At 46.4% G+C, this 62,733-nt stretch overlaps 1 protein-coding gene across 1 annotated transcript; it reads left to right on the top strand.

Moving 5' to 3' along the window:
• The first annotated feature begins 9,073 nt into the window (after nucleotides 1–9,073).
• On the top strand, nucleotides 9,074–62,527 carry chrm3a (cholinergic receptor, muscarinic 3a). The gene is made up of 3 exons (XM_086122706.1): nucleotides 9,074–9,227; nucleotides 30,890–31,000; nucleotides 59,455–62,527. Exon 3 carries the CDS (start codon nucleotides 59,474–59,476, stop codon nucleotides 61,421–61,423), a length of 1,950 nt encoding a protein of 649 aa, XP_085978832.1. The 5' UTR covers nucleotides 9,074–9,227; nucleotides 30,890–31,000; nucleotides 59,455–59,473; the 3' UTR covers nucleotides 61,424–62,527.
• The last annotated feature ends 206 nt before the right edge of the window (nucleotides 62,528–62,733 follow it).

Here is a 62,733-nt window from a genome sequence, read left to right as displayed (position 1 = left end):
TGTGTGTGTTGCGAGGCCGCTGAGATTTATCCATCTTTTTTTTTTTTTACTTTGTAGTCCATTCGTACCCTGTTTTTTTATTTTACATTTGTCATCTTTGCATGATGCTCATCCGCACTTTTTATTTCATTTGATTGGATTTTTTTTCTTTTTTTCTTTGCTTCTTTGCATTGAACGTAGGCCCCCAGGCTGCTAATGCACCAGGCTGGCGTCTTCATCCCGTTGCAAGTTGATTATATGCTATGTGCCTTGTTTATCAATGACTCCGTCAAGGGAACATTTTCATTCCGACTATTCTGGGGGGGAAGAAAACCCCTCCCAGAAGAATGTCTACCGTTTAATCAGTAGAGGCAATACAGGGAAAATTAAAAGCCTTTTATGGGAGGTGACTAGTAAGAAATGGCCACGAGATCATCCAAAATCGATCGACTTCAATGATTTATTGTGTAATTTTATTTAAAATGCTTGTAGTTGTCTTGATAGCCTCCTTGTGTTGAAAATGGATCAAGAATGATAGCGCACTCGTGATTTAAGCTCGGCCTGTTTTGGAGCGGCGGTCCCGTCTCATAAAAATGAGCAAAGGCCCACCACTGCCTCATTGTCCGAGTGGAGTCCGGCTTTCGTTACACAGAGCTTCTTCCAACATATTGCAATGCGCTTGGATGTTGAGCTTTGTCAAGAACCGTCATAGGTCGTGATAAGAATGCAAACCTGTTGCCTAAGTCGGTTAGCGGGACCCCGTGACTCGTCGCCAATCCGCTCTCTCGAGGTCGGCCGCAAGATTGTCAATTTGTGGGTATGTGTGCAACCTCGCATTTAAGTCGTTCAATGCCAAGGATGTTTTATTTTAATTATTTTTATTTTTTTAATGAATCCAGCTAGTCCAGGTACTTCTTGGTGTATTTTTCCACATGGTCGGGTAAAGAAGGGGCCGAAAATGGCTTGCACAGTTAAACACTCAATGATGTTTTTTCTCGGATATCTCACATTTTAAAAATCACTCACGATTTGAAAAATCGATGTGTTTTTTGGGGCCATTTTATTTGCAGGATTTAACAAAAAAAACCATAAAAACCCAACAAATTTCCTTGCATAACAAGTGCTCCTAAGCGACTTTGAATCGGATCGTAAAAAAACAAACGGGTTTAACATTTACAATTATTGGCCGGATTGTTTTACAAGCACATCAGGGAGGAAAATCACTCTTGACGCACCGCACACCTCGGGGTAATCACTTCGCATATCAGTGATGCGACATCTGATTATCAAGATTTGACTGACTTTGACGTAAATAGCGAGTGAGAGGGGGTTCGACTCCTGAAACTCAACCCGATTATCAGCGTGCGTATTCGAGCTAATCGCTAGTTCATGAGAAAGTTGAAGTGAAACATTTTTAAAACATAAAATTAAAAAATACATTGTCAACGATAACCGCCTGTCAACGTTGAAGCCCCCGCGCGTCATGCGACTTCCTTTGTGCGTGGCGGTAAATTGGGCTTAATGCGTCTGCTGAGATTGCGTTATGATGATTGGCACAGGAGGAGATGAGAATGCCAAGCACCCGACGTTGCGCTAATTGGGCCGCTCGCACGTCCCAAATTGCAGAGAGCGCATCATATCTTTTTGTCCTCCTAATAAGGGAACCCAAACATTGCGCCCGGGACTGTTTGTGGCATGTTTGTTTGCTCAGGATGCCACTTTAGAATCCTAAAAAAAAAAAAAAAGACGTTTTTTTTTCTCTCTAAGCACGGTTCAGCGATGATTGCGAGCAAACATGTTGTTTCTCAAGGAAGTTGAGATTTTAAACGTAATGAGTTGGGATAAACAAACAAATGGAATGCAATTAAGAAAACAAGACAGGAAGCACATCAATTAACACCTTTGCAAACATTTTTGTGAGTTTTTATTGTTGCGCTTGACTTAGTTGCGCCGGTGCAACGCCAGACTCGGAAAGATTTCCGGCGACATTTTTTGAGGGGCAAATCCAACGTCAGACTTTTGTCTGCAGGTGGCATCCGCGCCATTTTTCTTCTGGTAATCAAATCGCCTTTCGGGGGATCTCAACATAGTTGCTGTAAAATTGGATGCACGTAACAGGATGTCAGCCATTTTAGGGTGAGGCAAATATTTTTGGGCCAATGCCGTGGCTTTGATCAATTTAGGAAAATAACCTCATGGAATCAGATCTAGACTGGCAAACGTTTTGTAGGCGCATCTAATGTCGGCGCAAAGTTTGATCATTTCAAAGATTCTGAAACTTCCCCTTTCAACTCTGCGAGGTTATGCATGTTATGGAAGTGGCAAGGCTGATAGTGACTAGTCGGCAACCTTTAACATGTCTTCTTTTTTTTTTTTTTTGTCAGTGTCCAAGTAAGATTATTGTAGTGGACCACTTTTTTTTTTGTTTTTTTTTTTTGGAGTGAGTGGGAGGAAGCCGCTGAGCATCATAAGCCTTTTTGGGGCTGCGCGTCTGCCAGCTTGCAAGACTCAAAAGCTATCCCAGCATTAAAAATTCATGAAGGCGTCTCCGTTTGGGGGGGCTGAGTCAAACTCTATCGGCGGGCCGAGCACTGTCAAGTGCCCTCCGTAGTTCTCTTTCAAATCATCGTATTCGACGTTGCATCAGTAATAAAAGAAAAGTGGGCACTCATGCGCGAGAGTCTATTTTGGACTTCTGTGCCATAGTTTGAACTGTAGCTTGATTTGCGAAGTTCAGACATCTTCAGGCAGATTTGGGCTTTTTGTTTGTCCAAACCTTTTCCGTCCATCACTCATCCAGGTGCCTTTTCGAAGAACGCTGAGCCGAGTTCTGGCTCTCGGCCCATCAAAGCTGCAGTGATCCGCCGGCCATGCGGCGCTCGTCCAGCGTAAGCTCGACTGCGATGCTTCTGATTACTCCCGCACGCCAAGCGAATAAGATCTGAATGACCGGGATCAAATGTGCGGAGCAAAGGGGAAATTCATCAGCGCTTAAACTCATTGTCTAAGTGCAAAGAGATCAAGGTAGACGTGTGCGAGACAGGAGGGAGCACGCCAGGGCGGCTCGGCTCCGGTTCCTGAGTTCCGTATTTCCCTGAATGAAAATTCCACTTTTTTCATCGTTTGGCCGGTCCTGCAATTTGTATACTGTTTATTCAAATTAGACTGTCACTCAAATCCCCATCACCGAACCATGTTGCCTGCCTTTGGAACATGGCAACAGATGTGTGATATATTGCTAGCTTAGCATGTGGTTTCCTTATGCTACAACAAGGACTTACAGCACCACGAATTGCAATGACTGACCAGGATTCTCCCATGCAATACGGGATTCAAGTTAAGGGAAGCCATTTTAAACCAAAAAGAAAAACATTTCCAGAGTTTCAATCAGATGTTTTGTCCAACCACAACTTATTTACTGCCATCATCACGGGGTGTCCCCAAATAGAGTCCAAGAAATATGGTGCGCACCATATTTGAGGCTAATTTTGTATTGGTATGATTTTACCCCCAGGCAGTATGGTGGACTTGTGGTTTGCACGTTTACCTCACAAATGTGAAGTTCTGCTTTAAAAAAGATTGGATGAATGGGTTGATTGTCTATATGGCTCCTGTGAACGACTGGCAAGCACTCCAGGCCGAGCTCCACATCAGCTGGGATCAGCTCCAGCTCAGCCGCGAACACTCCTGGGGACACGCAATACAGAAAATGGGCCTTGTGCATGCCATTCATCCTTGCCCTCATGTTTTTTTTTTTATGGGGGGGGGGGTTGCTTTTGTTTTTCTCACTGCGGCACTCTCGTTGTTTATCAAGCGTGCGCACTCGTGCCCCCGGGAGGACACCGGGCCGAGCTTTCCATGACAGTGGAGCGGCATTTTGGGCGACTTATTGACTGAAACATTTGAGACGGGCATAATGCAAATCCCCAAGTCGCTCACTGGCAAGTCAGATTGGGTGAGCCCGAATTATTGCGCCTCCATGAGGAAAACACCCTTTTGGGTCCCCACAAAGGCTTTGGTCCATCCTTGTTGTGTGTGTTTGAGTGTGTTTTTGTCCTTGTGTGAGTTTTTTTGGTATGTGACTGTGTGGCTGATTGTGTTGCTACTGTATGTGCATATTTGTGATTTTCCATTTTGTTTTGCTTGTTTGTGTGTTTGCGTTGATGCTTCAGTGTGTTCCTGTATGTGTGTTTGCATTTGTTTGCACACAGCTAAGGGCTGCCTTCTTGGTTTGGCCATGTTTGACTCTGAGGATCACGTGCATCTTGTGCGAATCAAGAGAGCGCACCAGATAATTACAAGCTGGTTGTTTTGAAAAGGCGTGATCTGATGATGTTTATTAATTAGCTCATGGCTCCTCCATCAGCATCATCATCATCACCATCATGAGAAACTCTGGCTAATGTGGCCTTTTGTACCGACATGCCGACTGGCGGCAGATGGTCCGGTGGAGCAGTGGGGCCCGGCGGTCCGGGTGCTCCTCAATGGGCTCGTGCAGCTGCTCGGATTTTTATCGGATTTAATGAAGAGGAATTTGACATCTTGCCGAGGTCCAAAAGTGGCTTGATGGGGGGGAAAAGCCGAGATGGAAATTGCATTTGGATGCTGAGCGATGTTTTGATGGACTGAAATGGCCAAGGCCGAAGGACTTGAGTGTTTCTTTGTGGGTTTTTTTTTTTGTACATATGCAGTAAGCCCCTACCAATTCTGACATGAATAGCAAACTTTTATGGTTGCTGGAATTAAAAAAAAAAGTTAATAATTTACACATTAAATGTATTCCATGCCATGAAGCCAAAACACTTCTTTTCATCAAATGTTTTAAAGATTATTGGATTTGGGGGGGGGGGGGGATCCTTTTCCTGTGTGGAATTTCTTGTACTAAAAAAAAAAAAAAATAGGTCAAGATATTAAAAATCAGTGTGTATGATCCCACCCACATATTTGCATTGTAGCCCTTTTCACACTGCACTTAGCGAAGGCCTCAGACGCATATGTATGCTGTGATGCGTTTCTTTCATTTGTGTCCCGACTCGACTAAATTCGCAGAGGCTTTCCGCTGTTCCTTTTCCACTTTCAGAGGCGCACGGGTGGACTTCAGGCTTGCCTCAGCTTTCCATTCACATGGGAAGTGAACAATTCCGATATCCTCAAGTCTCTTTGATTGTGATTGCTCTCGGCAGCACAAGGCGGCCGCAGATTGTTGGCCTCCATCCCATTACCGGCTGATTGCTCTCCCAGTGGTTTCCCCAGACATTGATCTCCAACCGGAACCTCCAATTTGTGATGTCCTTCCGGTAAATGTCTTTTCTTTTTCTGTTCTTGTCAGTAACCTGTCATGAAAACGGAATTATACTCCCCGTGTTTGTTGCGTAGCTTCAGCCGCTACCTTTCGCATAAGACTGCCGCACACCGGAGCTATCTGCTCATCCAAAAAAGCTCAGTGGAGTCTGCTCGTCATATCGCTGCGTCTGCGTGATTTCCCGTGACTTTTCTGAGACGAACACGGAACACGTCTGATATTTTTCACATCGCTAGGCGGAAAACTGATTGTGTGCGTGCTACTTGGGCTACGTGCTGAGAACGGAAGTCCAAGCGGACAATCGAATCGAATCCAAAGCTGGGGGCAGTCGATGCTTCCTACGTTTCCAAACATACTTCGGCGACGAAACGAGCAGAAACGACAGCTTTTTCGGGTTCCCGGTTTCAAAGAACCCGTTTGCTGAATTTGGTCATTTGAGCAAATGGCTCATTTCCAGAGTGTGCATCCAACGAATCGCGATTCACATTCATCGGTAACCAAGAAGCAGTTCTCAGATTCAAAAATGTTGCTCACCGCTCGCTGCCTTTGTCTTGAAATCATGCGAAGGTGCGCTCGATTTGCTGACCCACCCGTCTGGCATGAAGCCGCAGCTACTTCCTGACCACCAATTATTACTTCCCGGGTACAAATTAGCATTTTGAGCGCACGCAATTAATTTCCGCCCCCAAAGCTCACGGTGTAGTTTAACGCCGAGAACCTGCGCATTCCCTCAACTGCCAGATAAATGCGTCGGCCTTTGATCCAGGTCCCAAAATGCACACTGGTATGAACACTTGATAAGTGCGAGGATTAAGCCTTTTATTCACATGGACGAGGGTGGATGAAGAGATGCCTATACAAGGCGAAGGAGGTGGGGCGCAAACGCCGACGGTGATGGAGAGGGAGCGAATTGAACGCATGATTTTGTTCACATACTTGACGCACGCATGGAGCACTCGAATCACTTGTAGGAAAAAAACATCTCAGGGGCACGTCTCATTATTTTCCCAGAAACAAATTAATTGAGAAAAAAAAAACAAGCGCTTTTCAACAGTGACAATATATTCCACACGCCGTTGAGGATTCTAGGAAAGATATGTATTCACTTGCAGAAATCAGCCTTAATAAATTCAGGTTGAAGGAGGCCGTCCGTGTTCAACCTCAGCTCGCCTTCAACACGAATGAATGAATCTATGAATCACTTCATGCTTGGACACAGAACAGACCACATCGCCGAGCGCTAATGCACAATTGTGATTGTTGCCCTGAGTAATCTTAGTTGATGCTGTGCAAAGGGAAAAAAATTGCTTATATACACTAAGCGGTTTCTATGCGCTCTTGGACTTCCAGGCTGGAGTATCAATAGCTTTGAATGTGGGTCACTTCATCTAGAGTACAGTATTATTTCTTGGGATATTATTTTTCTTTTCTTCTCTCATCGCCCTTTGTTGAAGCTACTTCTTCAAAGTGCGCGCTTTGAACCGGGCAACTGAGGTCTTGCGTCGTCTGTGTGACGTGAATGATGGCGCTTGGAACTCATCAATGTCACCCCCAAAAAATTGGGCTGAACAATTTTGAAAATCTAGTGATGATTGTTTCTCAAAATTGCGATCACAATTTAATGGGATTTTGTTTTGTGCCCCCAAAGTAGGCAAGGCAGCTTTATATATACAGTAGCATATTTCTTACACAAGCTAGCTCAATGTGCTTCACACAGTTGAAAATACAAAATTCAAAGGCATTTGTAAGCAAAATAATTTATGATATCTGAAAGCAGAGAGGGATGAAGAATTTCAGACATTTAAAGTAAAGAAAGAAGTCGTTTTTTTTTTTAATTTTATGACTAAAAGACCACAAGTCTCCTTGTTTTTGTTTTTGAAGTCTTGATTAGCCCAAGTGACAACTTATTTAAAATTCAATGTTGACTCTACTTGATTTGGTCACTTGGGACTTGCACATATTTGACTTATTCCCATCTCAGTCGTTAACTGGTCGCCGGTCCATCGCAATGCACATACAGTATAGACAAACAACAGTTCACATTCACACAAATTGACAACACGCAGTCTTGAGTCAACCTGAGACGCACGTTTTGGGATTTGGGAGGAAGCGGGTTGGCGGGCGCGATACATTTGGCCCATAATCCTATTGAATAAACATGACAAAATCCTCCTCCATGGTTTTTTCTTTTCTTTTCTTGAGGTTAAGTATCACTCAGACCGAAACTTCTTGCCGAGTTTCCGCCACTTTATTTGCCGGTTATCTGATATTCTGTTGACACTCCAGAGATTGGTGACTCGGGCGAAGGCGGCAGAGCAGGAGGGACGCCATCAAGGTGAGCGTGGCGCGGGCGCCTCGGTTATCAGTGTGTTCACGCGGCTTTCGCCGGAGTCAGACGGTGTGAAATTGCAGGAAAGCCAACGCCGAGCTCGGACCCATGGGAGCGCGTTTGGAGAACGAAGGTGAGTTTGTCTCAATCGGACCGTGTCCGCCTCCGCCGCCTGTTGGTCGGCACTTCCTGACTCTCATCGATCTGGCAAAACTCGCTCTTGTCGATTTGAGTTTTTACATTGGCAGTTGAGTCGTTAACGCGTGCTTTGCTACTGAGTAACGTCTTACCGGCATCATTGTCAATAGCAGCAACTCACCAGATCCACGATTGTTTGACCCCTTTCTCACCTCGCTGACACCGCTTTATGTAATCTTATAAACATGCATAGCCATAAAACACACACACACACGCACGCAAGAATGGGACATCATTCTCACACTGAATGTGTGTGTGTGTGTGTAAAACAGGAAGCACGCAGTGAGGCTGAACAGGAAACTGTGAGGCTCCATTCCTCAGGTCCCTGCACAAGAAGCAGCTGTAATTGGCTTACATACATTCCTGTCAGGATTAGCCCCGGTCCCATATTTGTTTATTAAAAAAAAAAAAAAGTGTTCAAACATTGGCCTTGGGACCTGAATTACATCCCGGGCAAGTGTCAAAACAGTCGAGCAATATTTTTTGAATGCACGTATTATCCGAGTTCATCTTGAACAAGTTCTAGATAGTTTATTTTATTTGTTTGTTTTTTATAAGCAGTTTTCACCTACTACGGGGTAATTGGGAGGATAGAATATGATGAATCGCATTTCTGCCACTGCCATCGAGAACTAAAACCGAGTTCAAGGTCAAGCAAAAACCACAACCGGTGAGAAAAAAAGCCCCAAACAGACGTGGACTGATCAAAAGTGTTCCTAATGGTAAGTCCGGCATGTAATGCCGGAACGCGCGATTCCAGTCCTGGAAGGCCGCTAGCCTGCGTGTTTTCTATTTCTCCCTGTTGCAACACACCTGATTCAAACGAACAGGTTCAAGATCCGGCTTCAGTAGAGCTTGCTGATGATCTGATCATTTGAATCAGGTGTGTTGCAACAGGGAGAGATGGGGAAACATGCAGGCTAGCGGCCTTCCAGGACCGGAATCGCCCACCGCGGCTGTCATGGCTGCCTCAATTTCCTGGCGCTGAACCGACATCACTTCTTTTTAGTTCTCCCCTCAAAGGACGTTTGGTAGGACGCGTCTTGAAAGTGTTCTCAATGGAGTACGTACCACCGAGGGGACTATTTATCCGGCGGAGGAGTCACCTGCCGGCACGTCGGCGCCTCGCTATCCAATCCTGGCGCGCCTCCTCCCCGTGCGTGCGTGCGTGCGTCTTTTTTGGACATCCCTCCTGCCTGTGCTGTCTCCACACGCCCCGCGCGCGCGCTCACGCTCGCAACTTACTCGCCGCCTGCCTCAGAGATTCGACGGAAGGCGCCCAGCCTCCTCATCCTCCTCATCCTTCTCGGGACCGCGCCAGCGGACTTGGACCGCGGCCCCCTCTGCCGAACCCGGCTTGCTTTCTTTTGGATTGTCGCTCCCGTGCCATTTGTGTGCGCAACAGCCGATGTCTGCAAGGTAAGTGGATGGACTCAGGAAAAGTTATACGTGATGTGCAATGAAGTTGCGGGGGAGAGAAAAATGGCAGGCGATGCTCGATGCAGTCGTTGTTTTGTAAAAGTTTCGCAAACTCGTGATAATTTTATTATTATTCGATCGGAAAGAGATAAAATATAAGAACAAGGAGGAAAACGACAAGCCTCCTTACATGGCAAATCATTCCATAGATTTGCAATCTTGTTTGCTTGTGATGTCCGTACATGGCCACGCGCTTGTTGCGGGAATTGATCGCTCCTTTTCCTTTGCTAGTGGCCCTGGGCTTGTTTTACCTTGTAGTACGGTGTGTGGTGATGAGGATGAGGACGATGGTGATGACGAAGAGCAGAAGCAATGGCATCCGCGTGTGTGTGTGTGTCGGTGTGTATCCCGGTGCAAATATTTCCCCCTGACAATTGCCGCAGTTACTCACCAGTTGGGGGGTTGACATAAAGCGTTTTACACACACACACGCCTCCCAAATCGTCATTTAGAGTACTGCTTAAAATCTAAAAATGAATCAATAAAATGGCACCACCATCATGACCAAAATACTGTTGTGTAGTCAGCCTAAGTGTTATCAGAAACGAGGCAAAGGCTCTACAACGTTAAGCGCGGTTTAGGCATTAACACAGATTTTACATTTATGAAGAAAAAAATACTAATGAATGAATTACATTTTAAAACTGTACTGCACACAATTTAAATACAGTTTAGACCCACAGTGTTTGAAAAAAATATATATGCAACTGTATGATACCTCATTTTATTAATGTGAGTGAAGTGTGTGTGTGTCTGTGCGTGTGTGTGTGTCTGTTATGTTGGACGTGGTGCAGGAATGTGTTTATTTGGACCTTCTCGCCGCAGACTCGGCTGCGAAGGACAAGAAGGCAAACTGTTCCGGGCTTGATAGATGCGTCTTGTCGCACTTAGCGACACTTTGGCATTGCTCCTCATTTTGACATTCCAACTCCAAATTCAAGCTGAATGGGGGGGCTAAATAGGGGTCCGCTTACTGGACATGAGAGGAATCGCCACCACTGCACACCGGCAAACCAAAATGTCACAAAAGTAAACGCGCTTCGACACTTCAACATTGTTCTTGCATTCCCGGTGCTGGTGGAAGCTGCTTTGAATTGTTTTGCCGGTCAGTTTACATCGCTAGCATAGCATAGCTCAATGAAGAAAGGTGCTTTTTTTCATTTTCGCTGTCAGTGATATCGAGCACTGACTTGTCCACTTTGCTGCCACATAGAAATGGCCCCGCTTGCTGCCATGTGTGAGTTTTTGTTTTTTAATTGTGGTTGCGACAGGCTGAGGACCTTGCTAACATTGCCTGTTTATTGAGCGATCGCTCAGCATTTTACTGCGCACACAAAGGCAATTTATTGGTTTAAGAAATGTGTTTGTATTAGACAAACAATATTGTGCTTTTCCCCCCTCCCAGTCGGACACAGTTCTTCCTGTGTTTTTGTAAAATGTCTACGATATGCTTTTGTCAAAAAACCCAGAGAATCAAGAATTACAGTAGCGTTAGCATGTTTGACACAGCTCTCCTGTCTTATGCTCGTGAGCATCTTGACACTCATGCCCGTATACTGCTGGTGTGGGCGGTTCCCAAAAAAAAAAAAAGCTTTATTTTCACTCTTGGGCGCAGCACTTCATTCGCTAGTGTACACTGTGTGTATGTGGCGCATAGTCGCCTTCCCAAACAAGCTCTCCTCTCTTCCCCTTCCACGGCCATGCGAAAACTTCACTGAGCATTCGAGTATCTGCCGCTTACCAGAAGCTAATTTGGGCATCCAACTAAACTCAATGCAGCTCTGCTTACCTTTTGACTTGATTCGCAAGTGGGCGATACAGTGCAGCAAACGGATTTTGGCGGTGTTGTCACACGTCGGCATCGCTTCACTTTATGACGGATTGAGAGACGCGCTGTCCGGGTTGCTGTCTTCAGCCGCTGTGCGTCCCAAACAACATCAAGGATTTACCCCCCCCCCCCCCCCCATGCCCCCTTCATCAAGGCCACGCGGCCACCGCCTGGCACCACTCGAGCACTTTTCTCGTCTAGAGCTTGCAGGAGCCGCTGATTGCTATTTTACAGGAGTCAGCTGGTCCGACAGACGGGCTGACATCCCCCCATTGGGTTTCATTAGAGCTGGTCTTGATGTTGAAGCCCGCCTAATCCACTTTCGCCGACCGCAATGGAGCGAGCTGTGGCGGCTATCTTTAGACCACGCACAAGCGCAGACCTTTGGCTTCCATCATTAAAACAATGGCATGAAACTCTCCAGTCAATGTCTTCAGTGAAAGAGGCCGGCCAACGTCTGCTGATCCACGCTAATGACGACCTTTAACCCGGATGTCGCTCTCTCTCTCTCATTTGATTTCATATAGCAGGAACGCGAAAACTTTTTACGCTGTTGTGAACCTCCGCTATTTGCGGGAAATCGAGACTCGGCCGTGCCACGAGAAGTGAAACGTTTGTTAATTGCCAATAGATGCCATAAGATGATGACCAAGCAGCACTGATGTCTAAATGAAACTCCCCAACTCAGTTAAAAATACTTTCTTGACACCAGGGTGCCTCCAGATGGCGCCAAACCCCTATTTCCAATTGGACATGGCTATTGCTTGACCGAATGAAGCTCTTTTCCTCACTTTAACATAGTTCCTTGCCACCTAGCGGGGTTGCATTTTCCCTCAATGCAGCTCTGCTTACCTTTTGGCTGAGACATGACAGGCTTTCAGACAGCGTGGCGCAGGAATTGCTGTGCGGGTGTGTGGGGGGGGGTGTATTATTTGCTGACCAGTGATGTCATTATTCGGCTCATTTACATCACACCACTCCCACACGCTGTCACAATCGGGCAAAATTCTAAACGTCTCGCTCACTGACACATTTTCGGAAATGAGGAGCTCACTCAAGATATACGTAGTTACTTCCCACTTGATGGCTGGGCTGGGCTGGGCAGCCCCCCCCCCCCCCACCCCTCCAGAGACACAATTATATGCATACAAGCAAATTGAAAAGTTCAATTCTTCATCGTGCGGGTCCTCGATGGTCATTAATTTAGCTACACCACAGATGGTGTTCTCTCATAATCCTCTGAATATTCCACACAATTATCGGATTGTTAACATTGTAATCGCTAACTGTCGTCACATGGTACAGTATATTACCAAAGAAACTTTTTTTTTTTTTTTTTTTTTTTAAATTGCAAACTAATCATGCGTGCCACACTGACGGCGTTTGACCTTTTATCAAGCTGTCACACGCACGGCGGCAATAAGGCGCTCACTTTAGGGCCGTTAGCGGTGCCACGCCATGTTTGTCTTGAGATATCGTGTATGTTCGGCACACAGCGGTGCACGCACCGCGCCAGATAATACAAGCGCGTGTGTGCAAAGATCACGGCACGGGCAAGGACCAGGAAGGGTGATTCAAGAAGTTAAAAAATTTAATAAATAAATAAAAAACACAAATGACGTCCGATTATCGCCATATAAGAGATGTCCGATTGACTCATTGATCCAAGATTGCCACCAAACGTCCACTTTTGTTTACCAATCCCCAAAAATGTTTCCGATGCCATGACACATGACCCATAACATGGAAGCGTGCACGCTGCTTGATAGGTGGAGGAGTTGAGAGACAGCCTGCAGGGCCGCCACTCACTCCCCACATTTCCATACAAACCCTTCGCGAGCTGCACGCATGACAGAGCTTCAAACAGTTTTTCTTTCAGCGCCCCCCACCTTTTTTTTTTTTTTCTCTCCCCTGTCATCTTTTTTCGCCTTCCCTTGCTCTGGAATTTCTGATTCATGTCCAATATGCGACTGCTCTCTTGGGCGTGCTCTGTCTGCACCTAGTAAATAAGTCGGCCTCGATTTGTCAATGATAGAACTGTCGGCGAGGGATCAATTAAGGCGATGGGCGCATCCACAACCATGTTGACGTCTTATTTATGATTGAATAATGTGGTATTGATCATATTACACATTGATTTGTGAACACCCCCCCCCCCCCCCCCACAGCATAATGGTGAATTAAATTAGCACTAAACTGTTTTTTTTTTTGATTTTCGTTTAGAAATTACTGCGGAGCCTCAAATTAGTTCGCCGAGCCCGTTTCTTCACGAGTGACACTGATAAGCGGATCGCTGCCACCGGTCCTCACATGTGACAATTTGTTCATCATGTGTGTCCAATCACCAGATGGTGTAAAGAACACGTGCATTGGCTTAATAAAGTGCGAACAACCGAGAAATTCAAGAGAATGACCGCCATGATCGTCCGTCCTCCGCCGTTGCCGTCTTTTAATCTTGGCTTTTGCCGCCCGTGACAGCTGAACGCTTTCTCAAGAGGTCGCGTAAGGCGGCGGCGGCGTAAATGCCCGCAAACGCGAGTTGACGACTTGCGCTGTGAAAAACAAGACAGATGGAAGGAGCTCACGGCGGAGAATCATAAAAAGAGAAGGCAGTAACACAAAATAAATCTGTTCTTAACGTTAGCGCCGATGCCACTTATGTGGGCTTTATGTTCCGCTTAATAGAATTAGCCCAAAGGCAAAACATTCTGGACCAAGAACAAGTCACACCGGTTCAAAATGCGGCATCTGGAATCTCCTACTTTTCTTTTCTGGTGCTGCATCATTTGTACCTCGGATTGTCCATCAGGATGATGTGGCGGCCACATCATGAAGTGGTTCCAAAATGCCCTTTTGGAACCAAGAAGTCAGCAATCATCTCTGAATAGAGCAAAAACAATCACTCCTTAGCTTGCCGTTGTCGTCGATGTCATACGGGTATCGATATAAAACTGCTACCCGAAAATTTTAATAATTGGACATCCTTGATTAGGCCGGTGACTTGGCCGCATTTTCCATAAACGGCCACCGTGAACTGGAGCAGAGCAAGTCGTCGCTCCCGGCCACCGGCCTGCGTCACTTTTAACCGCATCAACGTTTCTTGTACTTCCCTTGTTTGACATTGCGTATATCATCATAATTGCATCGGGGAGGGGGGGGGGGGACTCACAGAAGCTGGCGATAAAACAACATGGAAGCAGCATTTGGTCCCAGTTAAGTCACCCGGAGACTTCGTAAATGACAATTTACAAGTGTTCTAAACAAGCCATTTGATAAAGGACCAGGTGAATAGCGAATCGGGTTGTTGGCTGAATCCCACTAATTGACACTGCACCCGAATTAACGTTTTTTTTTCCCAATTGAGAGTAGTTCCATTTGTCAACTTTGACGCTACTTTTGTCAAATGCTGTCCTGGAACACTGCTTTTTTTTTTTTTTTTCTTTTATCTGCCTTTCCACGTCCTCCCAAATTCAAGGTTCCGCAGTGGCCCTGAATGCAACGCTCATCTTGAGCTATCTCCACAAAATATTTTATCATGACACAAGCCTTCGCGGGGGTGTGTGTGTGTGGGGGGGTGAGAGAGAGAGAGAGAGAGAGAGAAACTTTTCCAGACAAGCAATCTGCCTCCAGTCACGGAGGATACCGTCTGACATGCACGCAGCGGCCCCTATTAAGGGGTTACGCCGCGTCATGACGTCTGTCAGGGGGGGGGATGTTAAACTCCGTGTGTGTTGAGTCATCGTTCGTATAAACATGATCACGGTTCTCGCGGGCCTCAGACGATCTCATTTAAACCTCGAAGTGTTATTGATGCAGGCGGGCTTTTGTTCCAATTTGGCCCGATTTATTTGATATGCGTACGCCCCCATTTTACACAAAGTGATTTTGGGAAGTAATCAGCATTTTTCAGTTGAACATCTTCAAATGCCTTGCGACATGACTGCTTCACTACAGGTGGCTGCAAAGAGTTTGTGACGTGTTTGGGAATTCTGCACCTGCGCTCCCTTTTGGGGAGGACATCATCACAGATTGCACGAGTGACTTAAAGTGCCACCTGAATGGTTAAATGAATTTTGGGCAGAAAGCACAATGAGACCCCAAGTATCACAGTTCAATATTTTCCACATAGGCACGGTCTGATATTAGATTTTGACTGTATGATAACTGTTAACAAACATGGAATTAAAATTATAGCTCTAAAAACTTTTTTTGGGGTTAGTTTTTAAATATTTGGGTGTTTTTTTTTCCCGACAGAACACAATTTAATTTTTTATACAAAATATAGAACATGTGTGACATGAAGAGAGGAAAAAAATGTAGCGTGTAAAATGAAAGTCAATCATTTCAAAACCATGAATCTACATACCAAAAAGGCACCGTTTAAATATGCTGGAGTAGGCGAATTCGCTCTCTATCGTCTCTCTTCCCCTTCCCTCCCTCCCTTTGTGATGTGTGGAACTGCTCACCCCTCCCCTCTGTGCTCAGCCACGAAGGAAACAATTCGTTTCGCTCCAGAAATGGAGAAACTATTATATGGCATAATTATGAGCCGTACTGCGTGGTAACGAGGACCTCTCGCTCGCATCGTTTTCCAAAGAGGGAAAACGGGTGGTCTTCAACCTGTTTATTGCTCGCCGACAGTTGAAGTTTGCTGTAAAAGTGACACAAAACAAAGGAAGAAGTAGACATTGCATATTTAAACACCGAAACCATATCATCTAATGAATGGCCATTAGCTTACCGCTAATAATGTGAAACACCACAGTCGGGCGAACAGAAATTAGCATGGATGTTATGGTAGTTCTAAACTGCTAACACCCACCCAGCACATACTACACTGAAGGGTTTTAATTTCAGGGAGCTAACCCCCCCCCAAAAAAATCCTCGCAACGGCTGTGGTTCACTGTGCAGCAAAGTACCATCTCTCGGTTTTAGTGTAGCCATCACATGTCAGTTCGTCTCTTTGCTTGACATTGATTGACGTAGTGGAGCAATCGTACAACTTGTAGCAGTCACAACGAGACCAAGAGTGAGGAAAATGAATGAGCGCCCCAATCACCCGCGGGGCCGAGGAAATGAAATGTCTGCTGACATTTACATGCAAGTGTGCGCCACGGCGGCCATGCAATAAAGAGTACTTTAAGAGAACCGCTCCACTCCACGGTGGTGTGCAGAAGTTCTTGGTTGGAGTTTGATTGCAGCAACAATGACAATTAAGAATTCAGGACCTTGCCATTTACTCGTGACTGAGCTTGCTGGCCTTTTGCAAAAGGGTATTTTGTAGCTTGCATGGAGGAGCAAAACATCTTGTTGACATCCACTTGTTGTGTTGCGCTAACAGTTAGCATAAAGGCTAATGTTACCGAGTTGCGTGCAGCTTCTTCCTCTTATTATTATTATGGAATTTTGGTAAATTTTTATTATTGTTCTGATTGATTTTCATTTTATCTGTAATTTAAGATGATGCTTTTCCATTAGCGAAGTGGTTCACAAGAGCACACAGCCTGTTTTTGGTGCTTACACAAGACGGACTCGAGCATGAAGTCTTGGCACGCCTCCGTACTCAAATTTTTTTGGCAGGGTTATGTTGGCATCAAAACGCATACGTGTTTATTGGCTCCCTCTCCGCTGTCTTTTCTCCGAAATGTTACCGCAGCCCAAGTTGGACATATTTATGGCATCTACAGACAATACATTGGAGTTCTCTTCATCAATATTTGAGTCCGCCAAGTCATGTAAACATGATAGCACAATGACAGCAGCTCGATTTATGAAGCCTGGATCCAAATAGCGAAGCCTGCGGCACATAAGAAAGCTTCAGTATGCTCGTCCTGCTGTCTCTTACTAGACCGGGCTGAAGGAACTATTCTTGCTCTCGGTCGAACCTAAGTTTCAATCAGTCCATCGCTAAATTGATACATTGCGTCATTGGTAGCGGGAACAGCAGCTCAAGCAGGGATGGCCGGCCATTGCCCGTCTCTGGCCACCTCGACTTCCACTGGGTTAATACCGAAATCTTCCCAAGCAAAGGACATATTCTAGTCCTGCCAGTGTGTTCTAGAATTGCCCCGAGGCCTGATCCTGCTTGAACATAAAATCCATTCCAGGCGGCATCTGAAACAGTCGCCCGAGTGTATCTCGATCTGGAGAAGCTCCTCACCCATTCTTCAGAAGACCCTGAGAGACAAGAACGACTCCAACCAAGGTTGCGATTCTTCCTCTATTGACGGAGAACCGTCACCCGCCATGACCACGTCCTCCACAAACACCAAAGATGCGATTCCATGGGAACAGACTCAGACTTGGCCTTGGTTGTGGTTAGAAATGATATCCGTCCCGATAACGAACAGGGCAGCATTTCGGGATAATGGTTAGCATGTCCGCTTCGCTCACACGCCGGGGATCTGGGTTGACAGGTGGCAGTATCGGTGGGGTCCATCGTCCACTGCGAGACGTAATCAATACCTCATAAGGAAAATGTGTCAGACAGATTTAGGCGCAGCATCGATTTCAAAGTACAGTCAGAATATTTATCATGAAAGAAACCCAACAGGAACAATACAACAAAGGAAGAGGAATTTTGATAGCAAACCTTTATCATCTGCTTATTCAGCCTTTTAATTTTTTTTTCTGTACAAACCAAAACATGATGCCGGATTTGCAGGAGCCTGTCTTCCGTTTGTTATTTTAACTACTTAACGACTTCGTCTCGATGAGTCCCTTAAGTGCTCAAACACTCGAAAAGCAGATTGGATCATATTAGTCTCGCCTTTGTTTCTTCCCCTTCCTTAATCCCATCACATCACATCACAGTTGTGCGTTTAATCCCGTTGAGAACCACCGGCAAAAAAACGGGAGTAACCGTGTGTGTGACGTGCGTTGCGCTCTCGCTTTGTTATTCCTGCATTTGATCTGAGAACAGAAGGTGACCTCACCAGTCAACAAACAGATCCACTTCCTCACAGGGTCAACGGAGGCGAGGCGTTTTCCTTGTTTGCCCGCTCGCTGTACCTTTTTAATAGCCGCAAATATGAATGCTTGCTTTCCATAGGACATAATCAGGATGTGGCGGAGGTTATTTACACTGTCCACAAGCCACTGTTTGGCTTCCTTTTTAAAATCCCGCCCAGCTCTTTATCCGATCCTTCGTTAAGCTCCATTTATTGGACGTTGGGTGTGTGCGTATTCGGGCCCGGGATATTTAGCAGAACTTTGCCTACATTAATCTTTCTAAAGTCATCACGTCGGTCATGCCAAAAGTTATGTTTTGAAGCATCCCGGCCTTCACTCCTCACATCCCATCTCTCTCTTTGGATCAAAATTGCCATAGTTGCCGTTGAAGCCTGCGCGACCGTCAGGAGGAATTTTGGGCCAGTCCTCATTGCAAAGATCTTCTTCTGAAGCCATTCACTTCTGTCCTTTAACGTGGGAGATGATCGCAGGTAATCAGGTTGTCAGTGAAGTCGTTTTCTCAAGGCGATGCGGAAATCTAAAGGAAAGGTCTGTCGACAGCTCGAGCAGAGGTCGGCAACCCAAAATGCTGAAAGAGCCATATTGGACCAAAAAAAAAAAAAAACCCCCCCAAAACAAATATGTCTGGAGCCGTAAAAAATAGAAACCATATTAGAAACCACTAGGGCGGCGCTAAAGAGCTGCATGCGGCTCTCGAGGCGCGGTTTGCCGACCCCCGAGCTCGAGCATCGCCTGGGTGAAGGTATTCCGCCTGATGAATTTTTTTTTTTAAAAAGGCTTTCGGAATGGTTAGGTTTGTCGTCAGACTTGCTGACAGAAAAACGATCCGTTAAATACGCATTTATTGCACCTGTCAAAAATGTTTCTGTGTGAATGGAGCATCATTTTGGGAGAATGAGCAAGTACGATGGCGCATTGGTTAGCCAAAGTGACAAGCTGACATTGTAAATTGCGTTAAACTAAGTTTAACTTGGGGGGGGGGGGGGGGGGGTATGAATCAAAAAAGGAGCTTTCTTGAAAACAAATGACCGTTTGTCTCTTTGCCCGACACACACACAAATACCTTTGAAGAATGAAGCCCGCTGGGAGCGAGTGTGTTCTAATCGAGTTATTCAATCAGAACAAAGTGTGTGGACGGATGTTTCAGACGCAGCTGTTTGTTTGGAGTCCCCTGACCTCCAGAGAGGAATTGCTCTCTCAAGCAGCGTCATACCTCAGCATCACCTCAACCGGAAGCCATTTTGTTGTTGTTGTTACTATTTTCATTTTCTTGGCAAAATGGCACCCATCTCCATTATAGCAAGGTAAACATTTGCCGTCGGGTTATGTAACTTTGTTATCATAGCGTCCTGGTTTTAGCGGTGACAATTCAACCCCTAATATAATCACGCTCGGCCAAAAACGCTGCTCGCTCCTTGTTTGTTATATAATCAAAGAAAGAGGAGCAGCTGCAATTATGTCACATTGTCGTGCGACCCGCCGGAGCCCGAATGCCCTTTTTGATTTACGGCGAGTGTTACTTGGGCATTCTTTGGAGGTCTGCGTGTCTTACCGGCGAGCAGGCCCGGAATATTTGCTTCGTACGTTTTCCGACATGCCGGTGGGCCGCGGTTTCTCTATTTGGCTCAAACGCCAACACTGGTTTGCACTTGTCCTCTATCCCCCCCCCCCCCCCCCCCGATTGATGGAGTGACGCACGAATCCTCATTTCACCTTGATTAGCTTTCAATCCGCCTTTAGGAAAAGACAAAAAGAGCAACAAAATTCCCTGTGGAGGTTAGTCGCCTCTTGCGTTTCCTGCGCCCATTCGTCAGCGAGCAACGGCGACCTGGCGCGGCTCACGCTGACGCTCGGCTCATCCGAACAGTCGGGTGCGTTGATCTCGGCTCCCGCCTCATCCATCAGAGCGACGTGAAGATAATTGCCATGCCGCTCCAGATTGGCCAGTGACAGAGACATTCCCGAAGAGTTTGTACAATCGCACCAAACGACAGGCGACCTGACGGGCGTGGCTGATTCATCGGATGATATTGTGGGGGTTTTTTTGTTTTTTTTTTGCAAATTGTTACTATTTTTTTAAACACATTTCAAAAGACGATGACGGTCAAATGTCCCTCCCCCCTGGAAAAAAATCTGCCCAAAAAAAAAAAATCTGGCAATTTTCGCCGACTTCATTCTCTTTTTTGTCAATCAGTTAAATGTTTGGCCGCTAATTCGTATCTTTATTGAAAGTGACCAAAGAAGACATCTTTTTTTTTTTCTTCAATTACTTGGCCAGTTAATCGGTTATCTGAATTTTACTCTGCCCAATATCGAAATCTGCATGGACCTCCGAATTCTTTAAAAAAATAAAATAAAATTGTGCTATGTCTAAAATGTGGTCAAGTGACACCAAAGCTCTGACTGACAAGAAATTGGTGGGAGAAAACATGTGACAAATCTTAACTGAGAGACTGTCTGTCATCTTTTTGTGTTGGGCGGGGGACAAAGTTTAGCCTGGGTTGTTAGTGGAAGTTACAAAGCACATGTTTGAAAGTGTTTTTGGATCATAGTTTGCAGTATATTTATAGTTCAAACTACCGCTATAGTCAATTTGTCAAATTAAAGGAGCTATTGCTGAACTCAACCTGTCTTGAGGAGGCGGTGCTCCGGGCAAATGAGCCTCTGTTCAGGTAGATCTTTTGTTACTATGTTGACTGGGAGCAGAGCGAGTGGGTTGCGATGAGGCGGAAGGCGACTACCAGCCCAGAATTTTGGAGGGAAAAAAAACAAAAGCACGAAATGCATGTGTAGTAATTGGCAACGGCGGATCGGGGTCGAGTGAAATGTTTGTTGGAAACATTCCCGATGTTGTATTGCACCGAAGACCGCCGAGCAACGTTCAACTTCCAGTAGCTGACCGTCATGTTGGACTTTTTTTAGCCGGCAAACGAGTCGAGAGTGGATTAAGAGAGAACCTATTATGCGGCAAGAAGCTTGCCTCCATTTTGCCTCTCAATTGCTTCAAGGGGCCATTTCGCACCGTCAACCGAAATTCGAAAAGGTCATTTAATCAATGAATAGATTGGTTTGCCCATCCTTACTTTGCAGCCCCTTTAATTACTTCTTAGCTTTACCTCAAATGCTCCCGTGTCGAATCATAAAATCCCATCTTTTCGTGGCGACAAAAGGTTGCATGGGGAGGGGGGGGGGCATGATGTAACATTTGCCAGCGTGAAACACAATCCGCCCTAAAATAGAAGCCGGGGAAGCGCGATTGCGATCTTTGACGCTCGGCTGAGTTTACAGCCCGACGGTGATCTGTGGACACGGGAGATGAAGAGGTTTAGCAGATGCGCGCCAATCTCCAAAGAGGTTTTGTGTTCTGACCACGTGCCGCGAATTCAGAAGCGGCCAGGATCTGTCTGAGAGCGCGCTGTCCGTCAAAACACGGCAGAGTATTTCTGATATGGAATACTCTAGTCACGCCTGAGATGGTGGTCAGTCTGTCAGTTGGTCGCGTGACTTGCCGCAAGCACGAACAGACGCAAGTGGGCATTACCGAGGTAACACGACCGCAGTTGCGGTGGCAGCATCTGAAGCAGGGAAGCCCAGACGTCGTCCATCACTCCATCGAGCTTCTCCGGGTTTTGCCGGGCTTTTCCAGGCCAGTCTGGAGATACAGGGCCCTATTTTCGTGCACAGGCATTTGCGCCGTTGTGGGGGTGAACACAGCCAACTTCCTTCCCTACCTATGGAAGCAGCAAAACTCTGTGCAGGAAAGCCGCACGGTCTACCGGCAACGGCATAAACAAACTTGATGCAGATGTACGCGCATAAACGGACAGCAAGATTTCCCCTTGCGGATGATTTAAAGTTGGCCGCTGTGAAGTGGGCACTCGTAGACCGCCTGGATCCTGCGATCATGTGACCATGTCTGACGATGTATGAATTGATTCTTACAATGATTTAAAGCAAGGGTGTCCAACTCTGGTCCTCAAGGGCCCCTATCCAGCCTGCACTTGGGATCATATCCATCAAGAAGAGCATTCCACGACCTGCGCCGCAACTCGGACCTGCTTTTAGATGGTCTCAAGATGAGTCTACTGTCTGCCACCAAATTGTCAGGTGCACCAGGAGTGTCCACTGGAAGGCCCAGCACGGTGCAGTGGGGTGTGCCAAATTCCCCAACATACCAAAGAAGGCATCAGAAATCCAGATGCTCCAATTTTCCACAGTCTCTCCAGCGTGTCCTGGGTCAATCCTAGGGTCTCCTCCCAGTGGGATGTCCCTAGAATACCTCACCAGGGAGCATTCTTAACGAGATGCCCGAGCCACCTCATCTTTATAAAATAGATGGATGGGCGGTGCATATACCTCCTTTAAAAATCCAAAGGGAAGCGTGTGTGAAGCTGCAGGGCATCGCTCACATTTATAATGGACAACGAGGGAGCTTCTTTCCTGTCAGATGGAGTTATCATTTCCCGCAAAACCCGAACATGGCATTTTAGAAGTACATGGTGGTTTTTTTGTTTGTTTGTTTTTTTTTTTTAAAATGTGCATTTTTGTAATTTAAATTATTTATTTTTAGTCATACGGGAAAAAAATGTGGATTGACCGGCATTAGCTGTGTCAAATCCATTTCCCGACTGCGCGGCCACAATGGGCGTCATGAATCATTCATTGGCAGCTGTCACTCGTCGCTCGCCGCAGAATTAAGACTCCATCCAAAGGCTCACACCAGCAGAAGCTTTTCTGTGTTTGTTTCACTCGGAGCAGCGAGCAAATTGGAGCGGCTGAGCGGGCTTTCGAATTAGGCCACACCCGCTGGTGCATGTTGTTGTTGTTGTTGTTGTGGTTTTACTGACTGAACATTTGAGATACTTTCCTCGCCCATCTCGAAATCACGCTCATTTTTATTATATATTTTTTTCCCACCGTTTCCCTCTTTTGACAGCGACAACAATGCAACACAACAATGTGACACGCCGGTTTTGTCTCACCGCCGGTGTCCTATTCCAGTGCACTTGACGTCCCCTTTCGCCTGAGAAAGGTCAAACTTGAGTGTGACGGCAAAGCAGCAGCGTTTTTCGGGAAGAGAAAGGGCGCGTCTGGCCGCGCAGACGTTTAAACTACAACTCGATATTGATTTTTCAACTTTATTTATTTCACATCGCCTCCTCTCCCAACATGTTTACATCGACTCGAAGTCACTTCTCAGTCGAGTTGGGCAACAGCCAACACTGCCATGAAAACCCTACCGTGGAAATTAGACATATGATACGTAGATATTATAATGGTCTTAACATTTTCTTTTTTTTTTGTCAAATTGAATCAAGAATTAGAAGACACTATAGGCATGCGGTTTCGAGTCGGGCCAGTTTGCGAGTGAGCAACCGTATCCCGAGCCCCACAAACTGCCAGGTCAGTGAGGAGAGTCCAACTTTTGTCAAGAAGTGCAAAAGTTCTCGTTGACCGGAGACATTTGCAGATTTACTTGGTTGTTTCACTTAATGGGGCTCACCGCCGCCCCAGAGAAGCAACTATTTGTCTACCAGGCCATTAAAAAGTCCACTTTACATCACAATTCCCCAAAGGAGAGAAGTGGCTGCCATTTATACACATTTCTTATACTCCAGAGTTGCCTTTATGACCAATTGGACGGATTGAGTTTGTTTTTGTCCTTTTGTCTTCGCGCCGTTTGTATTTATGACATAGAAGCAAGAATCATTTAGCCCCTTGTTTGTCCTTCCAACAGCTTCGTGTTGGCACGACTGGCGCAATGTTACTATCCAGTAAATCCGTGTTCATTTTCAGGATTTGATTTGTTTGCTTCTAAAATATTTTGATATTGTCCTTTGCCCGTGGATAGTTTCACATGCAGCTTTATGAACTCTGCCTAGCGACAAGGAGACGGATGCATAAGTAAGAAAGGTTTGGGGGGGATTCCGAACATCAGTTGATCATGGAAATGCACTACAGTATTCGACCGTTTCCTGCCGGGTTGTCATCCTCAGTGGTTATATGGATATGTTTTCACATAAAACGGACAGCGACGTGGTTGAGGAAGGGGTTGTCGATTGCAATGCAATTGGAGTTCAATGTCGTTTTCTCTATTGCACTGTTGTTATTAAATTGTGCAGACCAGACAGTCAGGTTGTTGTGAAGGAGCGAAAGTCCTCCAGTGGTGTGTGTGTTCTGTGTGTGTGTGTCAGTTTCAGCTGTTCATTCACGCCAGCGTGGCTGCAGTAATGGGCAACAGGAGCTCAGCTGTTTGGACCCGGTTTTGAAAGTGAAGACTCCAGGCTTGATGTTGTAGAAATTCTACGGGTCCAAAACCTATCCACCAAAAAGCCCGTCGTTTGTGCCCCCTGGAAAATTAGGAGAGGAGAAAAAAAAAAAAAAAAAAAAAGAGTCCCCAGGACCACTTTCATCAGTCGACACGTTTTGCCCACACTAGCGAATGTGTGCAGATAAGAGCCTCAACATTTGGTTCCTCAACGTCTCTTAACTGAACCTGTAAGGAAACCCTTTGAGCCGAGTGAGACCCGTTTCTGTTCAAGTGCACAAAGCGAGGTGTGTAATGGCATTTTTGGAGGAGTTTATTGCAGACGGAATTGATCGAGCGCCTTTGGGGTGAACGAGAACAGAAATTGTGAGCCCTCAGATCTTCTCACAGGTTTAGCATCAGTGACATCTGACCGCACAGATGGTGTTCTGGATGAATGGACAAAATCTTGCAGAAAGATGAGCAAGCTCAAGATTTTGTTGTGCATGCGTGCGTTTGCGCTGTCCGCTGAAAAGACGCTCTGCAATTTAGGCGAGCATCTTTTTGCCTCAGGCCATCAGTTGTCTGTGTCTACTCTCACAGCACAGCTCATCACAGCTGGCTTTTAAAGTCAGTCTCTTGAGCCACTTCTATCAAAGCTATCTGGATCCCCAAACGATATCGATAAACTATTACTCGCGTTATTGTTTTTCCACCCACAGGAAATAAAGGAACATCTTTTTCGGGGTCAAACTGGCACATCGTTAAATGTCACATGTATAAATAATAAGTTCTAAAACAGAACGGAAAAAGTTAGTCAGCTGGCTGTCTACCAAGTAGTTGGTTCCCGAGTTAGTTAGCCATCTGGCTAGCTTGGAACTTTGTTAGTTTTCTATCTAACTAGACAAACTAACTCATTGTTGTGTGCATGGGCGTGAAACTAGTTATGACGGGAGCTAGTCTGTCAGCTAGCTGTCGAGTTAGTTACAGATCTAGTTTGCTAGCGGTCGAGTTTGTTAGCTTGGTGGGTAGATGTCTCGATAGTTATCAGTGTCGTGGGCTTGCCAGTTCGTTAGCTAGCTGTTTGTTTTTTATGGGGCGCATTTGGAAATTCAGTCTGACGCAGTCTATTAGTTAGCTCACCAACTAATTCAAGTTAGCTGGCTAGCTTTGTTAACTACCTAGCTAGCTACATCTTCAGCTACCTTGTTAGTTACGTAGTTAGCAAGTTCTCATATAGGTTTTTGAGTTCTCTCTCTCGCTAGTTAGTTAGTATCGAATTTATTAATATTTGGAAAATAGTGTCATTAAAGGAAAAAAAGCAAAAGCAAATCAGAGATACTGTGTTAGTGCCTTGCTAACTGTCAATGAGGCGAATCCAGGATAATTGTCTGGCCTTGGTGGAGCTCTGCCATTCAAGTTTTTTATCCCCCAATTTCGGTGGGGGTTAGAATCTTAGGTTTGGGTGTGCACTGCATTTGTGGACAAGGCTGCTTTTAATTGTGAACGGAATGTTGCAGTCATCAGGGGACAAGGTGCTTATTTGCGCATGATGACACATTAAGACCGAGAATTAGCTTCCCGTTTGTTCACGACAGCCGCTCTCGTCCTTGAAACCTCTTTATGGCGGTCCTGCTCGTCCCATTTGTTACTTCCGCCGCAGATCACACCCCCGCGCCTCACGCCTCCTCTTAGGCTGTCCACTCACTTTCAGAGCTCCACTAATTGTCCTTTTGGACAGCTCGGCTCAGCGTCCTTCACTCTGCCCGTGATGAAGGACATCGGGTGTCAAGACATCAAAACGGGCCACCATCCCAATCCTAACCCACCCTCGCTCCCTTCACTCGGCTGAACGCGATCAGAATCGGGCTGGCACGGTGGGGTCGGCGTGTTACCCCGAGGTTAATGACGGGAAGAGAACGCTGTCGTTTCCGGATGATTTCCATTTCAAGATCCCAGATGTTTTGCACTTTTCCGTATATTTCGAGCGCATTCATCTGACTGCGGCTCAGTCGAGCATTGACGCCAAGCATCAAAGCGGTCGCTGACGTGATGAGGATACGCATTTGCCAACAAAAAGTGAGCGCGGATCCGGAGTGTCGGGAACATTCCGGAGATCATTTCACGACGCTTCTGTTGCTTCCTTTTCATCTTTTGCTTTTGCTGTGAGAGCAAGTCTCTGACTGCACAGACTTTTCACTTTATTCGGCACACCTGATCCAATTCAAGCTATTTACGTGTGGGACAGAAATTCATTTGCAGTGCAGCGGTGCTCCGGCTTCCTCCCACATCCCCAACACATGCCCCCCCCCCCCCCCCCCCGTTTGTATCTGTCACTTACACACATTATGAAGACCCGTCTGATGGATTGAGAGCCAATACAACAGCGAAATCAAGTTATTTATGCTCATGGTGCTCATGGGTTTTTTTTTTCCATTCGAAATGGTTCGTATGTGTCTTGTAAAATATCCCCCGAACTTGTTATGGCAGGGGGGTCTTGAGCGACTTGATTATCCTCGCATCCTCGATTGCGTAACCACGACGACGCTGGGTGGAGCTTGAGCAAGAGTGTGGGAAAAAAAGTGACATGAATTTTCCTTCATTGAAGCGGCACTTCGTACTCTACATAGTGTCCATAGAAACGTCACGCAACGTCACGAAACGTCAACGCAAATTAACATCTATGCACATATTTTTTGTTTTTTAGGGTGGAGGGGTGCCAACCCCATTTATCCATGGAAAATGCTTTTTGAAAGTGTATCCCATTTTTGGCGATTAAAAAAAAAAAAAAAAGTAAAGAGAAGGTTTTTTTTGTCACAATTTGTGACCAGCGTAGAGCCTACTGGTGGTCTCATGCGTCGCTCGCTTGATGGCGTCGCGATGTGTCACATCTGCTTCCTGCTCAGTTTGCTTTCATTTCCTGCCAAGGTGCTCCACCTTCGTCGACGACAGCTCATTCGGTAGCAAGCGGCGCACGATGAGATGCTCGGCTGGACTTGCGCTGCCCACAAGCCAAAAGCTCCACCTGACCTCGGGGGGGGGGGGGGGGGGGGGGGGAGTGAAATTTAAATGAATCGTGTGGCTGAGCAGTTGTCTCATGTCACACGCGCAAACAGCGCCCGGCGTTAACTGCACCGTTGCGTGCTATCGTTTGCAAGAAGAACAAACGGTCCTCCCACTTGGGCAAACACCATTGGTGCTTTTATTGCTCCTTCGTGAGTGTTGCAACTGACGCCATCTTTTGAGATTGGCGCCTTTCTAATCTGCCTGTCTGTCTCATGTCTTTGTTTTATTATTATATCCCCCCCCCCCCCCCCCTTGTCTTTTTGCATCTGCGGGCTCATCCTTTTGAGTTCCAAGCAGAGCAAGGCAAAGGAGAGGCGTGCGGAGAGAAAATGAAATATCGTGCTTGCGATATATTTATTTATTCATTTTTAATCCCCTCATAAATAATTCCAAATGTGGATGGTCTCACCGGGAGTATTGGCATTGGCTGCAGCGTCGATTCAGAACCGCAGCGCTCGTCATTTGCGTCGCTTAATGTCACCGGCAGTCTCGGCGTCTGAACTGGGCTAATTAAGTTTACGTTTGTCGCGTTAAGATCTTTCTGTCCTCTTAACATGTTGCCACGCTCCATTGATGCTTTTACACGGCTGACAACAAGGTCGCCCGCTTTCATTTGGCTCGGCAAATTTATTTACAGATTGAGCACCCCTACTACTTTTGATTTCATGAAACACAGTGACAAAAAAACAAAACAAAACTCTCTGGATGATGCAGGTAATGATTCCCAATGTGTCAAACTGCTGCAGTATAGCGCCAACTACTGCAGAGGAGGACTTGATGCCAGATTTCTATTGCCTTAAGTATCAGTGGCTGGTATCGGCGGCCTCTGCTAAAACCCAATACTGTAAAATCAGGCCGGTATTGGACCGATACTGACACCTGGTATCGGTACTCGCCGATCCCTACACGTAGGTAAAAACATTTGACAAGAGATCCTGCAAAGGATAAAACTAAAGCTGACGCTCCGCAGTCTCCACTTGGCTGCAGTGGTCTGTTTTCTGGCAACTGTCAGCCATTTTTCATATCAAATGTATCTCCCATATGGAAAAGTAAATGCAGGAGACCGCCATTCACCTTCCACTGTCTTGTTGTGATCGATGCGCCACATTCTCCAATTTGCTGCAGCCGTCTGTTGTCTCGCCACTCTCAGTCTCTTCCTAACATTTGTCTCCTATGTTAAAGTAAAAATAAAAAAGGAGACCCTTTATCTACTCTATTGGGTTTTTTTGGGGGGGGAGGGGGTTGACTTTTTCAGACTCATGTTTTCAATGCGGTGGTGCTTCCGGACTGTTGAATATATTATATACCACAGTCTCTATTTAACTGCCGTGCCCTGTTTTGGCCGAGTCCGCAGTCTCCTCTTGGGGGCGGGGGATGTATCCTCCATTAAATACAGGAGACCTCCGTTCTCCATTTTTGTGTGTTAGCGCATTCAATTCCAACTGATGCGTCGAACGCAGTGTCGTTCCTGCAGCGTTATGCTCCAGAGTGTCCATTTCGCCGCAGCGGTCCACTTCCTTTTCCACATTGTCTCTTCGTGTGCTCTTGCAACTTGTGTTGAACTTTGGAAGGCACAGCACTGAGAGACATATCAATGTAATTTCAGAAATAAATCAGAGGAGTATTTTTGTTAAATCCGCCCAATGAGACCGAGATGGGCAAAAAGGAGGAGGGATGATGGCGGGCGCTGCTCGGGTGCCCTCCACTCTGTTGACGAAAGGAAGCCGTGGGCCCGCTTTAATATGCGTCACGTCAGCAAGTCTGCATTGTTCACATCGGTCCGTGTTGCATAATGCATGTAGAGGTGCCTGCAAATTCCTTCAGGAGCTGCGAGAGCGCGGCAAAAAAAAAGAGCCTTCCCGCTCATGAAAATATTTCAAGCGGTGCAAATGGGCCGCAACAGAACAACAGAATGTACTCACCAGCAATTACGACAGCTTAACGTATCAACAGACCCCATTTTGCTGGTTTTGGACACAGGATAAAAAAAATGGCATGTTGAATTTACTTTGTTTTATTTTGTCAAGCGGCTGCACAAAATAAAACTAATCCAGTTTATTTTGTGCAACATAATGGAAGATATTTAACAATATTTTTTTTTCTGTGTACACAGTAACTTAATTAGCTATTGGAAGAATTTTCCAATACATGTACTCCATGTTAAACTGATGATGGATCGATTCTTTTGTCATTTCATCTACCGTTTAAAAGCGGGCAAACCTTTTGTTAGATCTTTAAAATCGGACAGATGGGCCGGGCCGTTTCTTGATGCGCTTAAAAAGTAGAAATATTATGATGTAGTTTCTTAATCAGCCACCAGCATCTGGTTGGCTTTCCCACAAGTTTAAAATGCACATCACAAGTTTGTTGATATCAATGAACATCTTGGATTTATGTATGAAAAAAAAAATCTACCGTCTAACCATCCAATTTTATCACCTTTTTACTTGTGGAGTCTATCGAACGTAGCATATATTAATATTTACTGCATGCGTAATCGAAGCTGTGTACGAGTAATTGAAGCACATGCCTCTCAAAAAAAAAAAAGGAAGATTTTCTCCCTATTAAGTAATTTGCTTCGAGACAAAGTAGCGACACGTCGTCTCATGACATGACCTTTCCTCTTCTTCACCTGTACGCAAGTTATTTCTATTTCTGATGACTAACGAGCAACCGTACACCATCTGGATAGCTTCCGAGGGTAATTGCCGCCCCCCCCCCCCACACCCCCACCCCCACCTCCGGTATTCTAGGAACAGAAAGGAGACACAAAATGGTCAAGACGGAACAGCGGCTACACGGCGAAATACCGCGGCGTTAATGAAAGGTTTTGTGAGCTTCAAATGGGTGGGGCGGGGGGGGTAGAATATAGTTGGAACGATAAAAATTAATTGGGTGACAAAGATGAATGAATGTCTGCCTCATTGACCTTTTGTGGCTCATTTTGAAAATGAGACCCTTGTGCTCACTTGATGTATAATACACAGACATATCTACGTGTGTGTGTGTGTGTATTTAAAAAAAAAAAATTGTGTTTTGAGCGTGAGGAAGTACTGCATTATGTTCTGTCTTTGTCCTTGGCAAGACTGGAGCCAAATGAGGTGTCTGTCATTTTGCTTTGCGCTTCCTCCGGCAGAGTACGCGAGGCTCGGCCGAGACTATATAAGGCTCGAAGGCTTCACGAGACATAAAGACGTGCCATTCTTTCCCTTTGCCACATATTATCCGGCCCGCAGCAGCGCTCGTGACTTCACTCGAGAACAACCTCCATGAAATCGCATCGCATAAATAAAAAGATGCTTTCGGTGCAATCGGAGCTGTTTGGGGAGCGATGTACTCGGACATGAGACTCTGGGACGTGATGTTGTTTCACTCCTTGTTTTTTTTTTTTTTTTTTTTTTAAGTGTGCTATCGACACATTTCCAAATTTAGTCATGTTGAATTGTTTTCTCTTCATTTTGTACCCTCTCTCCCCTGCCCGCCACGTAGACGCCATGATCCACCGCCAGGAGGATCATCCCGCCCCCTCCGGCAGACAACGGTGACACATCCGGCTCCAAGGTGACCTCCCGACACTTGACCTCCCCCTCGAAATGTTTGGTAAGTTGAGCCTGTTTAGAGTCTCTTTCACCGAAAAAAAACAAACAATCGATCACGTTTGTATTGCTCATCAATGAGTCCGTTGACATATCGAACGGCTTCATCTCCCAAAGAAAATAAATCGCTTTTTTTCGGCGTGAGGAAATCAAGCGATATGCTCCATTTTGCGTTCACGTATTCCGTCGCCGGCTCAGCTCGGGGGGGGGTTGCCGTCGACGCCGCGTCTCCCCCCCCTCCGCAAGGGGAAACTCGCGGCGGGAAAAAATGAAAGCCATCATTTTCATTCATGGGCCACAAGGCCGATTTGTAATTGAAGCGAGTGGAGTGTAAACGCCTTTCGTGTGATTGGAGTTCAGTGACTTTACGACGCGGCGCCCCGGCGCCCCGGCGTGTGTTTATATACGGCTGTGTATCGTGTGTGTGTGTGTGAGTCATGCTTTACGAGCAGTGGAGCGTTGGATAGAATTCACTGTGCACTTCATTTAACTGGGCGGGGGGGGGGGCGTATTACAACAGACACCAACAAGCGCATTTGGGTGGGCTAAGATGAACCACTTGTGTCACTTCATTTCTTCCACTGTAATTAGCCGCCGCAAGCAGCGGAGCAGCTCGGTCACGTTCGGCCAACTTTTATGTTTTTGGGGGTGGGGGTGGGGGATACATGAGGGCGGGGGTGATACAGAAATCCCTTCAAAGCCCAAACGTTTGAGGACCTCTCGACAAATTTGGTTTTTCGTTGGGCGAAGGAACATTTCATATCTTTCAGTCTCTTCTCAATTTGGGACTTTTTCAGTGCAGGAGATTTTTTTTTTTTCCTTCCGGGCAGGCTTGCACACGGTGAGGTAGCATGTAACGAGTCCAATTGGAACGCCGACCAGATGGCGCAGCCCGAAAGCAAAATGTCACCCCTGCACCTTCGCAACTCACCCGGTGACCTTTTTTTTTTTTTTTTTTTTTTACAAATTGTTGGCCGCCTTTCTCATTTCTTGTGTTTTCAGTTATTATACCTCACGGCATTATTATTATTGTTATTATTTTTTTTAAATTTCATTTTCTGTAAGTGGACGCCTTGAGAAAAGCCAGTTGACTCGATCAACTGGGGTTTAAATGGATTTCCCCACACTTCTACCGAGGCACAGATGAGATCCAAAGTATCGATTTTTCATTTCAAGCCATAAAAATGGCGAGACGTTCATGCTGGCTTTGTGTCCACCGGCGATCTCCGTTTTCTCGAAAGCGACGTGAGCGCGGACATGGATTCCCCCCCCCCCCCTTCCCCGAATCCCAACGGTTCCTACTCAAGATTTTACCGCCCTGTATTTCTAATGCCCAGCCACGTCCATTGAGCATTCTCCAATCCACATTTTCAGGCCCCATTTGCTCCTACAAGTTGGCGAAACAAATTCAAAGGTGTGCAAGATAAACTGCCCTCGGCGCTTTTTTGCTTTTTTTTTTAATCCTGTCAAGCGGCATCTGCGTCAACTGCGAAATCTCTTCCAAAACTGCTGGCGCAACCACAAAACAAGACGCCGCGAACACGCAATGCAGTCCAGTTGTTAGCCCAGAGGACGAATTTCCGAAGACGCTTGTGGCGATACTTTCAATGGTTTTGAGTTATTTGGAAATTTCCATTTTTTTTTTTTTACCCTCAATGTCATGTGTGGGTTTCAAACTCGCCATCTGACTGTTTTCTATCTCACTGGTCCTTATTCAGGCGGCCGCAGACTATCCCTGCTCATGATCGGTTAGATTAGGCCTCGTTGGCTCGGCCGCGGTCTCGCTTTGACCTTCACGCTCTCGCTATGGCACCTTTGGCACACTGTCTCGTTGAATCCAGTGAAGAGCGTGGAGTCGCGCATTGTTACACGGGCACAGCTAAGATGGTAGCAGGGACCGTTTTGGAGAGGCGAGACTTTCGACATGTGGCAGAAAAAACTCCACGGCACTGTCTCGATCTTTTTGGCATCGGCCAATGGTGATCTGGGAGTTTGATGTTTGTCGAGATGAGAGAACTGCCGCGGGACTTTTCAGTTGGGGCTCTCGAACCCGTGACTGGTCTCCCACCCGTCACAGGGATGCTTATCGATAAACAAGGCCTCACATTGACCTTCACGTGATTTTTCGTCTTGATTGAACCAAACGCGATCGTCTTAAGAATGCGGGAAGAGGCTTGAGAAAACCCACGTCGGCTCGGAGACGACGTGCAAAAGGCCGCACAGGAAAGCCGCGGGCGGCCAAAATTCGAACGGCGTAACTCCGAAATACGCGGCAGGGGTGAGAACCGCGCGCTCTACAGACTTTTGCGACCTCGGTAACGACGTGGATCCGATTTTATCTCGCATCGAACCGTAAAGCGTCGAAGGAACGATCGACCTTTGCAAGTCTTTGAGTCATGGGGTCTCATTACCCATTTTTATCACGATGAATCCACATAAAGGTCGCGTCGGTGTGGCAATGCATCACATAGGAGGCTAATGTCTGCCCCTTCTATCTTTTACACTTTCGAACATGCCAGTTTGCTTATTTGGGTGACAAAATACCCCCCCCCCCCGGGATTCTTCTCTCTTCAAAGTAAGATAAAAATCTCATGAGGGCAGTGACGACGTGAGACCTTTTATAATCGACGGGCTGATGCACGATGTAAGAAACCCCCCCCCCCAAAACTGAGGAAGTCCTCCAAGGCTGCGTCCCAGATCCCAAGTCGTTTTGCTGATTAATTTCCCATGACCTGCTTTGCGCATTCGTACGCTGTGCTGACCTCGACCGTACGTGATACACGCGGTGTCATGACGAAGCAGGACCTGGCGAACAGCTGGGAGAACCGCGGAAGACGGTCGATCCGTCCTCGGGACTCGCCTCGCCGCTTCCCAAACGGTACATGTTGACGGCCAAAGAAAGCGTCGGCCTCCTCGAAGCCTCGAGCAAGCCGTGAAAAACTCATCCAACCCCCGGATAAGTTTTCCTTCTACCCGGCGTGCAGCCGAGCCATCCTCGTTTCTCCGCCGCCCGCCCCGCCGCTCTCTTGACGCTAATGTTTGATTGACTTCCAACTTCAGCTTCAGCCCGCAACACAAAAGCTATCCTCCACGTTCCGCGGATGACGGGGGGGGTCTGAAGACCGCTGATTGATGATTCCGGCTTTAATTAGTATAGCCTGTTTTAGTGATATCAGCAATTCTTTACAGGCTATGCTAATCTGTGCCAGAATCAGCAATGCAATTGTGACGGACACCCCCCCCCCCCCCCCCCCCTCCCCAACGATGCACCTGAAAGCCTTTTCTTGTTGGAAACGGGGTCATGTCTTGGACGATTGACTTTTTAACGGCTTGGATACAAAGTTCTGAAGTGCCTGCCCAGCCATCAACCAAATAAATCCTTTATTTTTGGGGGGGGGGGGGGGGGTCAACCTGTTTCTGAATATATGTCTGTGAGCAAGCCTTTATTTCACCTCCGCCCGTTGCTGCGTAACAGTCGAGTCGTTTACGTCACAACCACACCCCCCTATACAGAGTTCCTCATCCGTGTCCGTGATCTGGAAGTCTTCCAATCCGATTGCCATTCAAGCTTAGCGTTCTCCAAAGTTACAATGACTCATCTTCCCTCAGTGTCCTCCCGAAAACGAGTGCGGGCTGGCTGACCCTTGATGAATGCAAGTGTCAGATGATGCCCATCCATCATCCGTTCTCCTTGTTTCACCTTTTTTTTTTTTTTAAACGGGACAAGTGGCAGGGGCAGGGCGTGGGGGGGGGGGGGGGGACTTTTTCAGCGTGTCAGGACATGAGCAACACCGCCTCCAATTGCCGCCGCGATTTGTCGATGCGCTTCCATGAATCCCAGAGCCGCCTAACCTGAAGACACTTGAAACGCAGCCGTTCACCCGCAGCCACTTGGTCGACCTCTGCCATGATAGATGCGCGAAGCTCCGATTTCTCGTCTAAAGGCAACCGCTAATACTTTCTGACTAACTTTTATTTATTTGATATTCTTAACGTCCGAGTACTCCGATGCGCTTTTTTCAGGGTCTCGGGTTTTTTTTCAGGCATTTTTACTCGGCCTTGTCCCGATCTCGGACAGCCTTGTGAATTTTTTATCAAGACCGGCGGAAACCGGGCCACTACTGCTGTGGTGAGTGCAGGTGCTGCACCGCCTACCCGGTGAAGTGCCCCGCCCCCACCCCCCACCCCCGCTCTGCACACAGAAAGTAGAAAAAGCCCGAGGATGCAGCACTCTTGAAAAATTTGGAAAAATGTCAGTAGACTCACCAGCCATTAAGTTTGCTTTCCAAAGCAACGTGCAAGCAAAAAGACGGAAGCATTATTCTGGGTCTTTTTTGGCCATTTCTTCAAAAACAACAGAGTATAATTTTTTGTTGGCCATTTTGTTCTGTTTATTTTGAGTCTTGGTCATGTCTCAGTCTCGACCTCCAAAAGTCCTGGTCTCGTCTTGGTCTCGTTCCTCTCTCCTATGGATAAATGTCTACGAGATGAGTCGGACAAGTTTGGCAAGCAAATACGAGCAGAGCAAATTCTCGTTCACGCTTCGGTTCAATCAACGGGCAATCCTTTGCCGCTTGTGAAAGCGAGCACATTATCAGTTGCAAGATCAAGGCCAATGACAGCGAAGCAGACGGATGATCGTTGCAAAGGCGCCACCTCGTTGCGCTTGCCTTTGGCGCTCATCGCAGATTCGTCGTCTCGGCTTTGTCTCTTCTCTTTGTCGATAATCATTCAAAAGGTGAATGATGGAAAGAACGATGAACTCAAATATATTTATCTACGCGCTTGTGAAGAATGCTTCCCTCTTGTCATGACATTCAAGTCTTTTGGTTCCTTGCACATCATGAGGTCAGATGGGGTTTTTTTTCACAAATTCGGGGTCGATATGTGATCAAAAGATAGTTGCGGTCAAACATGTCCGCCGACTGCATCTATTTTGCACAAAATGCCGTGAAATCCACCCAGAGGGTGCCGCAACGCCGTCTTTCCGCATTTGTGTTCCAAAATTCACCTTAGCGATACGCGACGCGCCTTCCCGGCGACTAATGAACGGCAGGCGAGGGGGATGTGATGGCGTACAGGTGAGCTGCCTGTAAAGCAACCCACTGAGGGACTGGCATTCTCAGCGGCATTTGATTGGCAGGGGAGCAAATGGCAGCGGCGTCTGGAGGCCTGATAGCAAATGCCGACGCGCGGATAAACGCGGGCGGATGTTCCAATCCATCCGGGCCTCCCGCTTATTCCGCTGCACTCGTCCCCGCTTTGTTTTGCCTCCGAGCTGGAATTTCCACCTGCTTGCTTCACTTTGAGAGGAAATATTCACTCTTGGGGGGTGGGGGTGGGGGGGGGGGGGCTCTTGGGATGATTTTCAAATTTGCCATTACCGTATTTTCCGCATTAAAGGGCACACTTAAAAGCCATCCATTTTCTTAAAATCCGAAGCGTATGGTTATTACGGTAATATGTCGACCCCCAAAATGGCTCCTTGCTCGAGACATGCTGACAACGGAGAGTTCAAACTAAAGGCGATCGGGTTACGCAGTTGAACACGGAAATAGAGCGTTCAACGTTAACGAGTTATAACTTGCTATTGGTTACGTGAACTGTGTCGCTGCTTTATTAAATACGTTTTACTGACATCTGATTGTCGCTAAATAAATCAGGCTGTAGTGTAGTGTAGTGTTCTGTTGGTATTTCCTTGAGCGTCGCTCCATCTAGTGGATGCATTGAGGATTGCGTCTTATAAGGCCCAAAGTATGAATTAAATGACAAAATAGGCCAAAGATGCGCCTTTTAGTGTGGAAAATACGGTACGGTCGAACCTCGTTACAACGTACATCGAGGGACATCTGCACGTTATCGCGGTCGTTCGTTGTCACCATTTCCAACAAAATGGCCGCCAACTACTACATATAACGCAGTATGAAATATTTATAGATGTAAAAAGCTGAACATGTAAGCGAGTAAATGGGGAAATGGAGCACGGTGAAACCAGCGTCGACTGTTTTTAGTACTCAGAGATGTTCACTTAATCCTTTGCACTCAAAGTGATTGATTTGGGAATTTGGGGAACTTGACTAAAGTTGTAAAAGCAGGTCGGCGCTTGCGATCGTGTTCGGGTCGGCATAGAAGGTCTTGAATGTCCTGAGCGCACGCCTCTGCCGGGTGACCCCGCGCAGCATTGCACTTTCCAGATCGCCAATGATTGCACGACTTAGCCCGGCGAGCATTATCTCACGTCCAATCAAGGTCTCTCTAAATGATTGATCCCCCCCCCACCCCCGCCAAGTCGGTCTCTGTGTCAGCTTATCAGTCATTTCATCAAAGGAGATCATGTCCCGGCTAATTCTGTTACCGCAATCGGCGAGAAGCATGAATAATTGGTACGACTTGTCCTTCCAAGTGCTCACTTGGAATATCTTTAAATTTCCCATGGAAAGGATATTACCTTAGCGGGGGAGCTAAAAAGGGAGTTTTTCATTCCCAAACGATGATGGGAAAAAAAAATTAAATTCTGGAGGGTTTGGAGCAGGGGCCAGCTGAGGACTGTGGAAATGAGTGTTCATGTGTCCTTAAATGTCATGCAGTTCTTGCTGGAGGTCTTTCTTTTTTTTTACGTGAACTATAAATTAGACTCAAAATTAATTTGTAAGCGTTTTGACTTGCAGCAATTGGTCCAATTTAACCCGGCGAATAAAAAATGCCGCGTGAACGTCGCCCGTCAGCGGGGACGGCGAGAACTTCGTCGACTTCCGAGGTGGACTCTCCTCGGAGCAGGCGTGCCCCTCCATTAAGCAAACTAATTCCACTCGTTACCGGCCCCCTGGCCCCCGCCCCGCTTTCGCCGAAGCTGCTTTTTTTTTTTACGAGGCAGCAGCCGCACCAGCCGTCACCGATCTGTCGCGGTGCCTCTCTGAGCAGTGATAACAAAATTGCCGATTAACGTGCAGGAAATCGACCAAAGAAACCTGCAACCTTAAAATGCTGTGCTTGGTTTTGGAGCGAATCGGGATGAGATCACATGATAAGGAGGTTGTTTGCGGAACAAGGAGGAGAGCAAGCTCAAAATTAAAAAAAATAATAATAATCTTCTCAAGCAGGGGTGTCAAACTCATTTGACATTGTGGGCCGCATACGACCTCGGCCGTTAAAATTATACAATACTCTGCCAGAAAATATCATGTCTTTCCTTTGTTTTGGTTTTGTGAAGCGCAAACACGTTTGGAAAATGTTGAAATTTCCTGAACATTATCTTTTATAAAACATTTCACGAAACACCTTGAATTTCCTTCGACAAATGTGCAATTTACTTTGATCATTTATGCATTGCGACTGATCCCACTGATTGTACAAAGGCACAAAACTTTTAACAAGTAATTGCTATTGAAAAATATAGTCATGCATTTTAAGATGAAACAAGAAAGGAATTTTCCTAAAGAAAGGAATTTTTGAACCATTTACACATGTGCAAATAAAATCTAAATGTAATCCCTGCCTGCACTTTACAAACTAAAGAGAAAACAGTCTTCCCCCTAGCGGATAATCCATGAATTGCATTCTATTTAAATTATTCATTCCGTGTCTTTTATGCATTTTTTCCCCACATTTAAATTGTCCTGCAGGCCTGATCGATCCTCCTCGGGGGGCCGGTTCCGGCCCGCGGGCCGTATGTTTGACACCAATGTTCTGTTAAGACACGTGAACCGTTGAACATTTATGAAAGAACTCCTAATTTGTCTCCATTTAGTATCTTCATAATCTAGGATTCTTATTGATTAGTTAAGCATCGAGCTCTTATTCTAAGTGATTTCATGAGGCTTAGACTCGAATGTCTTCCCTTTTTCTGGTTAATTCCGGCGGAACATTCAAGGCTGGCTGCACCTTGTCCATCAACTGAGATAACTGCTTGTGTGATTAGAGCGCCGCATTAAAGCTCACGGCCGTTCCCTCCGTGAGTTATCGCACGGGCAAAAGGTGCCGCCCGCCTCTAGCAATGACACCGCGTTCCGTCAATCCGGCAAGGAGGGAAAAACCCTTTCTTGAAAGATTCTCTTGTCCCCCCCCTGGGGGGGGGATTTTTGTCAGAGGGCCAAATGCACTTGAGTGCTTTCTGAAGATGTTCACCAAGCAGCAAATGTGAACCTTAACTGAACCTACACGGTCGGTCAGGTGTTTTCGCATTGACCAGCGTGCTTGTCAATGCGAATGCACTTTCACATTCCCGATGGCGGCCAGATGGCACCAAAATCCTTCAGTCAGCATTTTAAGACCAGCGACTTTGCTTTTGGTAAGCTTCCAGTACGAAGGGACGGCATCCTGGAGAATGAAGAGCATTTGCGGGGGGGGGTGGACGTACATATGGAGTTCGATTGTGATAAGCAAGCAGTTCAGTATTCATCTCCTCACAGGGAGCGTAACGATTGACCTTGAATCGGCCTCTTGCGTATTTCCTTTCACATCCTGACGTCCTTGGTGAAGATTTATCCCAATGGTCAGCGTTGACTTTTCCAAAGGTTTCCCCGAGCAGGCTCGTTGAATGGGAAACCGATGTGGGGGAAGAAGTATCGCAGATAATTAAACGTGCAATTAAGAACCAAGGGTGTCATTATCCTTGAGGTCCTCATCATTAGGACTGAGTTGACTTCAAGCTTGTCTGTGAAGAGCTTAAGAGCGCGGCTCTTCCAGAATTCAATATTTCTTAGCCGGTCCTGAGGGGCTCGGCAACGGATGCGCACGTTTTTTTAGCCTTGATTTCAGTCTAGAATTTCCCCCACCTTACATACACAAGACAACTCAATGTGCTTCACAAAAGCCCAACACTTAAAAGCATTTCCAGCTGAAGACATTCGAAAACAAAGCAAGGAACAGCAAGAAGAACGTATTATAGCACCCAACGTGGGCTGTCACAATGCGAGTCAGTCCGACTTGCGCGGCGGCCTTTCTTTCTTTGTTTTTTGTAAACGACATAATGGGAAAGTCGACGGCGGTGGCGGCCGCCGGCGCCGCTGATGAATTTGTCCTTGTGCCCAAGATGCAAGGCTGAAAGATAAATACTATTCACTCCGCCAAGCTGGGGCCCGTGACGATGTGTTCCGATATGGATTTGTACGCAGCTGCACTGAGAACCGAGACTAATATCGAGCGTCTTCCCAAACAGTTCGGAACCATCTGCGCTTTTAATCAGAAGTCGCAGCATGTGAGGAAACAAAATACTTTTGCGCCGTCAGCCGCGCACAGTGACTCTCACTATCCAGGATGCGCCAAAATCATCACAAGACCGCATGGAGCTCCCAACTTCCCGGCTCTTGAAATACACCGCAACCTCTGCTTTCCTTCAAGTTGTTCAGATGATGACCGAACAGAGAAAAGCAGAGCACGTGCTGCAGATCAGCAAAGATGCGCTCGCAGCGGGCGTAACTGACACCTGACAGCGATAGACAGAAATAGCCGGTCTTGTGTTTGCTCCCGATCGTAACGCCGGTCGCGCGTTCCCTGCCGTGGGCGCTTCCAATATTGACGTGACCCAAGCGGTCATCTGAGCTTTATCAATGTCTCACATTTCATTTGGGCCGAGGAGTGCGGCTTTTGTGTTGTCTCCCCTCCCGCATTTAGAACCCTATTTCACTATTCTGCTAAAATGTTCGCCCAGCCTTTCCACACTTGAAAATACGTCTCCATGCCTCACACTGTTTTTAATGAATCGGCAACAAAGTGAGAAATGGGTGATGTTTTTGTTGTCAAAAGAATCACGCTAATTAATTCCTAAACTCGGCTTTACAGATGCCACCGCCGCTCCGCAGGCACTTTGTGTTGTGGTAAAGACACGTAGCGGGACCAGCTGTTTGAGTCACGCGACTTTTTGAGGTGTGGCATTTATTTGTCCAGCACGACTGGTGAATACCTCCTGCGGTGTGTTAGCTCTAGCGCTCGGGCTAACGTGCACTCGAGTGACGCAAGGCAGAACACAGACAAGCGTCTGGCTCTGCTTTTTTTTTTGAACAACGTGAATTGCCGCTAGTTTGATGACCTTCTGGAAAAGGGGCCCGTTCATCCTTCAGCTTTGATTCCCGCTGCTCTTTTCACGGCCTTTGGCCTCCCGTACTGTTTTTCCCAGCGCTACGAAAGCCACTTTAGGCCTCAAATGACCGCCATAAACGTGATATAGCGAAACGATTTCCCGTCAAGGGCCACACTTGTCTGATTAATTCTGCATTTTAATCGCCCGCGATTGCCCACATTCAAAATCAGCTCGCCATTAGCGCGGGGGGGGGAGTGGTAAATGCCTCGGTAATGTCAAAGCAATGCGGCATTACATATTTTGAAGGGGATCCATTATCATTCCAGCCAGGAGTCGGGCTTAAAATGAATACCTGCGCCACCTAATGAGCCCACAAAAGATGAAGCATCATTCCCCTGTTGTGCAATTAGCGGGGCAAACGACAAGCTCTTTGAAGAGTTGATTATTTCCCAGCACGACTGCAGTAATTGTCAATGTGTTCGTTCCATTTCCTTTCCCGGTGACTCTGAATGACAGCGCCCAAAATGAATGTCAGCGGTGTAATACAAAATAAATAAAAGGGCTTGATGGAAAGTGCGCGAGTGGATAAAGGGAGCCTCGCGGTCGTATTATTCGTATTATCTCCCGCCATTGTGTTTCTCGGGGAACAAAAGGGCATCCTTTTATGAGAAAGGCGAGGCGGGGACTTCTCAGAAAGACAGCTTTGTTCGACGCTCCCCGAAAAACTGGCTTTTTGAATAAGACTTATTCTTCCCGTCTCTCCGCAAGGACGCCCCATTAATAATTCTGAAGTGCAATTGGAGCCGCGCGCAAATGTGGCCATCGGAACTTGCTTCAGACTTGTTGTTGAGGAGCACGGAGGAGGACGCGGTGGCGTCGTGAGCTGGAACTGCCTGATAATTAACCGGAGAGATCCGATGATGGACGCACAAGGCGGCCGCGCGCCATTTAGCCCAGAGTGGCACAACGCGGCATCGGGCGGCGCATCATCGGCTGACTCCATTAGAGGATGTCACCGCTGTTGGGTTGTTTAATGCGCTGATATTTTGCCGACATTTTTATTTTTATTTTTTTACCTTGACCTGCTTTCACCTCACATTATTGGCCGACGGCTCACTGGGCGCCTCAACCACATCTCCAGTCGTGTTTCTCTCGTTATCAGACCATTTGCAACTTTTTGTTTCTGCTTCTCGTTTATATGTACCTGTGTGTATGTAGGGCGGCCTAGTGGACGAGTGGGTTTTCTCCGGGTACTCCGGTTTCCTCCCACTTTCCAAAAACATGCATGGCAGGTTAATGGAACACTCTAAATTGTCCTTAGGTGTGAGTGTGAGTGCGGATCAACAGGCTGCACCGGAGAGACAGGAGGAGTCACAGAAAGGTGTCATTTTACCAAGTTCAGGATATTTTCATGGGTGATTATCAATGTGTGAGTCAGTGTTTCTTTGCGGATCGCAGTATTTCACTTCATTTTACGTCAATTTTTGGGAATAATGCATGAACGGTTGTGATAAAGTTCAGGCCGGTACAGGAGATGAGTATGATCTAAATTTAGATGGGGTTTTTTGCATTTCCGCCCCGACGGGGTGCTTTCTTTGTAAAGTCCTTTTTTGTCACGAATCTCGGGGGGGCTTGGAGGCACTGGGCTTGGTGAGCGACATCTCACACCGCCTCAAATTTCTCTGTTCGAAAAGGAAGCGGTGATTTATTTGTAACTCTGTGGAAATGGGTTGTCAATGTCGCCGTTTGGTTCCCGAAAACAACAAACAAATGCTTGACAATTACCAAAGATGATGTCATGTCCTTGATTGCAATTGAATTGAGCCAGGATGAAAGAAAATAACAGGTCCAGCTTTTTCTCTGCGAGCCTTTTTCTGGTTTACGAAACCCTTATTATGCATTGCGTGCACATTGCATCATTTCCACGCCATCATCAAATTAGTTTGGGGAGAAAACTATTTGGTGATTCCACTCCAAACTTCACTTTTGCCTCCACAGCGGTAGTGTTAATTCAATTTGCGGATCACTATCTCAAAAGTTTTGTTGGCCTTCAATTTAATCAACTCTGATATGGGGATTAAAAAAAAAAAAAGTTTTTAGCTGTCAAAAACCAGACAAATTATTTGTTGTGTCCCTGACACTTGACATGCAACGGGCGACATCACAAAATTGAATGCGGTTTATTGAGCCGCCGAAACAAAACAAACAAACAAAAAAAGGCTGTGAACACCAATGAGTTTGGTGGGCTGAAAATGAGCCACCGCTGTCCAAAAAATATTGATGCGAAGGTTAACAGCGCGTCTCTGTGCAATCAAAGGTGGTTGCGAGAAGAACACCGTTGTTATTGGAGCAGGTCGCTCGGCAAAGCCGAAGCGGAGCGCGCGGTGCAGAACGGCTGCCGACTCATTTGCAAGTCTCCCGTGACAATGAACTGTAAATGATTTGAAATGAAGTGTGAACAGCCCCTAAGCTGACGGGCCTGTCGGTTGGCTACGCATGGGAGCGTCATTGACGACTCAAACTCGGAGAGGAGACGCAAACTGTTTAGAAAACTGCCAAGCGCCTTAATGAAATAAGTCAATAAAACTGGGGGGGGGGGGGCGAAAAAGAGTTAATATTGATTAAATTTTTCAACCGTTGGCAATAACGTGAAAATGCAGCCACATTATTATTATCACATGAACACCAGGCCCTTTTGAAATTCATATCCAAACTACTATTATTTCGATGAATGAATTACCTTTAGAGGGAGCTCACCATGCCGGAAAACTCGCTGATGTCTGCATGTATCCTGCTAAATATTTCCGTGGATGCAAACTTCTAAACTTTTAATTCGGATGTTTTGGAGTTGGTCAAAAGCTGCTTTGAGAGTCAAATCGGAGTCGACTTGCACTTCAAGGTTACGCGCTTGGCCAATGGGTTTAAAAGCTCAAGCTAACTTCTCTTTAGTGCCAAACAGAATAACGGTTTTGTCTTCATGTAGCATGTACGAGTCGAACAGAAGAGGACCGGGGACTGACCCCTGGGGCACCCCACAGGACATTGGTCAGAATCGTTCCACTGTCGATCGTAACAAAAGAACGCCGGCCTTCTAAATAAGACAGTTAAAGACTGTTCTAGAATTACAACTCAGTTTTCCAGCCTATCCAACAGGTTGTTGTGGTCCACGATATCAAACGGCGCACTGAGATCCGGCAGAACCAGAACCGTCGCATATACTTTTAGCAAATTCCAGCAGTGGTCCGATGCTACAATGTGCATCGTCACAATGCTACAACTGGAATTAAAGATGCGCTTGATTGGATTCGGAGCGAGCGTCTTCAGCTTCATCCACATGAGGATGATTTTAAGAGATAAATAGCGCGGGGACCTGTCACTTAGTGTCAAACTTGATCGGGCAGATAAACAGGATGACGATGAGCGTGCTTGAACATGCTAATTCCAGGTTCGGTCCGTCCGTGTTCCATTTTATGTCCTATAATCTCTTTTCGTCTTCTGATCGGGTCACGGAATGTTAATTAATATCCCGTGACTTGATTCTATCTCTGCTAGACATCTTTTAAGCGAAATATTATTTTGACCTCGAGGTCCAATTGTTTTTAAGCAGAAGACGGTGTGGCGGCATAAGCATTTCAGATTTTTCTTTATGATTGTGATACAGCCGGAAAAAGTTGGTTGCCATGGCAATGACGATATTCTCGACGCACACGGCGCTTATTTTAAACTCCGGGACATCTGTGCTGTTGCACTGAAGCTGCATGGTGTGAACGTGAGAAACTGCATGGACAGTCGATGACGATCTGTCTTGAATCGCCTTGTTCAACGGAGAGAAGCGAGAAACTTACAAGAATAACACGAGGAGACGAGAGTTTCACACCAGCCCATCAGTGAGGCAGCCTGTTTGCAGTCCGAGGCAACAAGAGACATTCGAGCTGAAATCGCCCTCTTTGGGAGATATGCTAGCTCACAGTTAGCTTGTGAGTCACAGCGGTTCGGGGTTCTAATCTCGCGTTTAGATTCAACAAATACTTTTGAGACGTTCCGAGGTGCGAATGGTCATCTCATTCGCTGCCCGTCATTTTTCCAAGCCCGCATCTCTGAGCGGCAAAATGCTCAACCACTTTGGGTTGTTTGCTAGCATGTTTGCATTTTTTTTCCTTCTTCTTATTGCAAAGTCATTGTTTCGCTAACAATGGCATGTGAAAATACTGTCAGTCGCGCCGTCAATAACATGATGATGAACATCAGTTGTTTGACTTGTCTGCTGTTTACCGAGCGGACCGCCCGCGATGCTCGAGGACGGCAAATGACATCACCTAGACAAACAAAATGGCCAGACAGACTCGCACGCATCTATTAATCGCTCACATCCCGGATGTGGATTCCTCCTTAATTTCCTGGTTCAAACTCTTTGTGTGCGCTGTATAAACCGGATAAATCTGATTGACGTCGTAAAAGTGCACGTGGCTGGCGTCGAAAGAAGTGGCTCACACCACACGGGGGGGGGGGGGGCGGGGGGGGGATCATTAAGTAAGTTAATGAGGCACAGAGTTTACGACGGAGTCGACTCTTACTGCTCTTTCTCCGTCGAAGCAGTTTCACCGCACTTTCCTCGCCGCCTTCATCGAGACATTGAAATCAGATTATTTGGAGATGAAGCCGTCAAAGTTATAGATCCCTGCTTGAGGTGACTTTTTAGTTTGGATTTTTCAACCGCGCGATGTGCTCTCGGTCCTCGAGAAGGAGCGCGCGCGGTGCTCATCGTCACTGTTTATCTCTGAGCACTGACCTCACGTTTGGATGAATATAATCGCTCTCAACGCTGTTTAAATAAGATGAAGGGCCTCCAAAGCCTCCCTCGCTTGCCGGTGACGTCCCAAAAAGCGAGGCAAGCCGGGGGGGACCGTCAAGGGGGAGAAAACGGGAAGAATGGCTCTTGTCATTGCAGTGAATACAATTAGATTTGATGTGCAACTTGGTGTTGAGCGCGGTTAAGGGGAGCACCTGCGTGTCCGCGCTTTTCATCTCTTCATCATAATTTTGTCGGACATCATCCAAAGAAGGTGACAAAATAAACTGTAAGATCGCGACAGACTAATGAAGACAAAATATCATGAATAATGGCTATGCAAAAAAGAAATTCTGCTTTGTGAAGAAATTCATGTCTTTCCACAATATAGGAGGAAATCCTTTGGTAATTACACCGCTTATATAAATGATAGCGCAAATATGCAGCACAAAATAGCGAGTGTCATTTACGAGACTCTTTTTGATTTAGTCCACCACTTTTGAAACATCTTTACCCAACAATTTCCTTTGAAAATGGACCAGCATGGCACAGAGACGAACCAAATTTCCAAATAGGTGCAAGGAGGCTTCCACTTAAAACGTGCCCGTATTTAGCCTCAAGCGCAGCTGCAATTTCCACGAAAAGTGTCCCAAAATGTTGTTGTGAGGCGTGATCTGCTCTCTTCTCTTTGATTTTTTTTGGACGTACTCGCCAATGAGAAGCTCCTAAAACACGGTGGATCTCTGGAATTCAATTAAATTTTGGAAGTAGAGGCAATGACATCGTGTACGTACAGACACGTGCATATGCACACATGCGTGGCTTGCATGCACACACGCGACTAAATACTACTACTAAATAATGTGCAAATTGTTTGTGAAATGTACAATTGATACACTGGTGATTAATAATCAAGTAAGTACATTCTTTGTCAAATGAAGATGCTGGTGCTAGTATTTTAGAGAGGAAAAAGACTTTTAGGTGTTTGAGGCATCACTCAAGCAAAAATTACGTTTCTTTTTCGCCGTAATAGTTGATTGGGGGGGGGGACAAACCCATATTCTATTGCTGATTACAAAAAAAAAAATGCTCGTTGGTGTGTTCGTATTGTCATAAAACACAATTTTCTGTCAGCCTTGAAAGATCAGTCAACTTACTGTAAATTGTTTGCCGCACGTCTGGTTCTCTTATCGCAAATCGTTGCGCGTAATCAAGAAAGTGGAGGCTAACCGAAAACTAAACTGCGCATGGGTGTCGGTGTGAATCGTTTTTCGTCTCTCCATGAATTTCCCGTCCAAATTTTGAAAACGTTTGCAAAGCCCGAAGTTAATCACCCCAGAAGGAAAGATTTCTTTCCGCATCGGATGAGTTGCGAGGAGCTGCGATTTGCTTCTATCAGAATGATTTTGATGTCTCGGCCGCCCACGTCGTCTTGTTGGATGCTGTACCTTCCCGCTCATATTAGCCACATCCATACGTCCATTATCAGCGAGCGCTCTCATCATTCTCCATCACGCTAATGTCCCTGCCGGTTGCGGCGGAGGGTGACGATTACACGTCACAAATCATCAGTCCGGCGCCCACGTAAATATTGCCGCTTTTATGATGCCGCGTATTAGCCCGGCGGTGATTTAACTTGTTTTTTTTTTTTTTTTGGGGCGTCTCTCCCCTCGCTTGGGTGCCGGCGCCTGTCGTGCTTTGCCGTCGCCTTCAGGCCTGAGTGGATGGACGGCCGTCGTCATAGTGTTCCCATTTTTGTCTCTTCACCGCCTTTACTCTTCATCCCCCCCTGCTGGCCTGGATGCTTTTCTTTCAGTCTTTTCTGCCTGCAGATCCATCGACTTGGCCATTCAAGCCTCGTTAAACCGGCCAGCACATCATATATGAAATATAATTATAGGCTATAAACCTTGCGAGACCACCGGAGCACTGCTAACCCGTTGAATGCGGCCACTCTCGCTAATTGTATTGCACATTTATGCATGCATATCTCCGAATTGTCTTTTAATACCCGAGTTTTTAAATGTAACACTAAATATCAACCGGGGCAGCGTGTGCATCGGAAAATTACTTTTACGCGTCATAAAAATGCTGCTTACGGAAATGGGAATGTAATAACCTGTGTTAAAGGCGCATGCTCATTTCGAGTGTTTTTCTTGTCCTATCGGAAAGAGAAAAGAAAAAAATTACAACCAAGCATTGTTGTTGTTGATTTTTTTTTACACACCAGTAAAAAAAAAAGTTCATTACCTCCACCGGGATGTGTTATGGACCAGTTTTACGTGCGGAACGTTCAGCGGTTTCGGTATCGGCTGGTTTATAGTTGAAGGTCAGAGCGGCTGCGAGTCATAACAGCACGGCGCTAAGCAGGAATAAAGCCGCGGTCCAAAATAGTGCGCTGAAGATGCGGCGTTGGCAAGGACGTTGAGTATTGATCACCTCAGGTGAGAAGTCGTCCATCGGGCCGGCGCTCCTGCTGATTTATTCCACATGATTATACTTTTGAGTACTTTCTCTCTGTGCGGCCCACAGATGAATCAATACAAATGGTCAATAATGCCCGTGACATCTGTCGAATGGAACTCATAAAGCAACTTGTAAACTTCCTTTTCAAATTAAATCGACTAACTTCGGTTACTTTGAAAGTAATCGTGAAAGTGACAAAATGACTTTTTCAAGGTGGCAACACTGTCGGTTAGATTTCATTTTCATTTCTGTATGAATGAAAAGATCATACATTACGTCTTTAATTGAATGTGGCTTTCTGCGGCCTTCCTTGTTGCAACAGCAGCCAACTGATGCCCGTCTGTCTGTTTATGACATCCCTTTTTCTTTTTGGGAGCTGCCATCGCACATTTAGCCCGCGGCTGCGGCGATGGGCTTCACGGGGTGAATGAGCTTCAGAGATGAGATGAGACCGCCAACGACTTCCCCTCCCGAGATTTGGGGGATCGAATTTCAAAGCTATTTTCGGCAGCCGTGTCAGGTACGGTCGCGTCAAGTTTGACGTTATTGGTTGAAATGGGCCGGAACCGCTTGCCAATGCGATGTATGGGGGAGGTGGGGTCCTGCGGGGTTGTTGCGTGCGTGACAGCGAGCAAGGAGAGGCGTGAGGAGCAGTTTGAATGGATGAGGTTGTGGAGGTTCGTGTCCACTGGATGCATGTTGAACATCTTCTCACTGGAGTGTCGAAGGGCCACACAAAAAAAATATACATAAAAACATGAGCACTGTATCATAGAAGTGGAATGTTTACAATTTTTTTTACCCCTTAAAATAAACAATTTTATGGTCGTACTTCATTGGCATTTGGGGGGGGGGGGTCCCGTGGAAAATATCCCTCCCCTTCGTTCTTTCCCCCCCAAACATTTAAGACATCCATCAGACAGGCCTTTCGCTGCGGGATGCACAAATCCGGCCCGATGATCGCTTTGTGTGAACCCTTGCGTCTCATTTCAAGAGCCCTCTCCTCAAGCTCAAGCATGTTTACACTCCGGCGAGCGTGCGCGCACCCCCCCCCCCCACCCCATCACCCCCCCTCGCCTCTCCAGTGTGCCTCCGATAGCCGCACGTTTGCACTTCCTTTTAAGGATTCATCGGCTATTGCCCGTTAACGACATGCGTGTCGCATCTGCGCAAACAGTCGTGTGTTCACCCGAAGGCCCCCCGACCCGCCAGGCGCAAAGGGTCACGTGGCGGAATTAGCCCTCACGCGAAAATAAAGCGCAGACGCTGGCAGGTTGCTTTTTCAAAGTTTAGCGTTCCACGTTGACGCGTGGCCGTAAAATAAACTTTAGCCTAATTTATCATGCGGCCGCTTTTGTTTTTGAAGCGGACGTGCAGGTATGTGCTGGCCCTCATCCGAAACGGCAGATTTACTGGAAGAGGAAGAAAGAAAGAAGGCAGCGTTGGGAGCAGAGTCATCTTCAAGCATTCCGGTTTGACGCGCCCCCGTTTTTTTCCCAAGCGCTCGAGATTTCTCTTCCTGTGACGCATACGTTGCACAGGCGTGCCTCAATGTCGTTGGGCGCCATGCCTAAAGAGTTCCAGCAGCCGAGACCCACCGCAGAGGTGAGGATGTGTGCCAAATCCCAGGAGCCTCCAATGCTGCCCAAAGCACATCCGCGTGTGCATTACGCTTGTCACCTGCTAGTTTAAGTCAAAATCACACAGGGCAAGAAAGACCATAAACAAAACAAAAAACAGGACAATGGATCAATTTTAGGAAATACAAATGAGTTGTTCTAAGCACATCCTGCTTGGAAAAAAAAAAAACTAGCCTGCTAGTAGAGGTCCCCATAAGGGACATTTCTGAATCTCAATGTGTCGTCGTGTCGAATGGTGTCCAGATTTGTTGTTCGATATGGACCAAAGTCACCGTACACAACCCAAGCCGCTAGCTAGCAACGGTTAGTCAAGGGCCCCATGCAAGGGTCGCCAAACGTGCTGTCGTTGCGGTGCCAAAAGCAGTTTTGTCATTGACGCAGGACCCCGTTTCGTTGAAAGGCCCGGCTTGAATTGCCCGATTTTCCCATCCCGTTGCCGCGTCCCTACGCCTGTTGCCAACCTGCTGTGACAGTCGAAGCTCCCGTTTGAAAACCCTGTAATGGCGAGGTACTGTTTGATCAGTTTATCCGGTGTTGTCTTGGTCTCATGTTGTGTGAAGAGCGTGATGAAGAGGACTGTTTGAAGAACAAGTGTAAGGATTCATTCAATTAGGCGTGTGTGTGGATGTATTTATATATATATATAGAGCAATTATTTGAGCTGAACCTAAATTATACCGTGCCGTCTAAATGACTCATGTCATGCATCTTGTTTTTGTTTTTTTGGGGGTTTTTTGCGCAAACAGTCTTTGCAGCTAGCTAACTGCTGTTGGCGGCATTCCACTGGCGGACATCCCTGGTACTCGGCATAACCTCTCACTCTCATGAATATTCTTATGATTCCAGTTCCCCGCATTGTGTCGGTAGCGCAGCCAGCCCCACCCCCCCCGTCGAGCTGCCGTCTGTTCCCGGAGCTGTCGGTGCCAGAGCAAGAAGCCTCTCGGCTCCACTAATCTGGATTGCAGAAGCAGCAGCAGCAGCAGCAGCAGCGAGTCACCTCAATAAAAGAGCAACTCCTGGCTGCCCGGGATCATAAAGGAGAATAAACAAGGTTAGGCAGAATAATTATGCTGAGCCGCTTCCTGGTATTAAGGGACTGACATGACTTTGTCAGTCCGAGACACAAAGCAATCCGTTAGAAGTCACGTCTTGCACCTAATAACTTCCGTCTGACTCCAAAAGGGTTGCTTTGCACGACAGCGGCTTCCCGCGAGCAACATTTTCATGTATTTTACAAAAATTGGAGGTGAAGCGCGGCTAGGCGTAAAGACCGAAATATGTGAAAACTTGCAAACGCGGTGTTAAATAAATGATGCGTTACGCAACCGCTCGGCGCGCGCTCCCCGCAGGTCGGCGTGGAAACCAAACGTGTGAACAACAAATAAATAAATAACAAACTTCACTCTGCCATTTTGTTCTTGGCCGAGCTCGCGTCACGACAGCGTTTCACGGGCGCATTGGTCGACCGAGTGATTCGGCGGTGAAATACTCACACGACGTATTTTGTGGGCGTATCCGATTCATGACAGGAATTAGTTTCCCGTTATTTTTTATATTTGAGACCAAGGACAAAAGGGTGCAAAGACCTTCTTGGATGTCTTTCTTGTTATTATTCAAATTAACAACTCAAATTTTCTGGGCCAGAAAACTAATCAACTTTCCTCAGTGCATATGTCATGGTAACAAAAACAAAACAAAACAAAAAAAAAATGGATCTATTTTCAAATTCCCCAACAGGACCACTAAAAACTCCCTCAGGTGTGCTCTGTGAAAATTTGAAACACAAACCAGCACCCGCACAGCAGTTTGAGTGATTGGCATGAACTCGGGTGGATGCGTCGATCATAACAAGGCGCTTTCAAAAGTCTCCAGGAGCCACATGAGCGCGAAACGGAGCAGAACGTTGCTTTGAAGCAGCCATCTTGGATGTGGGCAGACTTCATTTGATTCCTCATTGGCCATGCAAAATTCGTGCAAAATAATATACACCAATGTTAAAGTCTTGTTCCATCATTTGATTCTTTTCTTTTTTTTTTTTTCTCCCATTTTAGCAGTCATGAGAAATAGGCACAATATTTGTTCATTGAAGCGCGCGGAGACAACGGGACAAAAAAAGGGAGAGAATTGCAATTGTATCTGTCGCATCCAAATGTTGACTCGTCTGGCCGGCGGTGGGATGTGCCCGAGCTGATTCGCGAGGCTCATTTTCATCAAGAAATACAAAACAAAATGAAGGCAAAGCGTAAATCGCACAACAATGCAAAGTGACATCAAAACCCATTAACTCATTCAGTAGCAGCCAATTCTGGACCAAGTCTGAAAAGACGTTTAAAAACGTCTTTGGGAGTGAATGAGTTAACGGCATCGCTCATGCTCGGATGCCTTCTACTATTTACCGTTTCATCATGTCGAGTTGAGTTTAAAAAAAAGGAATTAAAACAACACAACAAAGCCTAATGACTGCAAAAAGAAAACAAACAAAACATCATGTGGAATATTTCCACTCCTGAACTCCCGACCTTGGTTTTCCCTCCCGGTTTCACACCATAAACATTGCGCCTTCGGTGCGCGGCGTTTGCCGAGCGCTCCAAAACGTGCTGCGATAAGAGTCTCCTTAACGGGGCCATCGAGGCGAAGCGTGCCACTTGTCTCGGAGGCTAACGTTTCCAGGTGGTAATTGCTAAGTGATAAATGTCTCCCGTTCACCACTCGAGAGTCATTTCTCCCCGAGGCACCAGATCGTAGAAAAAACGGGGGGGGACAATTTCTCCGTTTGATTTGAACCGCACCAATTCGGCAAACAAAATTGTTCCGGTGAAAGATACGCCGAATGCTTCAGCAAGTCGTTTGGGCGTGACCCCGCCCCCAACGTGCACCGGCGCACCAAGCAAAATCAATCAAGACACAGATGAGCGAGTTTGATGACCGGAGAGCCGGGCTGGGCTTGTCTCCTCCGACAACACAAATGTGCCTCTGGGAGATGGTGGAAAATTCCAACAAGCGCAACTTTCAGACCTTGCGGAGAGCCTTTGCACAAGAGCCGGACCGACATTCGCGCTCCCAGGAAGACCCGCAAGACTTCCATCGTCCCCCTCGCCCTTTATCTGCACGCCAATATCTCTTCCGGTGCTCAGAGTAAAATGGCGGCAATTTACAGTATAATGCCGGAATGGAAGATGGAAGCGTCCGAGTTTTGCGACCTCGCTCTTCCGTCCTCCTTAACAGGCAAAACCCAGAATGCTCCATCAGCACTCGCACAATCCGCGATTGAACAGGCGACACGTGGGCCAAGACGTGCGCCTGACGAGACGGAGCAAAGCAAAGCAGGCCAATCGGGCGGCCGCGGGGATTTTTTGGCACACGGACGGAGCCTCTCGGCTTTCATTTTCGCATGGATGTTACAGATCCCAAATCTGCTGAAGCCGCAAATGTTAGACTAGTTCTCAACGAGGACTCAGTCAAAGATCTCGTGGGCCGACGGTTTACCCGTTGGTCAATTCCCATCTCGATTAGAGACAGCCGGAGGGACGGAGAAAGCGGATGGTTTCCCCTGCAGGCTTGCGGTCAACCTGCTTTTGAAGTCCATATTTGTGGTCCCGGTTATTCCCCGGCCTCGCCCCCGCTTCCAGTTCTGTATGTCAGCATAGCTCTTGGTTTGCGGCCACTGCCGTGGAGCAAAAGCTTCGCTTTCGAACGTCCTCCCTTAAATCTGCCTCAATGAAAAAGTGTCAACTTCAAGAGCCGACTGCGCTCGGTTGCGGCAAATTCATCTTCTTCCGCCTTGGCTGCTTCTTGTCAGTGGGGGGGGGGGGGGGGAACCTGACACCCAACCTTGTGCAATAGAGACGGACGTCATCCTGCGCAGATGTTATTTATTTACCGGTATTTATTTATTTCTGAAAAAGCCACGTCCTTGTTGGGCATTCTAATGTCCCTGCTCCACCGTCACAATTTACCTAACAAATTATTATTGTGCGTGATGTCAAAAGGTGAGCTTAATGCAGCGGAGTCAAACTCATTTTTTGCCACGGGCCACGTTTTAGTTATCGTTTCCTTTGGAGGGCCGTTATGCCTGAAACCGTATCAAGGAGTCATGAATTAACGATTTCATCAACTGTTGTTTAAGTGACCATAAGGAGGCGTTTGGTAACAATAAAATGCTTCCAATATCGCTCATATTTCTTATGTATGAGAATTTTGGTAGAGATTTTATCAATCATCATGGACATTGACGGGTTTTTATTTGCTTTTGCGGGCCACATGAAATGATGTGGCGGGCCAGATTTGGTCCCCGGGGCCTCGAGTTTGGCACCCGTGGCTTCATGTAATACCATTTTGTGGAAAGTGAAATTTGTTTTGCCGTGTGCTGTCACGGCACTTCGTCCTCATGAGTGCTGCTGCTGATGAGCCTCATGTAAAAGTGCTTCGTCGGTGGTGAATCATTTAACGACTTGAATACACTTGGTCGGTGCCATGACGGGTTTATGATTGTGTACATGCTAAATGCATGGTGTTAATGCTTTGTGATCAGTTTGAAGTGCTCTAATTGCGTTTTAAAAACCCTTTTAGGAGGCGGGGTGTCAATTAGCTGAGGATTTCTGTGATTTACCGGAGGACTCCGCCCGCTATGCGTTGCCGCAATATGACAGGCCACATCGGAAGAGATGCCGCGTGCTAATTTCCATGACCCTGTCTATGGCATTTCACATCATATGTTAGCATTAAGCTAGCTCCTTTTCATATGAAAAAATAATATGTGTATCAGGTTAACAAGAAGTCAGAGTGATGACCAAACAGCTTGAAGACAGCAAGCTATGGTTTTATTTTGTCTCTGTTTTGTTTTTTCTTAGCTACCGGTAGAAACATTGACTTGATGATTTTTTTTGGGGGGGGGCTTGAACAATGCACAGCATGTCGGCGCATGTTTCAGGCGGTTCATGACACCGATAATGGTCGAAGCAGATGACTACAGTAAGTTAGCCGAAAGTATTTACACTTAGCAAAGCTTCCGCTGCACTCTTGACCATAAGGCGACATTTAAAGACATTTATGAGGCTGCAAATGTCTTGGCGGAGTGGTTGGGATGGCCCTCGCTGGATGTCGCGTACGCTGAGTTTGCAGCAACAAGCTTTCACCTTTTCTATCCGTGCGAGCGGAGTTTTATGTGAAAGCGCTAAAACGGGAAGTTCACGTGGAAGTTCAGGACTCTCCCGTCTTTTGTTTAGTTGTGCGGCGGCGCGCCCGACGTGTCTTTCACCCCAACGTGAATCCATTCATCTACAGCAATCTTTGAGAAATTCGTCTCGTTCGTGGAGCCGTGACGCTCAAGCGCACGTTTAACGCTCCTTGCTCGCTGCTCATGTTGCTGGTAAATAGTTTGCGGCATTTCATATTCCGCTCAAGTATGCTACACGCATGTACATATTTACCTTCCATTCGTCGTGCCTTACTGCTAAGCATTTTCTTCAGAGATATTGGGTGATCATTTCTGCTTCATCAAATGACCCAATAAATTCGTTGATTACCCCGATCAACAACTTTTCACTTTTTTTTTTTTAAATCTGCGACGCAAGTACATTTTTTTACCTTAATTTTTTTCCGGATTCCTAATCTCCCCTTTTTTTTTTCTCTAGCACACCAGGTTTTCATAACATCATAACAACAACAATAATAGTAATAATACTAGTCCCTATTGCGCAAGCTTTTATCGGTGAAACTTACATTAATTAATTAACTAATTAATGAATTAATTAGTTAATTAATTAATCTTGAATATATGTTGTGCTAGAAAAAAAAAAGACCAGCATCAAAAATACGTTTACGGACACAGAAAGCTATCTCTAACTCAGTGTTAGCAACCTTGTCCCTCGTGACTATTAGAAAAAAAAAATAACAGGCGACTAGCAACAAATCTAGCGACATTTTGTGTTTAGAAATTCTTCTACAGCAGGAGAGGTTCAAGATACACCCCCCAAAAAATTGATCTTACCCCATTTATTTCGTCAATGAAGTAAAATGGAGTAAACTCAACACACCGCTTTTTTCAGTGTACCTTATTTATCGTAAATAAATATTTTGGTCCAATGAGGAAAAAGCGGATCATTTCCACGTTCCGCCTGATAGCCTGTCAAAGCAAAGTTGTTTGGAATCTCTCATGGTGTCATGGTTGTCATGGTGCTCGCATCCACAAATGTGATGTGTGCCTTGTCAACGAGTGATTAATCAGTGTGCACTTCCTGTGCTGCGGTCACTCGGCGATAATTTGCATCCTGTACGACGGCAGTTCTGCGCAGTTAACTCTGAATTAGCTTATGCAACCTGTCCCATTTTAGAATGAACTTTCTTTTTCTTTTCATGAGTCTCGAGTCATTCAAGTGCTTATTTTCAACCCAGCAACAACACCATGAAGTCTTTCAGAAGAATTTTTACCTGAGGGGGGGAAACACCACTAAAACTGGCTATCATACGGCATGGTCACTGTTTATGGATTCCTGATGCTGAAAATAAAAACTGCTTTGCAATTAGCTGTAATTATTCTTACAATTCAAGTTGGATTTTATTGAGGGGGTGGGGGGTTGACCGCTAGATAGAACAAAATGGTTTGTTGAATTTAGTCCATTTTATTTCATCAAGTGGTTTGATGAAATCAAATCATGTGAATCCAGATGCTTTTTTTTTTTATATTCGACTCTACATGGACTTAAAAAAAAGTCATGTCAATCCAGATAATTTTGTGGTGTGCAGCCCCTTGACAACATTTCTTTCACTGTAGGCCAACTGTTCACTCGCTGGCCACAATTTTAGGTGCACCTGCACACTGGATGAGATTAATAATGCTTGCCATTTAAAAAAAAAAAAAAAAAAGATCATTTACCATTTTCAAGCTGACAGGTAATGAGCGGAACGTTTATTCTTATGGACCCCTACACTCCATCATACTTATAATATTAATTTGATTTATCAATGTGTTCTTTTTTCACATCATTTTTTCTCAGCTTTTGGCACCGCCGTCACACTAAGCTCCCTGCTTCTATTTGATTTAGACAACCATTTGTTGCTGTCACACGAGTGGCCACCATGAAAGTGTTTTATTTATATTTATATACTGTGTGTGTGTGTGTGTGTATAATATATAAAATATCAGGGTTCACGCGGAGTTCAGCATGACCAACAAGAAGTCACCACAACTGAGCTACCTGAGCTGCAAGGTTGCCTTTGGGCTATTTGGGTTCTTTACCTGCTCAGTGGGAGCGCCCTCAGCTCCAAATGCCTTTCCCAGTGGGATGACTTGCCTCATGCATGTGTGTGTGTGTGTTTACACAAGCCGCATCGTGTGACTGATTGTGCTCAATTGCGTGTGGCGATCATGTTTTTTCCCTTATAATTTGAATGCACTCGAAATTGTCCCTAAGTGTGAGTGTGATCGCGGATGGTATTTGTCTGTGTGTGCCCTGCGATTGGCTGGCAACCGGTTCAGGGTGTCCCCCGCCTACTGCACGAAGACAGCTGGGATAGGCTCCAGCACGCCCCCGCGAGCCTTGTGAGGATGAAGCAGATCGGAAAATGGATGGATGGATGGATGGATAATTTGAATGAGCAATCAGCCACTGTATGTGCCACATATCAGACGCTACACCTGATAGCGGATGTTAATCGGTGCAGCCAACCACATCAAATGCAGCTCTGCTTACCGATTGCCGTTGATGCTTGAAAGTGGCCGTGGATCTTCAACCGGCCTCAATGATCATGTCGTGTGCGGAGAATTGTGGGAATTACTGGCCGATTAGCATTGGCCTGACTCGGTCACAGATCTAGCATTGTATTCACGTCTTTCAAACGTGTCTTCAGTTCAATGCATTACCTGTATTATCTTCACACATATTCTAATATGGCATTTGCTGCTATTGTACCTGATGGACACACATGCAGCCATCTTCAGCGTATTCAAATTTATTGTCACTGTGCTCCAATTCTCCTTTGCGTTTAACCTTTGCGAGAACAAAGCGAAGTGAAAGCAGGTTTCGCTATAACTGCTCGGCAACGGATGCAAAACACACGAAGCAAAATTTGCCGTCGAACATTTTGCTTGAAAGGCACAGACATTTGAATGCAGATGGTAATTACAAGGCGAAACCTGGTGCCACTCTACAATGCATAATCCAATTATCAACAAACTGCTTTGGACAGAAAAAGCAACGTTTGTTATTGGCCCGGGCTTCCTTAAGTGACCTTCAAACTGAATTGCAAACACCACTTACGAGCCATTAGCAATCCAGTCTTTCACTGGGTGCGTTTTAGTTTCTACAGAGCTCGCCGGTTTCTCGAAATCATAGACAAACGCTGGTTTTGTTTTGAACTCAAATCCAGAGAAACGTGCCCAGCATATCGTGCTCTAATTGGAGAGTAAAAAAAAAAAAAAAACCCCGACCCAGTCTGTCCTCGTGGGCCCTTCCGGAGTGAACGGATGTAGACAAGCTGAGCTACATTTTGACAAGATGGATCGATAGATTGATGGATGCATGGATGAAGCTCAGTGATGGGTACCACCACTGGTGCGCAGGCTCCCTCTAGTGGCAGACAAAAGAATACCTGCCTGAGTGCAGTTCACTTGTATTTAAAATGCATTTGAATTTCATTTTTAATCAGTACCAGCGCTTTTCTGACCATTTTTTTTTTTACCCTAAGTCTTGGGGAAAAAAGGGGGGAAATATATAAATAAATACATGGGATTGAATATGTGGAGTCTCAGAAGACATAAATATGGGATCATTTGAGATCATTTATTTCAGTGTGATGGGCAATATATTTTCATTGGATCATTCTTTTCCTTTCCTTTCTTTAAACGTTGCCCGGTGATTTACAATAATATTAAATGTACTTTTGATGAATAAAATTGCTGTTTCAGACCTTCTGCGCTACCTATTTCAAAATTCTTCATGACAGTGGCGCATGCTGGTACTATGGTACTTTACTACTACTGTAAAGCAGCGTTGAGGGGCAATTTTTTTGTTTTTTTTTTTTACAAATTTTAAATCTAATGGAAACACAAAAACATAGATTACAAAATAAGAAGATAAATAATCCACATGGTCCACAATTGGTGTGAAGTGGCACAATATTAATGATCAATTACAAAAGTGGACAGCCGAAAGTCTATGAAACCGCTGACAGGGATGTTCCATTGTTGAAACTTTGTACAGCAAAATAATGAAATGTAAATGTGCTACTTGTGTAGTCACATCTGAACAATAAGTGTAGATTGAGAGGTCGGAATGTGTATGATATAATAAGCCTTGTGCAGTAATTTGCATAATATTGATTCCCAATACTGTATGTATGATGTCCAACCTTGTTGCACAGTCTCCAGAAGTATTTATCTGACACGTTATGCAAGTGAACGGTATCAAAGATGAAGTGGCTTTCTACCGCCACCCGGCGGACACTTAACGCAACTGCATTTTGAAAATAATTTAGTGTGCACTTGTTCGCGCACGACTTCCTTGTGTCTTACGTGTCTCTCCCTCGTCACTGTTTCTTTTCATCAGAACATGCCAGGACATAACGATGAGCTCCAACAGCACAGACTCTTCTGGTCTCTTCCTGATTTCCAACACCTTCCCGGCAGCAGGAGCAGCAGTCGGACTGTCCCCACAAACCACTTCTTTCCATCAAGCAGGGACGGGACCATGGTTGGTTTTTCACATGACCGCCCCGGGCGCCAATTCCTCTTCTGCGAATTCCCTCTTTAACTCCAGCCCATCACAAGATGGGAATGTGACGTCGGGCCCGGATCCCTTGGGCGGGCACACCGTGTGGCAGGTGGTCCTCATCGTCCTGCTGACGGGAACGCTCTCGCTGGTCACCATCATCGGGAACATCCTGGTGGTGGTGTCCTTCAAGGTCAATCGCCAGTTAAAGACGGTCAACAACTACTTCCTGTTGAGCTTGGCGGTGGCCGATCTCATCATCGGGGTCATCTCTATGAACCTCTACACAGCCTACCTGGTGATGGATTACTGGGCCTTGGGCAACTGGGCCTGCGACCTGTGGCTCGCTATTGACTACGTGGCCAGCAACGCTTCAGTGATGAACCTGCTGGTCATCAGCTTTGATCGCTACTTTTCGGTAACCAGGCCTCTGACGTACCGGGCCAAACGGACGACAAAGCGAGCCGGGATGATGATCGGCCTGGCCTGGTTTGTTTCTCTGGTTCTATGGGCCCCCGCCATCCTTCTGTGGCAGTACTTTGAGGGTCAAAGGACAGTGCCTCCGAATAAGTGCTACATTCAGTTCCTCCAGCAGCCCATTATAACCTTCTGCACAGCCATGGCGGCTTTCTACCTGCCCGTCAGCATCATGAGTGTGCTTTACTGGCGGATTTACAAGGAGACGGAAAACCGCTCCAAAGAGTTAGCCGGACTGCAGGGTTCCGGGGCCCGCGGCGGCGGCGGCAGGGTCGCGGCAAGAAACGGCAACGGCGGGGTTGATCGGGCCCGTTTTGCGCGTCAAACCGGGAGTTCCAGAAGCTGCAACAGCTACGAGCTGACCAGGTTGTCCCAACGAAAGAGCGCGTGTCGGGAGTTGGTCAGCCGCCTGCACTGCTGGCCCGGGGTTCAATCCTGGAGGCCTGGCAGTATCCGGCAAGGAGAGCGGGATCCCGACCAAAGCAGCAGTGACAGTTGGAACAACAACGACAACGCGGTCTCACTGGACCAGTCGGGCTCGTCGGATGACGAAGACTGCGGGGGGCGAGAGAGCCACACTATTTTCTCCATCGTTCTCAGCCTACCGGGCATAAAAGCGGCTGTCAACTCCCAGCTCACTTCCTGCGAAGACCTGGACGAAGCCTCAGAACAGGACCCTCTAAGGGGGGCGGAATACAACAGAGACGGCCTCGCCGCCGTCGCTACAAACACCAGTGTGGCCGCCGACCCCGATGGCGCCAACGACGGCGACGACAACTACCACCAACGCTTCTGTTCGCGCAAAATACAGTCCTTGCCGACCATGCGGGTGACCTCCAACTGCGGATCTCCGGACGATGCGACGGCCGCGCTCCCCGACTCGACCGCCACTGGCACATCCGCCAAATCCTCCTCCGTTCCGATGTCTTTCAAAGAGGCGGCTCTCGCCAAGCGCTTTGCGACCCGAGCTCGGACTCAGATCTCCAAGAGGAAGCGTATGTCTTTGGTGAAAGAGAAGAAGGCCGCTCAAACTCTCAGCGCCATCCTCTTTGCGTTCATCATCACGTGGACGCCGTACAACATCATGGTCCTGATCAATGCCTTCTCTGAAGCGGCCATTCCAAAAACCCTGTGGGCTGTGGGCTACTGGCTCTGCTACGTCAACAGCACCGTCAACCCCATGTGCTACGCCCTGTGCAACAAGACCTTCCGCACCACCTTTAAGATGATCCTGCTGTGCCGCTGGGACCAGACAAAACGGAGGAAGCTGCAGTTCCAGCAGAGGCAGTCCGTGGTCTTCCACAGGAGGCTTCCCAGAGAGTCCACGTAAAGGACAGGAGAGCGGCTTGATGCATAAAATGAATAAAAAGAAGCATCCCCGGGCTTCTTTTGGGAGTTTTGTCTGAGGCACTTGAGCCAGAGCGATCCTTCGCAGCGGTTTCGATGTATGTGCTCGTGTCCGTGTGCATGTAAGAAGGGGCTGTACAAGGCGGGGATCCAGAAACGCAAGACTGCTATCTCTTCTGGAAGAACTCTACCGATTCATGTAGGTTTGTTGATCTTCGAGTAAGCGAGCGGGACGTGCTTGGAAAAAAAAAGGGCTTTAAACAGAACTGAACATCTTTTGTTGTGGGCCGGAGCATTAAAGTGCAATTGACTCAAGGTTAAAAAGAAAGCTTTGTCACACGGCGAGGGCTCGTCGGTTCCGACCGTTTTCTCTTTGTCTTTAGCTAGATTTGTAACGTGCAGGGTCAAGTGCTTTTGCCTTTGTCAGCAAACGAAACTTTGCATCTGTAGTTTTTCACCAAAAGCCAAGACATAGCGTGTGTTGGGCCTGGACTTTTTGACTGGCATGTTATTTTCTCTTTGTTTGTTTGTTTGTTTTGGAATCAAATCTTCTGTGCATTGCCTTCCTACCTAAATATAACTTGTGTTAGATGGCATATAAAATGGCGTCCACCAGAGCTTTTATTTTTGTGCTGCTCATCTGGAACTTTTGAGCCCGTCGGAAAATGACTCTTCTTCTTTTGAGTATTGTGTGTGGCACCGCAGTCAGTGAGCCGCTGTTGTGATACAATGTGATTGTTGTGCTTTGGAAAACAATGGCCACGACGAGTACATCCGGTTGTGTTCATGTACTTGACGTCATTGTGATGATGATGATTCTGATACTGGTGATGATATTCTGTTAGTGTACTTTTACAGACCCCCCCCCCCCACCCACCACACACACACACACACAAACAAATGTCGATTTTCTTTCACGCGACTGTAATGCTTTCGTCAGTTTGCGATGGAGCCCTTTTTTTTTTCTGTTTAGCTGCGGAGCTTGGGCAGCCTCTAGTGGTAAGAGGAGGACATAACATGCTCACTGACATTTTCGCTTGTCTGTCGCGCAGTTTCAATCACAACCCAAGACGCAGTTTGTTGGGGGGGGGGGGGGGGGGGGGAAGTAAGTGACATTTTAATTCAGATTGTGTTCCTGTAACCGATTCAAATTTACCTCGGCAACTTGATGATACCGTGTATGCTATTTCTATCATATGTATTGTATTTATTGATTTTAATCCACATAAGAACGTGTTCAAATCTATTGACTGTGTATAAAATGTGGACAAACTAATGATTTTAAACTGCTGA

This window comes from Hippocampus guttulatus, chromosome 10 (genome assembly GCF_054856545.1).
Source record: "Hippocampus guttulatus isolate MCC_2025c chromosome 10, RoL_Hgut_1.0, whole genome shotgun sequence".
NCBI classification, from domain to species: Eukaryota; Metazoa; Chordata; class Actinopteri; order Syngnathiformes; family Syngnathidae; genus Hippocampus; species Hippocampus guttulatus.
The sequence above is the reverse complement of the archived record's forward strand: the minus strand, read 5'-3'. Positions and strand labels throughout refer to the sequence as shown.

Excerpts from the sequence above, each read along its gene's own strand:
- chrm3a (XM_086122706.1), top strand. The coding sequence starts at position 59,474 with ATGAGCTCCAACAGCACAGACTCTTCTGGTCTCTTCCTGATTTCCAAC.